Below are 72,089 nucleotides of genomic sequence, written 5' to 3'. Positions count from 1 at the left end.
CTGAACATCAAAATCTAGTGTATCCGATCATGGTGAGATGACAAATGAGTTTAACTAGATGACGACTCTCGTGATCTAGGGTCATCGACCAGTTCTTTCTCAAGTGTCTATCATGAGCTTCTTCAACATTTAAATTAAAACTAGGGTTAGGTGTATTTCCCTCACCATCATTCCTAGTCTCCTCTTGAGTTTGGGGTGGGAAAACTCCTTTTTCGTCGATGATACGCTCCGACTCAATTCTATCAACAAGTTTAAGTATCCGTTCCGTGATCTCTATTATATCTCGATTGAATCTAGTCTGGTACTCCAAAAATGCTTGGAGACTATCTTTAGAAGTCTCCTCGTAATGAGGTAAATGAGTTAAACTAGATGACAACTCTCGTGGTACATGGATCATGGGACAATATTCGGTCAAATGGTTTAAGCTCGCACAAATGGCACAAACCGGGTTAATGGTCTCCATGGTCCCTTCTTCGCTACCTTTATGTAGATACATAGACTCGACTCTTTAGGTGGAATAATCGAGCCGGAAATTGCCAATACTAAGTGAACCGTCTATATATGCTAGTCGATCATCACAAATACTTCGACGTGGTCGATCAATAGTAATACAACTACGGTCTTCATCAAATAACAAATTCATACACGAAGGGGTGGTCACTCCAAATGCTTGTTGATAGTCTGGACGAATCCTACGGCGTTGGTTACCCTCATGCTCATAATCCCTAAGACCATATCCATTATTAGTCTGACCGACTCTATACATCTGATGGTATTCACCCATGGTCATCCAAGGTGGGTCAATTTCAACTTGCCTATTGCTATCACTGATGATGCACAAAATATTCAGACGTTGACTAACGTCTGAAGAGTCATGGTCAGACCTGAAGTCTACTAGGTCAACCTAGCTTAAGGCAGCAGGACAGCTGAGCCCCTGATGGTCCACCGAATATTCCGCTAACTGGGAGGTCGGCCAGAAGAAACTAGCCCTGCAAAACGCCCTGGGCGTGGACAGATCAGCCCTAGGGTCTTCAAAGGAGTTATGGGTGTCCGCACAGGTTCGGCCAGTGTCTTACGCCAAGAACTGGGGAGGCAGCAGCGCCAAGCGACCTACCCACTTAATCCCGAAACTTCCAGAAAGATCTTAGTCGGCTACACATCTCGAAGTGTTTGAGCTAGTTTGGACTCCACGTATCTAAAAGAGGAAACTTCTCCTTTAGAGTCTATCACATCGGCAAGATATCTACGGAAAATCCTTTAACTTATGAACTTCCACTTATCAAAGATCCGAGATAGACTGTAAGAGAAACCCTAGATACTCAAGAGAGGAAACTCTCCCTTCGGTTTGCAACCGCCTCACCACCGCCACTAATTACAGTCGGCCTAACATCGCCTATAAAAGGCCCCCCACATCGTCCTTCAGAGGACACGATCTCTTTACCCCAAAAAGATCATAAGAAACTCAGAGTTCTCATAACTAGCCCCCAGAAGGATCAATCAATATTCAATCTTTTATTGCAAAGAGCACCCTGACTGGCTTGAGCGTCGGAGCGATTTTCTAACCCTTTGCAGGTTTTCACCCCACGGGATCAGACAAACAGGAACAAGGAACAGGAGCAGGAGCAAGGAGAAAGGATCGGGAGTAAGGAACAAGGAGCAGAAGAAGCAGAAAACCAAAGCTGGAAGTTGATTCAACCGCTAGAGTCTGACTTGAATCAACAAAACAATCAACTTAACGGAGGCCATCATGCATCAACTCCCTGTTTCATGCTGATAAAACGGAAAGCCATTTTTTGACATCAACATTTAGCGCTAGAAGGATCGCTACCCGTACTAATTGGAGAAGGAGAAACGAAGAAACTGATAATGTTTCGCCATAGTCGACAAGATGCATGCATACAACATCATAATGGGCAGGAACTTCCTGAGAGAGTCAGGGGCGATAATCTCTATGAACCATCGCATAATGAAATTCCCTATCCCGGGAACTAATCTCATAGGAACGGTTAGAGGGAATCAAGGAGTAGCCAGAGAATGTTACCTAATCTCCGCCCAGGGTTGTGAAGAAGAAACCACTAACCCGCTCATCGTTAGAGGAGAGAAAGTGTTCTACGGAGATCCCACGGCGGACATGCAGGACTGAAAAGCAAGAACCACGTAAGTTACCATCACTTTTGATTCCCTTTGAATAATTTTGCGAATAAAGCCGTTAGGCGGGAGAAGTAGCGCTACAAGCTACATATTTTATGAATAAACAAAATATTTTTAACAAAAAGGCGACACTGTAAATGGAGGAGTCCTAGTCAAACTCACTTTGCTTCGGCAAAACAGGTAGTTCTGGTAGCTAAGGTGATGACTAGAAGCCTCATGGAGCAGTCCTTGTTAAACTCACTTTACTCGAGTGTAACGCGGTCCCTACTGAGGATCCTAAGGAGAAGTTCTAGTTAACCTACAACCCTAGAAAAGGTGACCAGGGGTATAAGGAGAAGTCCTTGCGAAACTAGTCATGCTTAGGCAAACAAAACAACCCTGGTAGCGAAAGCAACGACCGGAGGTACGGGAAGAGTCCCGGCGAAAACTAGTTGCGCTCAAGCCAACGAAACCAGCCCTGGTAGCGAAAGCAACGACCAGGAGTCCAAGGAGATGTCCTAGTTAAACTAGTTGCGCTCAATAAGACCACCCTTGATAGCGAAAGAACCGACCAGGGGTCTAAGGAGAAGTCCTAGTTAAACTAGTTGCGCTCAAGCCAACGAAACCAGCCCTGATAGCGAATGCGATGACTATGGGGTCCAAGGAGAAGTCCTAGCTAAACAAGTTACGCTCAAGCCAACGAAACCAACCCTGGTAGCGAATGCAACAACCAGGGATCCAAGGAGAAGTCATAGTTAAACTAGTTGCGTTCTAGCCAACGAAACCTGCCCTGGTAGCGAAAGCAGCGACCCGGGGTCCAAGGAGAAGTCCTAGTTAAACTAGTTGCGCTCAAGCGAACGAAACCAGATCTGGTAGCGAAAGCCACGACCAGGGGTCCAAGGAAAAATCCTAGCTAAACCGGTTGCCGACAAAAAACAACCTTGGAAGCAGCAACCATGATTAGGGGTGATCATTTGGGTTTTATTTTGCAGAAGGAATTAGTAATCCCGGGCAAGTCAAAGGGGATGTTGACCAAGTTTGACTTGGGGCTTTTCGAGTGTGGCTCAGGCCTTAATCTGAGTCGCAGGTCTTGACTTCTTTTCTTCAGATTTTAGCACATTTTTCCGCTTATGACTAGGGCCATCCGAGGGCCCAAACGGAGTTTTTCCTTGAATTGATTTTACGGAAGAAAAGAAACGTGCAATTAGTCCATATTTTACGAAAATAAACTTAGAAGCCTGTTAGACATAGAGATGTCACAATTTCCCACAAATATCAAACCTAAAAACGAATCTAGGATACATACTTTTTTTTATGAATGTCAAATTTTGTATGTATATATATATATATACATATATGTGATTGCGTAGAATAGTAATGCCTTTTTATAAGTAATCGACTCTTGTTTCTAAGCACAGATGAAAATGTGACCGAATAATACTTAGAATATAGGGTCATATGATCCATTGATGAACCGAACGATGAGATCATGGTTCAAGTGGGAGTAATCAATGGAGGTTCAAGGACGTAAATCCAAACGAACCATCGGCGAACAAGAGATGACCTAAAAAATCAAATCTTTTAAGGGCTATACTAGGAATTAATTAGTTCATTACGCAAACCCACATAAACTTTACGTAATAAGTCATGAATGGTTATGATAGAATTGACATTAACGCAAACTTGATAAATTACGTAAAAGTCCCCAAAGAATTTTGAGTAAACCCTACCCAGATTAAGACACTTGCTGAACACTTGTTTATCGATGTTGGGTCTGCCTCCGCAGGGTGCCATCTTTTACCTCGAACAGTACGGGCAGATCTATGAAGAGGTCTACACGTCTAAATGGTTATTCTCAACGAGTCAGCAAAAGGGTTTTGGATTTCGAGGGAAAGGATGAGTTTGACACTTAAGTGTGAAACTCATCAACCAAGAGTCGTTGGAGTATGATCAGTAAGAGTTTACTCACCCAAAACGACGAAGTTGAGGGCAGTGCCCTAGTACGCTTAACTTCGAAGAAACAGGATCTTGGAATCATATTATTCAAATGGGGACGGTTTTCAATGAATGATATGGTAAAAACTGTTTTACAAATATTGAATGTAGCACTTAGCAAAATCTTTTTCTGTTTCATAGAGTATAGAGGATCGCAAATAGTATTAGTTCAGATTTAGATACATTCCTTCCAAAAGGAGAGATGGATCTATACAATTTTCTAGATTGGGAAAAGGAATTGAGAAGTAGTCTCGAGACTTCGAATGAAGAAAGCGTAGGAGAGAAACCAGTAAGTTACTCGGAAATGAGTGTCAATGTTATAGAGGTATATTTGGCAGATATAGCGGATTTCCCCACATGGGTATTTGATACCGTATGTGGATCCCACATAATATCAGATTTAGATGGGCTAAATGGAATACGGTATCTGACAAAGAGTGAGATGGTTCTACGAGTTGCAAACAAAACAAAAGTTGTTGTTGTAGCTGTAGGAACCTATAATCTCAGCTTAGACACTGGATTGATATTAGTGCTACATAATTGTTATTATGTACCGTCTATTTCAAAGAACACCATCTCTGTGTCCGTACTGGACAAAGAGGGATATCATCTAATAATAAAGAACAAATGTTGTTCCCTATATAAAGGTGAGATGTTCTATACAAATGCTAGACTCTGTAACTGTTTTTATGTTACGAACATAGAAGACGATATCCTGAACATAGACACGAAACGACTTCTGACTGATGATTCAAACCAAGGATATCTCTGGCATTGTCGTTTAGGCCACATTAACATGAACCGTATGCAGAAGCTTCATGCAAATGGACTTCTAGGATCTTGTAATTTACAATCATAAGATACATGCGAATCATGTTTAATGGGTAAAATGACACGTTCACCCTTCAAAGGGATAGGTGATCGAGTTAGTGAACCTATGAGTGCACCAGCGAGAGGTAATTTTGGATACTTCATCACTTTCACTGACGAGATACATATATTAAATGAAGCGTAAGTCAAAATCGTTTGAATTGTTCAAACAATTTCAAAATGAAGTAGAGAATCAACTTGGCAAGAAAATAAAAGTCATTCGATCGGATCGAGGTGGTGAATATTTTAGTCAAGAGTTTGAGGATCATCTCAGGAGTTGTGGAATAGTATCCCAACTAACTCCACCAGGAACACCTCAGATGAACGGTTTGTCCGAAAGGAGGAACCTAACCTTGTTAGACATGGTCCAATCAATGATGAACTTAGCCGGACTTCCCACCACTTTCTGGGATATGCTCTCGAAACGGCTGCTTTCACACTAAACTGAGCTCCGTCTAAAGCTGTGGAAAAGACTTTATATGAGTTAAGTGTTTCTTGCTCGTGATGGCGTCTTCCTTGAAAAGGAGTTCCTTTCCAAAAAGACAAGTGGGAGAAATATAGAAATCGAAGAACTTCGATATGAGCAACAAACAATGGTGTACTACCATTATCAATAACCGCGATTCCCAACTATTTAGAGCCAATAGAGAGGGAAGAAGAGGAAAAGATATTGGATCTCGGTCAGCAGCAGCGATTTTCAAATCATTGGTCAAAATCTCAGCCTCAGCCTTATATGAAAAGGCCTCTCTTTCAGCCCGGAAAGCTGAGCCTCCGGACGCTCGATTTGACTCAGGTAAGATGCAACATCATGGCTAGCTCGGAAGCGCTGAAAAAGGAAAAATAAAATATGTAGCTAGTGGTAACTGGCTTGACAAACAATGAATCAAGAGTACATGCTAAGAAAAAAGACAGTACCTCGCCCTGAAAATAATGATCAAGACCGTTTATCAAAGAAACTACGAGGCGAGGAAGATCCTTAGGACAACGAGCCATCTTTGCCGACAAACCCAGGATGGGCAGAGCTTTTCCCTTTTCAGCGGAGGAATGGATCCCAGCCCTGGTCCTTGAAGCAACGGTACCCGATGGAGGCGTCGCCTTAAACGAGGATGAAGGAACTGGAAGAGTAGCTGGACTGCCAAGTTCGCGAATAATGACACCAGCAGAACTTCGACCAGCCATCGACTTAACACGAAACCTCTTGGCTGCAGAAGAAGATGGCGGGTCGTCGTTCCTGACCCTTTTCTTCAAGAACACTGATAGAAAAAAAAATCAGTGAGAAACTCCTTTTTGCAAGAAAGAGAAACAAGAAATTAGAACAAGGAAGCGAGAAGATACCTAGAAGAGAAGGAACCACTTGTGTCTGATGCAAGGTATGAAGATTAGCAAGATTTTCAGGAATCAACCCCTCTTTCCCCTTATCCAAAGCAGACAAGTTTTCCAGACATCGGACATCCCGACGTCAGGGATGAGTTTAGGGCGGTCGGCGGAAGAGCCGATAGCACGAACAGCAAAACCGAAATCCTCGGTTGCAGAAGCAGGACGAACAAAAACAAACTTCTCCTTATAATCTTTGGGAATGAAATGAGCAGAGAAAAACGGTCCAGCACGAGAAGAGAAATAGTACCAACATCGATCCCTGGACTTGACAGAGAAAATCTTATCAAAAGCATAAAGACTGACCTTTTCACCTTGTTGAAGACAGAGGAAGTAGAACCATGATGGTCATCACAGCATTAGGGCTCAATTGAAAAAGTTGAAGTCCATAATGGTTCAGTAATTCAACAAGAAAGATCGGGAAGGGGAACACCAAACCCAAATTAAATAAAACTTCATAAACACCAACACGACGATTGTTAGTGAAGCAAATCCTATCTTCAGGAGAAGAAAGAAGGAGTTTGATGGTGGTCGGAATCATATGATCGGCCCAGAGAGTCTCAATGTCTTGTTGAGTCATCCGACTGGGAGAACGCATTTGACTAGAAAAATCAGCAGTAGGAGGAGGAGTAGTCATGTTACTTACCAAAAAATGAAGAAGAGAAACGCAAACAGAAAACAAAGAAAGAAGGTCAAGGAAAGGAAGGTTTGGCTAAGCAGAGAAGGCGAGAGGGGAATAGTCGCAGCAAATCAATGTATTTAAACATAGCACATCTCACAAGAAGAGAAACTCGGATCCGAGACAATACGAAGGAAGCCAATAGAAGTAGGGCACGTCGCGGCAGCCAGTACAAAAAACCCTAGCACCCTTTCAACCGCCATTTAAAATCATCGACGGTTCGTATTAATCAGAGCCGGCATAAGAGGTAATGGAAACCTAGGGAACGTGTATGTTCTCCCACTAACATGGCACCACGTGTCCACGCATGCTGAAATAACTGCCATGTACAAAAACCCAAAAGATCAGCGCCAAAAAACGCGTGATTAGAAGATCAATTACGTGACGTCACAGAATCGCGCATGAAAAGGAAATTAATTGCTTGAGCAGAAGTTGAAACGTGTCTCGGGAGAACAAACCACGCGTCCTTCAGTGCAAGACTTGAATCAGTTCTGGCAAGTACAGCCTTAGAGAATAGAGGTTTTACCATCAGCAGTATCTACCAGCTCGGTGCGAATCAGCTCAAGAATATGCATCTTTGGGAAACCAAAAGAAAGACTGAGCTTCACGAAACAGCTCTGGTCCAGGTAAACTCCTTGACTCCAAGGTCTTCAATGTTTAAAACACACAAGTTACTTCTACTCCTCTGTATCATTACTTTCGACTAAAGAATGGCGGGACTCATGATGATGCATAAAATGTCCATGACGATGACTAACGTCTGAAGAGTCAAGATCAGACTTGAAGTCTACAGAGTCAAGTCGGCTTAAGGCAGCAAGACTGCTGAGCTCCTGATGGTCCACCGAATGTTCCCCTAACTGGGAGGTCGGCCATAAGAAACCAGTGCTGCAAGACGCCCTTGGCATGGACAGATCAGCTCTGGGGTCTTCAAAGAAGTGAGGGGGGTCCACACAGGTTCCGCCAGTGTCTTACGCCCAAAACTGGGGAGACAGCAGCACCAAGCGATCTACCAACTTAATCCCGAAACTTCTAGAAAGATCTCAGTCAGCTACACATCTTGAAGTGTTTAAGCCAGTTTGAACTCCACGTATCTAAAGGAGGAAACTTCTCTTTTAGAGTCTATCACACCGGCAAGATATCTATTGAGAATCCTTGAACTTAGGAACTTCCACTTATCAAAGATCCAGGATAGACTCTGAGAGAAACCCTAGATACTTAAGAAAGGAAACTTTCTCTTCAGATTGACGGCAACCGCCTCACCACTAATCACAATCAGCCTAACATCGTCTATAAAAGGCCCTCCACATCGTCCTTCACATGACACGGTTGATTTACCCTAAAAAGATCACAAGAAAATCAGAGTTCCCATAACTCTCCCCCCAAAAGGATCAACTAATATTCATTCTTTTACTACAATGAGCACCCTGACTGGCTGGAGCGTCGGAGCGATTTCCGAACCCTTTGCAGGTTTTCCCCCTCGAGAACAGACGAGCAGGAGCAAGGAGCAGGAGCCAGAAGCTGGAATAATGAGAAGCGGAGTCGGAAGCGGAGCAAGAAGTAAAGCTGGAAGCAGGAATGCCGAGCTAATCAACCCCCAACATAACGGAGGATTCATACATAACGGAGGTTGTCATGCATCTACTCCCTTTTTCATGCTGATTTAACGGAAGGCCAGTTATCGACATCAGCACTATTATTCAAGCCCACATAGGTCATTAAGGTTAATCGAATTATCTCAAAGAACAGATCTGCAGTTAATTAAGGATAATGAACCTAGTACCTACAAAGAAGCTATTACGGGCCCAGACTCCGAAAAATGGCTAGGAGCCATGAAATCCGAAATGGAATCTATGTCTGGGAATCAAGTTTGGAACTTGGTTAATTTGCTTGGTGGAGTAACACCCATAGGATGCAAATGGATTTTCAAGATGAAAACAGACAAGGATAGAAACGTCAGCATTTTCAAAGCTAGACTAGTGGCAAAAGATTACAAGCAAGTTCATGGTATAGACTATGATGAAACCTTTTCACCAGTCGCAATGCTTTAATCCATTAGGATAATTCTAGCATTTGCCGCTCATTACGATTATGTGATTTGGCAAATGGATGTAAAAACAGCCTTCCTGAATGGAAATCTAGAAGAGGATGTGTATATGACACAACCTGAAGGGTTTGAAGACACCAAACATGCTGAAAGGTTTGCAAGCTTCAAAGATCCATTTAAGGATTGAAGCAGGCAAGCAAGAGCTGGAATCTTCGGTTCGATGAGAGAATCAAAAAGTTTGGTTTTCTGAAGAACGAAGAAGAATCTTGTGTTTACCAGAAGGTTAATGGGAGCGACCTAGTTTTCTTGGTCTCGTATGTAGATGACATACTGCTCATTGGAAACAATATTCCGATGTTAGAACCCGTTAAGGAATGGCTAAGGAAGTGTTTCTCAATGAAAGACCTAGGAAATGCAGAGTATATATTGGGCATCAAGATCTATAGAGATAAATCAAAAAGGATGATTGGACTTAGTTAAGAAACTTATATAGATAAGATTCTTGTAAGATTCCAAATGAAAGACTCTAAGAGAGGATTTCTACCCATGAAACATGGCACGTCGCTTAGCAAGACTCAAAGTCCCAAAGACTTGGATGCGCAAGCAGACATTAATTAGGTACCTTATGCCTCGGCTATAGGATCTATCATGTACGCCATGATCTGCACTCGCCCATACGTCTCATATGCTTTAAGCATGTGTAGCCGTTACCAATCTAATCCAGGAGAAAAACATTGGATCGCAACAAAGAATATCCTGAAGTATTTGAGAAAAACAAAGGATCACTTTCTGGTGTATGGCAGAAAAGAAGAACTAATCATGGAAGGCCATATGGAGCAGCTAAAAACAAAGCACTGTAGCGGACTTTACGACATAAGCAAAATATTTAAAAGCCACTTCTGAAGTAGCTAAGGAAGGAGTTTGCATAAAGAAGTTTATCACGGAACTTGGTGTCGTTCCTAGCGTTTAAAACGAAATAGCTTTATATTGTGACAACAAAGGAGCTATTTCCCAAGCCAAGGAACCAAGATCACACCAGAAATCCAAACACATCCAAATGAAGTACCACGTGATAAGGGAGATAATAGAACGCAAAGATGTGGTCATTTGCAAAGTTCACACGGTTCAAAACGTAGCTGATCCTTTAACTAAACCACTACCTCAACCCAAACATGAGAGTCATATGAAGGGCATTGGTATAAAGCGCATCGGAGAATGGATTTAGTATGTAATTAAATTAATAAAAGGAGTTTTATGTAATTAATTACCTACATTCAATAAATGAAATAAATTAGTTATTCCGTCGATTAAATAAAGGTTTAGTATTTAAACGACAGTCCAAACATGATGAAGCATTCTAAGTAGACTTATCAGATACGTGATCTGGTATATGAAACCATACCAAGTGAATTTAGAATAGATTCGTCACAAAATGTCCCTAGTCTATGTCGTTGAAATGGAAAACTACGACTCAAGAAGACTAGTATATAAGATTGACCGATAGCGCAGTTTCATGGGTGTATGATCGGGAATATACACTGGATAACCCAACAAGAGAGTTGTTCAAATGAGTAATGAAATACGTCATTGTATGGGCCAAAATACGTCACCAAGAGTGCCCAAGAAATTCACGATTAATGGGCTTACTTGGTGACCAAGCACATGAACTAAGGGCTAATGGGCCGACCATTTTATCTTCGGACACCCCGGAGGAACGCTAAAGCAAAAAAAAGCACTTCCAGCCCTGGTGGAAGAGGTCCGCCCTCGCCTCCTCACCAGGCTGAAATGTGTGACCGCTTCCAGCCCTGGGAAAAGAGATCGCCAAACTTATCCATATTCCACTGATACCACTATCAAGCACTCCAATATCATCTGGTCATCACCTAAGACACTCGGTTACTTTCTCTCTCATACAGAGTGACCATCTGATCATCAACGAGCATACTGAGTGATCACCTAATAACTTTCTCTCTTTTGGGCTACCAGACAACCAAGGGAGGTCGACCATTACTTTCTCTCTATTGGGCGACCAGACAACCAAGGGAGGTCGACCAATACTTTCTCTCTGTTGGGCGACCAGACAACCAAGGGAGGTCACCATTACTTTCTCTCTCCGGGGCGACCAGACAACCAAGGGAGGTCAACCATTACTTTCTCTCTGATGGGCGACCAAACAACCAAGGGAGGTTGACCATTACTTTCTCTCTCTCTTGGGCGACGTGACAACTAAGGAAGGTCGACCATTACTTTCTCTCTCCTAGACGACCATACTATCAAGTAAAGGCGACCTACCATTATCTCCCCTAACGATTAACGCACGCAAGTTACTCCTTGGGGTCAGGCCTTCCACATTTCACCTACGTGAATATTTATAAGGTCAGAACTTAAAACCTACCATTTTATTTAAGGTTCATACCCTCGACCGAGGCGGACCTCATAGGCTGTCATAATCACTCTCCAATCAAGTCAGTCATCCGTAGAGAGCGAGCTCCGGCCACTCTACGAGCCATGCCTAAGCTCCGACCATTATCCAACCAACGGTAACATCCCATGGACATCGTTCATGTACATTTTACTTCTCTTGCAGGCTTACTAACTTGACCGTCAGAGCCCCCTTAAGCTGGCACCATCCCAGATTACTTTGGTAATTCGCAGCTAAAATAGACCAGATCCTACAACGGGTTACACATAAGAGGGGTAGCTTGATCAGAGATATTTGACTAGTGGGAGCTGGGCTAAAGATGGATTGGATCCAACTAAATTGGGCAAAAATGTTTGAATAGAGATTCAGAACAAAGATAGAATGAACCGGGCTTAAAAGAGAAGCCCGATTGAAGGCTCATGTTGGCCGGCCAAGACGGGTGCATAAAGGGTTGTTATGGCAGGACACACAAAGGGGAGCCCTAATTAGGGCTTAGTCCTAATTAGGGAATCCCAGATAGATAAAACTCCATCTAAAGCTTATCCTTTCTGAGGGACCTTTTCGGATTCCTTGTTTGAGTGGGAGTTTACTAAGGTATAGGCCAATTGAGAATTTAAAAAGGGTGTGGAATTTTCTCTGAGACAATCATCTCTCTCACACATCAAAGAGAAAAGGCTCCCATTCTAGTCAAGAAGAAAGGTTCTTCTCAACCTTCTATTAGGTTCTAGCAAACATTAAGGAAGGGATATCAAGTTAACCTACTCGGTGTCTAAAGTAGAGGAGCGACAGTTGGAGCTCTAGATCTTCACACGCGATTGGAAAGGTTCGAGGGAAAAAAAATTGTGATTAAGGTTGGTTTTCCCGATTTTGATTCTAATTAGTTCTTGCATATGATCTTCGATAACTAGTGTTAAACATTAGATGTTTGAGATTCCGCTTACAACATTAGTTAGTGTATTAGATACATATAAAACCAAACAAATGGACAAAAGAAAAAAAAAATTGGGTTGAGCTGAACCACAACCTCGACATTATTAACAAGCTCAGAGACAGAGCAACAATTAGAAAAGCCATCTACCAACAGAGGCCCACCTCTCACTATGACAAAAATGTTTGAGTCAGATCGTTCAAAGTGGGGGATTGGGTTCTTCGAGAGGTCTTCTAGAACACCAAGCAGACAGGAGAAGACAAACTTATTCCCACTTAGGAAAAACATGACCTGATCACACAAATAGTGAGACAATTAGTGATGAGACATGAAAATGTCCCATCTAGATCTCTTAACTTGGGCTAGCTAGTCCATTTTGAACAGTTACTCTGATAAATTTGTGTTTATCTTGTTCAGGTGCCTTCTACGGGATTGTGCGCGAAAATAGATAAAAACGGGAGAAAACACGCCTAGGGGCATTTTGGTAATTTGGAGATTATGATAGTCTAGTGATTTGGCCAATGTTGATGCTCGAATGAAATTAGACTCCAAGATGAAACCATCGACGAAAGCGGAACTCAAATCGGAATCCAGACGAGAAAGTTAGTTTGAGTCAAAGTCGAGTCAAGATCAGTTGACCAACATAGAGCCAAAAAAGTCCAGCAACACATTGCAAGCATCCGACGATGCAAGGAAAATTTTGGTATACCGGTGGGACACGTGGGTTCAATTCGGGATGGCAGATAAAGAATTTATCGGGCACACCCCGCGCATCTTATGTCCAGAGCTCCCTTATCAATTGACGAACAGAGAGAGGGAAACATGGATCGGACGCTGGTTTCACACTCCTCCGCTATTGCGTGAAGTAGTGAATCAAAATTGTGATAGCTCCAACGGTCTTCAGCTCCTAATTAGTTGTAATGCCTTTTTATTTGGAAAGAATTTAAATTGTTAAGGAAGTTTAGAGAGCGAAAGGAAGGAACCGAGAGAGATAGCTGGAGAAATCCTCTCTCCTTCTCTATTCTCTCTTCTTCTCATATATTGAGTTTTTAAAACCGAGAAAGGGAAAAGGAAATGAATGAAGCCGGTAATGGAACTCTAGAGAGAAGATATATATTTTGTCTTTATAATATCTTAAACAGAGAAAGGTGAGACCGGTTGAGAGACAGAGCTGAGTTGTGAAGATTTAGATTCGAAAGAGCTGGATATTCATCTCTAATTCTAGTAAGATTGAGAAAGAGATTGAGAAATTGGAATGAGATTTAACAGAAATAGATAGATGGAGATTGAGAGTGGGATTCGATTTTGTTTCTCTCACAGAAAGTTTTAAAGAAAGACAAATTAAAGATGAACTGATTGAAGGAGATTGGATTAGATATTTGATTGAGTTTAAAAAAGAAGGATTCAGCTGGAATTTTATTTGGGGAGTGAAAGAAATCAGATTCATAAAGAGAGATATGGGTGGTGATTTTCGATTGAAGATTTTGTAGAGATTGGACTGGTTTTTGGGAGTTCCTTCTTCACATATAAAGGAGCAGAGAAACAGATGCTAAAAAATCTTCTCTTTAGAGAGGAGCCTCGCTGGAGTTCAAATAAAACACCAAGATCAGAGAGAGAGAGAGAGAGAGGGAGCTGCTACCATTGTATTCTTCTTTCTTTACTGTCAATATTAGTTCAGAGAGAAAAAAAAAGAACGAGAGTTGAAGAGAAAGCAAATTCATATTTTTATTCCTTCATCTTTTTTAATTCTTTAATCATCTTCTTTCTTTGTGAGAGAGAAAGAGAGTGAATAAAGAGATAAAAGAGAAGGAGTGTGGTTGTAGAGAGTGAATTTTCTGTCTTGTGTTACAATCAATCAGATTTTTATCTTGCCTTACTTAGTTGTTTGATTTGTTTAATACAAGAGTTTTAGAGCGAGAGAGAAAGAATAGGAAAGAACAGAGAAGAAGGATACATAGCTTGAAAAGGATTGAAAGTTAAGTTCTCTCATCTCCTGCATAATTTAGTGAAGAGAAGTGGGTTTACAAAAAAGAACTTTCATCACCTTCTTCCTCATATCATTTCTATTTTGTAATATCTCTTACTCTTAATTGCTCTTAATCTTGTAATGAAACACTCTATGATCTCTAAATTATATTTGATAAACATGAGTAGCTAAGTTTGCTTTTCTAGAGTGAAGATGAAGCTTAGGATATGAGTATTCACTTTTATCTTTTTCTTGCCATGATTCTCACTAACTTGGATCATTGTTTAACTATGCTTAGTTGATTTGATCGAATAAGTCTAGTAACTTCATCGTTTATACTTATAGAGCTTGATAAGTCATACTTAGAATTACATTTCTTTGATGGTATATACTTGTAAATTTGATAAACGATAGTTGGGATAGGATTATTTAGGACTTCAATATAGCATAGATCCTCTTGAATACGGTTGTTTTAAATGTTGATTTTCTGATGTCTAGGTAAAATTACTTTACTAGACGTTGAGTTATAAAATTAGAGAATCTTGTTAAAAAAGAGTTAAACCATTTAAGATAGTTCAAGGTGGAATCCGAACTCTAGGTTTTTCTCCCCCGTTGATTTCCTTTTATGTTTAAGTGTTTTATTACTATATCATCAAAAACCCAATTTCAAAGAAAATCGTGTTAGTTCTAAGTTTTAGAATAGGTTTCACTTAGTCTCTGTGGATCGACCCCAGTCCTACCTGGTTTTAATACTTGACCCCCATATGCTAACTTGCGGGTGGAGACCTTTTAGGGAAACTTTCTAGACCCATCAGATAGCTTACAAGCTCTGCTCAAAGGAAGGTTTAAAAATCAACAACAGTTGGAATGCAAAACACCTACAACGGTACTACTTCTAACTCATATTCATTCATCTATCATTTATCTCTTACATCATTTACTGAGTTGGGCGACGGAGGGTCGATGGTTACGCCATCGACCCCCCCCCCCCCCCCGTCCCTCCCCCACTAAGCAGTCTGCAGGCAAACCAAGCTCTAAATATGGGACAAGCAGACGAAAACAACAATCGCCGAATAATACCTCTCTCTCCAAGAGACAAACAAAGATAAGCATAACTCCGTCTCAACCCCACTATGCTTGAAGACAAGCCAGTTCATCTTGCTTCAGACACCGACGGTCCTCGAAGATAGCCCAGCTCTGCGAGCAAGTTCAGCACTGCTTCAGACCATAGCTCTGCCCAAAATCAGCTCATCTCTGCAAGCCAGTGCCATCTCAATTCTACTCACATCAGTACATGTAAAAGCCTCGATGTCAAAAGTGAACTAACATTTTTGCAAAAACGACTTCTATCGTACCACATGTAATATCTCTCTTGTAATACGAGATTATTCAAATTACAATGATACTTTAATTTATATTGTGTGCAGAACATAAAAAAGGGCTCTAATGACACTAAACTTAGTCTAACCCTAGAATTTCTCAAGCTCTATGCTTAGACTAGGGGGAAAATGGGGATATCACCCTACAAAAGCGTTGAAGCACAAATGTCATGCGCTTCATAACATGCAAACATATACTAACTCCAAAACAAGGCAAGTCCCACTTCACCAAAATACACGCCAAAAACAACACAAAAACAATACTATACTGTTTATAAAGGGGAATACCCTTATGGAGAAAACAGGCACACAATATATACTGTTTATAAAGGGTAATATTCATATGGATAAAAGAGACACATAAAAAGAAAAAAATGCTTTGTCTAGGTAAAACCCGACAACATTCACCAACGGAGCTCCACCACGACAGAACACCAAAGTCTACATCAAGAGTACTCGACAAACTCGCCTTTCCTTTAACGTAGATCCTGCCTTAAAAAGCGTGCCTCGTATCAGAGCACTAGCTCTGCCTCATTAAAAGTCTACATTAGAACACTCGGCGTATGCCTTGCCTTGGTTAGTAGTCATGCACTATAATCCAATTTCGAATTGAATAGGCCTCATCAAAAGTCTACATCAAGAGCATTCAATGGTATATGCTCTGCGTCACGTGCACTCGACCTATAGGCCTTGCCTTGACTGACAACCCTGCGTCACAACGTGCCGCGAAAAGAGCACTACATCCGCCTCATTAAAATTCTATGTCCAGGGCTCTCGGTGTAAGCCTTGATTAGTAGCCCTGCCTCATGAGTCTGCCGCAATCAAAACACGCCTCATTAAAAATATGTGTCACGAGCACTCGACAAATCTTCCCTGCCTTGACCGACAACTTTGTTTTGGCTCGTCTCTCCCTTGATAACGCTTTGAAACATATGCCCTACCTGGCTGTCATGTTGAAATGGAATGCCGAACATAACGTTTAGAGATAATACATCAACCCATCTGATTTTCTTGACAAAAAAGACCCGCGATAGACATTTGGCAGAGCATAGTGTTCTTCGACTTTCGACGGAACGGATAATTCGTGCTCATGTGCTGACTTGGACAGCTAGCACTTTAGAAGATCGAACACTCCCTCTTACACCAGGGAAGCAGAGTCTTCGCTAACAAAAGTTCTCTGACTTCTCGAACGGCAAGGCAATAACGCACTCTTGAAACCTCTCGCCCTCGGCTATACGACACAAAGGACTTTCACGAGTTTGACCCAAACAAAAAATGAAGAAGAACAACCTCGCCTAAAGAGGTTACAAAGTGACGGTCACCGGTATTTATTATGTTGGTTCGCCTAGGAAGTTGTCCGTCCCACGGAGCAACGGAACATTGAGAGATAACCAAAATTAAATCCACCAATAAAGAAATTCAGTGGTAGTCTAAAGGAATCATTGATAACACCGAACCTCTCATATCCTCTTTTAATTCTATTTTGTTTCAGTATCTTAATCACAAACCTAATTTTAAAGGAGATTATGTAACTAAATGGGGCAGACAAAAATCAAGAGAGCAATACATGTATCACAAATCCAGCTCTCCTCTGGCAGCTATACTGTAATATGAGTTCTATTCCTTGATTTGAATGAAGTTTTAGCATTTAACCAAAAACAAGAAAAAAAAAAAACGAGACCGGAGTTTTGTAAATTTTCTTTCTATTAAGTGCCTTAGTAGTCGCATACGAGCCGAGCCGAGCCGAGCCGAGCCATTCAGAGTCGGAGCGGAGCGTGAAATTCCACGCGCTATCTCCCGGCGACGGTCACAGTCACCTTACTGCTTTACCCACGCGCGCACTTCGACGCAAATCGCCGTTACGGTACTACTTACAAATCCAAAATTTGACCTAACACGAAAATCCAAAATTCAAAAGGGATCACAAGAAGCCCTAATTTCAGTTCGTGAATAAGAAGATGAACGGAGAACAAACCCTAAAATCAACAAAGCGAGGGTTTCCAATTCGTGAAGATTGTTGGAGTGAAGAAGCTAGTTATACCCTAATTGAAGCTTGGGGTGACCGTCATTTAGAATTAAAACGTGGTAATCTTCGTCAAAAACATTGGCAAGAAGTTGCAGATGCTGTTAATGCTAGTCACGGTACTGTTAAAGAAGCTCAAAGAACTGTTAATGCTAGTCACGGTACTGTTAAAGAAGCTCAAAGAACAGATATTCAGTGTAAGAATCGAATTGATACATTGAAAAAGAAGTATAAGTTAGAAAAAGCTCGGATTTTAGGTTCAGGGGGAACAGTTAAAAGTAATTGGCGTTTTTATGATCAACTTGATGCCCTAGTTGGAGATTACGTTAATCCTAAGAAGTGTCAACATCAACCTGCTCCTCTTGCTGTTTCTATACCTTACCGGAAAACACAACTTTCACTTCCTCATGAGTTAGTGATTCCGGTTGGGGTAAGATCGTCGAGGAGGGAGAAACGTTCTTCAATTTCTGTAAATGATTCGTTTTCGAGAAGGAATTATTCTGCTGTTGCTGCTGCTGCAGCTGCTGATCCGGTTGATTCTGATTCTTCAAGATCTAGTAGTGAGAGTAGTAGGCCTAGGGGTGATGAAGAAGTGGATGGCATTATGGAAATGGCTCAAGCGATCTTAGGGTTTGCTGAAATTTATGAGAGAGTAGAAGAGGAGAAACAAAGAAAGATTCTTGAATTGGAGAAAGAGAGGATAGAGTTTATGAAGAAATTGGAGTATCAAAGAATGCAACTTATTATGGATTCACAAATTCAAATTGAGAAGATTAAGCGTGCTAAAAGGGCTTCCACTACTGGTGATATATAATTATCTCTTCTTTTTCTTTTCATTTGCTTTTTTGTTTCTTGCTTTATCCATTGACACCATCTTTTAGTATATTTAGAGTTCAAGGGTAGTTGGCTTATGTGTTAATGGATAAAGCAAGTATCTCCGATGCAAAACTCAAAAGAAACTCTTTATGTGTCGAACTCTCAATTGAGATTCTCTTTCCTATATGATATGGCTAACTTGAGTGTCTCTAATTCAAGTCCTTTTCCAATGCAACACTCTAAAAGACTCCGAATAATTACACATGACACACATACATTTAATAGGAAAAAGTAGTTGGTCTTAGAGCATCTCCAATGCAACACTCAACTTACAAAACTCAATTTGACACGTAGGACTACTTGAGTTTTTGACAAAAAACACTCTCCAATGCAACACTCAACTAGAGTCTCAATATGATGTGGCAACAATAAATATTGAGATACTCAAAAGAGAACTCAATTGTTGAGTTCTCTTTTGAGTATCTCAAAATTTATTGTTGTATCTCAACTGGTCCACATCAACATTTTATATATTAAAATAAGAACCAAAAGTAAATCTAAAGTAAATGTTGAGTTTTTTTTAGTGTTGCATTGGAGATGAATTTTGAATTGAGTATCTCAATAGTGCAACCTAGGAAAGAGAAACTCAACTCGTACTTGACACATCGGATTAATTGAGTTTTTGTCGAGTGTTGCATTGGAGATGCTCTTAAAACTAACTTTGATGAATTGGACACTTAAGACTCTCAAAAGAGATCTCAAAAATAGAGTTTCTAATTGAGACATCTTAAAATTAAAGGCTTCCACATCATCTTAAGATCTCAATTGAGTTTTGCATTGGAGAGGTTTTTTTCTTAAAAAAAACTCTAAAATCCTAAGTGTCACTTATGATTTTAAGATTGAGTCTTGCATTGGAGATGGTCTAATTCAACCAGAGCGTTAGATTACGCAAGTTTAGATCAGATTAGACGGCCACCCCAAAACCCCAATTCTGTTTTATAGAAAATATATATATATTTTATTACTGAAATAGGCCTATAACATTGTTTTATTACTTGTGCCTGTTATTAATTCTGTTGAAATAACCTCTACACTCAATAGTGGAATTAATTGGTCCTTGAGAATTGAGAAATAAAATTAGAAGATAGAGAGCAGCTTTAAGTCAAAAGTTGGCATTCAGTTTAGTTTCAAGTGTGCATATAATTCAGTGCTGGATGATTTCAGATGTTTGTCCTTCTTTGAGTTGAAGTTCCTTCATGTGAGTTGCCAATTTGTAATTGTCTGGGGCAATTATACCTGGAGTGCGGTTCGTTCCGGTACGTGGTACGGGTACCAGTACGTTCTACGCTACCGTGTGAGTATTTGGTACACTAGGGGTTTACCTCTTTGATATGCTATTTTCTGGTTCCAGTACGTTTTGGGCTATTTCCATAGACGATATAGTCTTTATGATTCATATAAAAGTTAAGCCTTCTCACACATTGTATCTCCATAAAATGTAAAGTTTTAACTAGTTAACTAGAAAATCATGTAGTTAACTACTTAACTCGACGAGCTTATAGATTTTAACAAAGATATTTGATTAATTAAAGTTCAAATTTCGGTACGCCTAATTTGGAGTGTTGGGTTGCTAACCCTCCCTAAAAGGGTACGGGAGAGCTAGTAAGCGGTATGCAAGGGGACGTAGAAAATCTGGTAACATCGATCTGGGAAAGTAAGTAGATGCAGAACAAGAAGAAAAGATTGGACCATATATATATATATATATATATATATTAGCAAGTCTAGCTGAATCGACATTCATATGTGTATCAAACTATATGTGGTATGAGTAAAGAAATCAGTTAGGCCTTCTTCTACATCGACTGTTGAGTTCTGGCTCATAGCACTCATATGAAGTGGATATGACCCGCTTGCCTGTTGGGATCAAATGCGGGGTTATTGTATTGCTACTGGATTTCTTTTGTCTTACGAATTACTTCAAGTTTATCACGTCATGCGGTAGAAAATATGTTGAGGAAATGAAAAGTGACTGGTGTCACTATTAAAAAATGAGTCAATATGAAACCTGAAATGCGACCTGAAAAAGCGCCAAAGTTTTAGCTCGACCCATTTACTTATGTTTGCCCTAGTCTTAAAAAGGGTGCTTATTAATTAAATGGGAGTCATTCTGTTTTCCAATTTTTGTCAGAAAGTGGAAGGGCAGAGTGCTACTGTTAATGTATTATTGCGAGATCTGCAATCTTGTTAGTCATACATATTGAAATCATCGTGCCATTGTTAGTTTTTGAGTCTGTTTTATGACGGAATCATGTAATCTCTTGTGTCCATGTGTGATAATTTATTTTTATTACTGCTTTTCTGGTTTTTCTGTTATTCGTCATTACGAAATGGAGGATAAAGAATTACAACTTCGATTGATTGAGGCTTCCTGTTGTTTTTGTGACAATTTTACTCCGGATTTTTGTCTCATTCTTAATCTTATGGTAGTCATTTTCTTTGATATCTTATGTTTGTATGTTCAGTTTTTGATATTTGTAATGGTAGTAGTAGTCGTGAACTCGGTCGTCTAACCCTATCTGTTTATTTTATTGTTACAGACATTCACGAGTAGTGCTCAAGTGCTGCTCAAGTTCGTAAAATGCATCTTGCACGGTAATGAATATAATCTTTACTTGACAAGACAGAAATGTTCAGAGATCATCATTAGCAGCGGTAGTTCTTGGATGAGAGAGAAACTAGATAGAGTAGCAAGTCCTGCAACAGGGAAGGCACCCTTGAAATTGTATATCATCAGTGAACTATAATGTTTATTGATCTTTTCATGAGATCAGTTATATCTTATAGAATTATTACCATTAATCAACAGAGTTTGTTGTGGTTCAAGTGCTTCCATTTTTTTATGATGGTTCTCATTTTCTTGGAATCACTGGAGGAGCTTCATCCAAGGTTCTTTCTCTTTTCATCCTGCATAATGTGTCTGTGATTGTTGTGGTTATAGGGACTAAAGTTGTCGACTATAACAGGATAAATGAAAATAAGTGTCCACCACTCTTGGGTGTAACGGTTGGACACCCCTCTTAAGCCCATGAGGTCGTGGGATCGAGTCTCGGTGGAAGCAGTTTGCCATCAAGATTTATCCCATGTAATTTAGGTTATAAATATTATAATAATTTGTCTGGCTTTAGGCTTCTTTGTTGTTGGGCTGTAGGCCTCTTTCATTCTTGGTTTAAAATTAGGCGGTTATCGTGCTTATCACATCTTCGTGATGTATCAATGTCTTGTAACGACTAACGTAGATCGTAGTCGATTTCTCAAAAAAAAAAATGGAAGTAAGTGGTTATTGTATTTTTATTTCACTTCTAATTGTAGAGGGACTCAATTCACATTGGTCATTTTAGGAGGTAGACATTTTCCCCCGAAAAAGTTGGTAAATATTGATATATTCCCTTGTATAGGAATATGTTGAAAATACTCGACTCGTGGTCCGAGACCGATCTCGCAATGGCCCGGAAGGAGCCTAGGTCAAGGCCCAAAACCCTCTCGGTCTAGGCCCAAGAGCTTGTCTCGGGCAAGGCCAAGGATGTGCCTTGACATGGGCCAAACATGGCTCGGCCATAGGCCAGCATGCTTTGGCTCGATTGGTTTGGGCTAAGACGCATCCTAGCCTAAGCATGCTCTGGCTCGATTGGTGTGGGTTAAGACGCATCCTAGCCCTAGGCTAGGATGCTGGTCACTGTCCCAGGAGCGTCTGGCAAGTGTCGAGCTCCCAAGACGTCTCTGACTCCAAGTCCGAGACACATCAGGACAGCCCAGAGGCATCCTAGATGCGTCTGGAGAAGTTCTCGCTGGGGACGTCTCGGACTCCAAGTTTGAGACGCGTCTGAGAAGTCCGAGTCTTCCACGTCTCAGGCTCCATCCGAGACGCGTCCTGGCCAGACAGAAACTTCAATTTTTTTCTTTTGTGTTGGTGTTTAGATTTTGTTTCAAAACTCGACTTGAGTTTTCAAAAACTTCTAAAGTTTATGAGAATCTTCATCTCTTATGAAACTCTTTTCAAAACTGAAGCCTTTTGAAACCTATTTCTAATGATGAACAAAATGTTCAAACGTTGACTAACATCAATAAGTTAAGAACAAATCAGAAGTCTAACGGTCAACCCGGCTTAAGGTAACAGGGCTACTGGACCCGCAACACTCCTCCACCTACACCCGAAACAGAGAGGTCGGCCCAGATCAAGCTAAGGAGCTCCAGCCATGCTTCGCCTAAAACACAATCAGGTCAGCCCTGGGATTCTCCAAAGGAGTAGGGGGGGTGGGGTGTCCATGTAAGCTAGTCCGAAGTTGTTGTACGTACTTTTGTAATTTATATTTATGTAACGAATGAGATATGAGATCCTCTTTTGCTTTTATTTACTCGTTCGACCAATTTAACTTCTTGATTTAGCTGTTAATCCTTCATCGACCTAGCAGCCTCATAACTTCAATGCACATTTGATGATGTCCCTCCATAAGTTCCATTTATTAATGTTGCCAGCTTTCGATGGCGTTCTACCTTCTTCTAATGGTTTTGCAATTGATGGCGCTCTAGGCATGACTTTTTGCTTTGCCTCCCCACGTTCATTCCTCGGTATCTTTGTTATCCTTCAATGACCATTTTATGAAACTTGGCGTCTTACCAATTTGAGAGTTCAAATGTGTCTTTCTATAAATTTATCCGGTCATATGAAGTATGTATATTTCTACCATGGCTTCTCTTGGTATTCCTGTGGTCCTTCTGTAATTCGGTCTGGGTATTATCTTTCATGCAACCCTTACAGGCCCAGAGTTGGTCCTTCTCAATTTACAGGTTGAAGTTGAAGGTGCTGGATTCATCAGTGTTTTTTCGCCTTAGCCACGGTGAAGACGTGATTTTATTGAACTTGTGGCTCATATTTTTGCTTTTCTCTGGTTGGTCCTCCATCGATTCTTCTCTTTTTCCTCCAATAGAGTCTGTAATCTTCAGTTGTTGTAATTCTTCAATGATGGAAATTTTTCTTCTTTGTTTTTGGCAATAGAAATCTTTTTATGTCGTTTCACTTTTCCTTCTTCATTTTATTCCCTACACATGATTTCATACTTCAATAAAAAATCTCAACGGGTTAGTATGATAATGAATGCCCCAAACATACTACAATATATTCCCCTACTAACAAAGGTGTGGAAGGACTTCCTATGTGTATCGCTGCAAAAACAGAAAGGCGTTAGTTTTTCTGTCTGTCTCCACCTATAAATTCCCTGCGATATATCATAGTAGTGTCTGCCGAAGCAGGGCTTGGCTCGTCGTTGTTTACCTTCGTACCTGGTCGTAGCTTCGATGATTAAGGATAGCCTTTCTTTTAACCATGTGGTTTAGCTTTGTTCCTTGTTTGCATTGGTCGTCACCTCGGCTAACATGGTAATTTTTATTGAATATCCTGCAAACTAGGGCTTTACTTTTGTCTGTAAGCCCTGGTCATTGCTCGGACTACCAAAGTATACAAATTGTTTATTTCGGGGCCTGCGAGGCAAGGCTTTGCTGGTGCTCGGCTAACGAGGTTTTTTTCTTTTTTGAGGCGCTTGTTGCCTCATGGTGCCTGACGAGTAGGCCTTGATAGCCTACCTGTTTTCGGGGCTTGTTGCATTGTGCTTTCCGCTTGTTTAAGTGAGAGTTCGAAAGCAAGATTTCTCCATGTCTGAGTTTTGAACATGGGTCCTCCTTGGTTTAGTTTTGGGGTTCGAATAGCACTCCTTCTTGGTTTGAGGTTTCGTATAAAACTCCTCCTTAATTTAATTTAAGTTTTGCATAGGACTCATTCTTAAACCTGGTCATAGCTTGAGCGATAAGGGTTGATCCCTGCAAAGCAGGGCTTAAATTTGAAAGCTTAGTAAGTTTGAGTACTCTGAATTTATAGTTTTTGGGTACCTAGGTGATGGAGAACCATTGGGCTTTTTGAGTTGGGTCCCTGCTTTCGCAGGGCTTGCTTTCAAGAACTTTCAGAGTTTGTCGCTTACTCCCAAGTACATCAAGATAGCTTTTGAAATTTAATTAAAAATACTTGAATATGTAGATATGCATATGCTACTTCACCCTTTTTAAAAAAAAAGATATTGAAGGTGTGTGGAATACCTGGTGTGTTTTCGTCGCTTCTCTTACTGAAGGTTATCCTGAGGTGTTCAACATTCCATGGTCGAGGTAGTTTATTTCATGAGGCATCCTGAAGGATAAACGTCCCCGGGCGTAATATTTGCATTATTTCATAAGGACCTTCCTAGGTCGGGAAGAGCTTTGCTGCTCAGGGCTTTTTAATATATTTGGAATTTCTCCAAACCATGTCTCCCACGCCGAATTTTCTTTCTATCATATAAGCCTTGTGTTGTTTTACCATCATGTTTTCGAAAGTGGGATTTGTCACCTCGGCCTGATCCTGTATTTCTTCTACAAGATATAGGTGTTCTCTTATAAGTTCTTCGTTCTTTTCTTAATCGAAGTACTTTATTCTCAGGTTGAGCTTTCTTATTTCCACTAGTAGTACTGCCTCTATGTCGTACACCAGTTTGTAGGGTGTTTCGCCCGTGGACCTTCTCGGGGTAATACGATATGCCCATAGTACGTTTGTAAGCTCGCCTACAAGCTTTTCTCGTTCTCATAGCATTTAGTTTTAATATATTGTAGAAGGTTTTTGTTAGTTACCTGGACTTGTTCATTTCCAGGATGTTCGCCACTAATGTAAACGGGGCCTAACTACGTAGTTCGCTTGGAACTTCTTCATCACATCGTTATTGAATTGCGACCCATCGTCCGTGACTATAATCCTCAGGACTCCGAATTGGGTGAACATGTTATTCCACAAGACCAATATGATCTCTTCGGCATTGGTTCGAGCCATTTCTACACCCTCGACCCACTTGGTGAAGTGGTCAACTATTACCAACTACATTAGTTTTCCTCCACTGCCTCTAATACATACTAATCATCTAACTAGTGTTGTAAGAGGAATCTCAAATATCATATGTTTAACACTAATTAACCAGGATCATATACATGAACTAATAATAAACTAGAAACTGAAAGTAGAATACCTGGATTCGCTTTCTCACGAACTAGATTCCATTAACTTTATCCCGAAGAAGATGAGAGCTTCATGTGTAGCTCCTTTACTTGAGACACCCGAGTAAATAACTTAATCTCCCTTATTTTTTGTCTGCTAAAACTCCATTGAAGGTTGAGAAGAATAACCATTCTTCTTTTGCCTCCATAGATAGATTGAGAGCTTTTTCTCTAAAACCCTCTCTCTCCACTTAGTTGTATATTGTGAGAGAGATGAAGGTTTCTCCTGAGAAAAATCCAGCACTTTTTCTGTTCTCTAATGACCCTTATATAGAGAAACCCTAATAGGAATCCCATTCCAATAAGATTTCAATAAGTGTCCTAGAAAAGATAAACACCCAAATTTCCCTTAAAAAGGGAAATTAGGGTTTTCCACTTCACATGGTGTGACCGGCCACTTAAGCCCATTATGGGCTTACCCTGGCCGGCCCACCCACCTTATATGGCCGGTCCTGAGCATTCACTTACCGGGCTTGGTCAGGACACCCTATAAGTGGGGTTTACCACTTTTCAGACTTCTCTTTCGAGCCCGATTCTTTCTATCTTTTTGGCACTATTAGGCTGACGGAAAGCAATTTTGATCACAATGTCATTTTTTAATTTCTAAATATTTAAGTCTAACTTGCTTCGGTCATCTCCTCAGCTAGCAAACCTATTTTTTTAATGACTTGCAATGTTGGGCTTTCTTTTATTTGTGAGTTTTGGTCGTAGCTTGGGCAACCAGGACTTCATATTTGTTTCAAGGCACGACATTATACCAGTGATGATTAAAAAATTGGTGATCAGTTGATTGAGGTCAATAAGTCAAGAAAGGACCAAAAGCCTATTAGGTCACCCCGCATCAAGTCAGCAGGAGGTTGAATCTAAAGGAGGTCGGCCACTCAAGGACAGAGTTGGGGGGTCAACTTCATATGGCCGACCATGTGATCCAGGCCTCCTTTCGGGCTCAGTTCTTTCTATCTTTGTCCGGATCCAAATAGAACCTTTTGGGCTTATTAAACTGGATTTAATCCATCCTTCTACCTTGTTCCCCTCCAGTCAATTCTCTCCGATCAAGTCACCACTCTTTGGTGTAACCCGTTGTAGAATATGGTCGATATTAGTCGTGAATCACCGAAGTGATCCAACGACGTAGTTGGCTCCTAGTTAAGCATTACGATCCCTAATTCGACCAGACTAGGTGATCTTCTACATAAAGTTATCATCATCCAATTCGACAAATTGAGAGCATTGTCATCTTGGTCGAAGGATAGTCCTTCAGAAAGAATTTCCTTGAGACCGAAAGAACATATCCTTTAGAGAGTTACAGCTTATTTGTTTTCAAAATACTTCAAAATGAATTATGATAAAAATCTCTCCCCCCCCCCCCAAATAATTTACACGGTAAAAAAGAAATGGAAACCCTAAACGCTAATTAATTAACGCAACATTCATCTCCATAAAAGGATTCATACCCTCTTGTTAGTTTATTTAATTTCTCCATAGATTTAAAGGGTTTTTTTTAACACTGGTAATAGTTTGAAAATTTCAGCTTCATTAACAACTATCAAATTTGAATGAAGAATAAAAGCAAATAATTCGAAGATTTCGGCTTAGCATAAAAAAAATTTCATAAATGAAAATAGTAAAACATTTCAACCAGCAGAACCACTACAAATTTAAACAAATTTCATCCACTGACATATGAAATATGGTGGTATTCCGCTTGCAAAGAATGATTGAAAAATATATCAATTTCAACCGTACCAACAGAAATTTGTTGTCTTTTTCATTCAACCCAATTTTGAAAATCCTTTAATGGGAGAAAAAATGATCTAAATTCCTAAAAATCTTTGTTAAACCATAGAGAAAGACACGAAGAACTTTTCTTTACTTGAGATATATTATCTTCATTATATTTTCCTTTGTTTAAGTCGATGCTAAGTCGAAGTCTCTGTTTAAGTGGATGTTCTCGTTTAAGTCGATGTCTTCATTTTAGTCGAAGGACTCTTCTTTCTCGATGTAGGTTGCCTCCTTGATTAACGGTGGTTCCTCAATAATGAGATCTTGAGGTATCATTAAGAGCTTGTAACTAAGAAAATAATGATTGTGAATATGTATTTGTAGTTTTCTTATGCTAATGGTAATGCTGATAGTACTGAACGATATTAAGGTTGAGTTGTTTTTGTTAAACAAAACTACAAGGGAATAAGATTTAAATTTATTGTTACTTTTTATTTAAGTCATTATATTTCAGAACTATTTATCAAATGATCTTATAATGCTCTCTTAAAATAATTTGGTAAAGGAAAAGGAAGTACATAAATGTACTTTCTTTAACGCATTGCTTATACTGAGTAGTGCTCTTCCAATATCATAGACCAAAAAGAAATACAATGTTTTGAGATAAGAATTTTCTACACGGCTCAGTTTTTCACCAAATCATCTTCTTGAGGAGCATCTCCAATGGGACACTCAAACTCTAAAACTTAGAGTGCCACTTAAGATTTATAAAGATTTGTTAAAAAAACCTTCTCCAATGTGGAACCCTACTAGACACTCTATGATGATGTAGATAATTTATTAATAGAGACTCTCTAAGTGTCACTTTAAAATTCAAACCAATAGAAATTCTTGCTTTTTATCTACTTTTTTATCTATTGAACCGAACAGTGACATGTGCATTAAGTAAAGGTATTTTAGAGATCTCTTTCACAGAAAAAATAAAGTTTAGAGTGTCTTTATATTGTCACTTAAAAAAGAGTATTGACTTTTAGACTGTTTGTTAGAGCGTTGCATTGGAGAAATTTTTTAACAAAATCTCCAAAATTTCCAAGTGTGACTCTAAATGGTAGAGTTTGAGTGTCCCATTGGATATGCTCTAAGACATGGCTCCACACCCACGTACATAGTTGGCATGTAAGTATTGCTCATACTCCACTTACCCCACCCCATAAACGTGTATTTCGATTCCCTGCGCACTCTTCCCACCTAGACCCACACTCCTTTTTTGCCTACGTGACCCAATAGCCTCCTTCCACGTTTCATTCTTGTATACTAAAACTCAGTTATGAGTATCTCCTATTCAATTTTTCAGGTTATTCTCCCATCTAAACCTCTCTATTCCTGCCACGTTTAATTCTATTCCCATTTCAGCGGAAAATTTAAATGTTCCCTCCTTCCTATAAGATCTCATCAAACCCTGAACAAAAAACAATTGACCCCTTCTTCATTTTCTCTCCTCTAATGGCTATTTCTTCCTCTAATCAAAAATTAATTTTCATCATCTACTTCTTCTTTCTTTTCTCCATTTTCACAAAAACCCTAGCTGTAAATGCTGAAGAATCAGCACAATGTCAATCAGAATCGGGCGCATGTATAGATAATTCTGCAGCTTTCACTCTCAAGATCATAGCTTTATTTTCAATACTTATCACTAGTATTATTGGTGTCTCATTACCACTACTCACAAAAAATATCCAAGCTTTACAACCCGATCGAGATATATTTACGATCGTCAAATCTTTCGCTGCCGGTATAATTCTAGCAACGGGGTTTATGCACGTACTACCCGATTCATTCGATATGTTATCGTCGAGTTGTTTACCAGAATACCCTTGGCATAAATTCCCTTTTACTGGTTTTGTAGCTATGTTATCAGCTATACTTGCATTAATGGTGGATTCTTTGTCTACTAGTGTTTATAACAAGAAAAAGAGAGAAGAAAAAGATGGAAATATAACTAGTGTTTCTAGCACTAGTAATGGAGATATGGAAAGGGGAACATCAAATGGTAATGTAGTACATTTACATAACCATTCGTCTACGAAGATGGTAGAAACTACTGAAACAACCAATACGCAGTTGCTACGATATCGCATTATTGCAATGGTTAGCTTTCCATCATCATGTCAATTTTATTTATTATTTTTCCACAAAAATAACAAAGTATATTACGAGAAATTCTATTCGTCCCTCCATTTGGTCTCTCCCACGTATCAGTTGAGCGTGAGAATGGTAAAAGTATATGTTCAAGTTATATGCCACCACATCAGGCGGAGGAGGGCTGGGAGATGGACCAAATGGAGGGACGAATAGAATTTTTGTCACTCTAATATACTTTGATTAAACGCTCTCACTAAATTCTCATACAAATATATGTCAATTCTATCAGTACTCATGATTATTGAACAAAAATAAAATCATTCACAGGTACTTGAGATTGGGATTATTGTTCATTCCGTTGTAATAGGGCTTTCATTAGGTGCTTCAAACAATGTATGTACAATTAAACCTCTAGTTGCTGCTCTTTGTTTCCATCAAATGTTTGAAGGCATGGGTCTTGGTGGTTGCATACTTCAGGTAATTTACCTTGAAATAAGTTACTTTCATCATACCATAAAATCCATTCGACAAAGTAAACAAAGTGTAAGAATAATTGGAAAATGGCGGAGTTGTACACATAAATATACTAACTCCTATTTTTTCTTGTGGTATTAGGCTGACTACAAGTTACTGAAGAAAACTATAATGGTGATTTTCTTCTCCATTACAACACCATCAGGGATTATTCTTGGACTAGTTATAGCGAAAGCTTATACAGAAGATAGCTCGACATCGTTAATTACGGAAGGAATTTTGAATGCTGCATCGGCTGGGCTCTTGATTTATATGGCGTTGGTAGACCTCTTATCAGCAGATTTTATGGGTGCAAAATTGCAAGGAAATATAAAGCTCCAAATAAAATCATATATTGCAGTGCTTCTCGGTTCTGGCGGAATGTCTCTTATGGCGAAATGGGCTTAAGAATTTTTGAATCTTCAGATCGACATTCTCAACTTTTAATCACATAGTTGATAGGATTTTTTTAAATTACTATTTTTTTTCTTTTTGTGGTTAGAATTAACCTACTTGTAGGAGATTTTGTTAGTTATGTGAAAAGTCTAAATTTGCAGTAGAGAATTTAGAAGATCAGAAAAGTGAACCAATTTGAGCATTTGACTTCAATGTGGTTAATGGTCAAACACAATGGCTACGGCACAAGTTTCAATCCCCAGACGAAGTGGAATCTTTGGGGTATTGAATTTGAGTTATTAGGGTATAAATAATGTAGTTGAGCTTTTGGCCGTATTTTAGTTGGGCTTAGGTCCATAGTCTAGTATAAAAATCACATGTTCAACTGCTTCAGGGAAACAAAAAACTTTTTTGACACTATTTTGATTACCTCTAATCCTCCCTCCCAAGTTAGTGCCTGGAAAACTTTAGCATCAAAGCGAGGTATTGAAATTATAACTCCTTGGGATTGAAGGAAACACCATCCCGGGATAGGATTGTAGGCTAACGATATTTCTACCATTGTAGCATCGAAGCATGCTTTCAAAGTGATCTTCGCCAAACTGCCACAATCGTCCTGTATCCGTTAGATTGCACAATTTTCACGCACTATTAATGCTTCCTCCTGATGTTGGTCCTTTGATAGTAAGGATCTTTCCTCCATTGGGAGGAAATGTGGTCAGTGTTGCTTCAGCCTGACCTTGAGTTGTGGCTACTCTAATGCTTGTGGAGCCCGGACTTGTTGAAAGGTGGCTTTTAAATCAAATTTGGGTTTGGGCCCAATATAAAATGTAGGCTTGAGTAAATTGTTTTATCAAACTACAAGGGGTAAATAAGTAAAATTGCCTCATGAAATTAGTTAAAAGGGTGTAGAGTCTTTTGTTTGACAAGTTTAAGAACAATCTAGAGAGAGAAAGTAAAAGGAGAATAGTATAGAAGAAACTTGAAGAAGAAGAAGAAGAAGAAATAGATCTAGTATTAATATTGTGTTTAAGGTAAGAACTAACTTCAAATCTAGTTAAATATTGTGACAAAACTTTGTGTGCTATGTTAATGAGATTATGTAGATCTAAAGAAACTTTATTATATGAAAGTATGTTGATGTGAATCTTTTGAGTTTATTGAAGTACCTATACCTCTAATCTCCAACAGAGTTGAGGTGTGCTGAGTCTCTATGTCATTTCGGACTCGACATCTCCTTGACCTGCTTGAGGTTTTTTTATTAGTTTTCATTAGGCTCAGGCGTGACTCATCTTCAACTGAATTTCTCAGGTTTTCAAATCCGGACCAAATTTTCTATTAGATCCTTAAGATACCTGCAATCTTCAGTTTTGTTACCATTCTTTTTATGAAAGGCATACGAAGGCCCTTTCTCACTCCTACTTGGGTTTGGTCGAGGAAGTTGTACGACGTTCTTCTATATCAATACTTCCAAAACCTCTTCCTTCTTTTTGGTCAAGGGGATATGATAAGGTGAAAAGAAATATGGGTAGTTTATTTAGAGCCAGTCGTTTATTTGGAGTGTAGTTAATTGATGTAGGTAGTTAATTAGTGAAGTAGTGGTTAGTTCTCTTTTTGTTTGTGGGGTTAGTCTGCCGGGGATGTGGCCTAAGAATTAGGAAGTTGTTGTTTTTTCTTTCTTCTTTCTATTTAAACTCTCTGTAATCAACAATGAAAAGGGAGTTGAATTTAATCAAAAGAGTTGTGGTTAATTCTATCCCTAAGTAGAATTTTATTTCCAATTTACTTCATTGCTTTGATTGGGATCTATCATTGGTATCAGAGCATTATTACGATGGCTACTAACAAGGAAAGGATTGAAAATTTAGAGACCTCATTTGGAAGAATGCAAAACACCTCCCATCAAGTCGAGATTAGTATTACCGACAAACTTAAACAAATGGAAGCAATGGTCGTAAGCTATCTGAAACATTGATCTTTAATAGAGAGATGTCCAACAGCAACAACAATCGAAGTGGTAGTTCTCACCCCATTAGATAAGACACTCGTGACAACTTCGAAGGTGGGCGACTGATTTTCTCGTCAAAAACGGCCAAGTTGGAGTTTCCTCGATTTTTTGGAGAAGACCCAACTGAATGGTTTGCAAAAATGGAACAATTCTTTGAGATAAAACATAAAAGGTGGCGTTGGCGTCCTTTTACCTTGATGGGGAGGAAAATCAATGGTGGCAATGGTTACGAAGGGCTTTTGGAGAAGAAGGCCATGAAGTAACATGGGAAATATTTCAAGAGGAGCTATGGGCGAGGTTTTGTCCTACGGAATTAGCAAGTAGTTGTTTTTTCTTTCTTCTTTATATTTAAACTCTCTTTTGATTAAAATCAATTCCTTCCCCATTATTGATTACAGAGAGTTTAAATAGAAAGAAGAAAGAAAAACAACTACTTCCTAAATCTTAGGCCACAACCCAAGCAGACTAACCCCACAAATAAAAGAGAACTAACCCACTACTTCACTAATTAACTACCTACATCGTAGGACCAAACCTCGCCCATAGCTGCACTTGAAATATTTCCAATGTTACTTCATGGCCTTCTTCTCCAAAAGGCCTTCGTAACAATTGCCACCATTGATTTGCCTCTCCTTCAAGGTGAAAGGACGCCAACGCCACCTTTTGTGTTTTATCTGTCCTTTGATATTCAAAGAATTGTTCCACTTTTGCAAACCATTTAGTTGGGTCTTCTCTGGAAAATCGAGGAAACTCCAACTTAGCCGTTTTTGACGAGATAATCGGTCGCCTACCTCCGAAGTTGTTGCGAGTGTCTTCTCTAATGGCGTGAGAATGACCACTTCGATTGTTTTTGCTGCTGGACATCTCTCCATTAGAGATCAATTTTTCAGAGAGCTTACCGATCATTGCTTCAATTTGTTTAAGTTTGTCGGTAATACTAATCTCGACTTGATGGAAGGTGTCTTGCAGTCCTCCAAATGAAGTCTCTAGATTTTCAATCCTTTCCTTGTTAGTAGCCATCTTAATAATGCTAACTGTGAGAAAGTAAGATTGGATTCATTAACTTTCATTAATCACTTCGATTACAATGAATCACTTATATAACAAACGATTCTAGATAGAGAAAAAGAAAATCAGTTAAGAGTTTGTTAAACCAAATTAACAACTAACTTTCTTAACTAACTCATAGACACACAATGAACCACACAAGTGATGGAGGTGCCAATAGACAGAGTGTTAAAATAACTCTTTAAGAGTTAGTTAAATCTGTTATTCATCTTCTCCTTTCTGCTGATCTTCTTCTTCTCTCTTACAACCCCCCTCAAACACATGTTTCGAATCAGAAAGAAACATGAGTTTGGATCTATTAGAGCGGAGAGTGGAAAAAAAGAACTCCTTTGGTGAAGACATCTGCCAAATTGTCTTCAGTTGCAACAAAATTCACTTCAAGTGTATGATTCAAGACCAGATCTCTTATAAAGTGAAAATCTATTTCCACATGCTTAGTCCTAGCATGAAGAGCAAGAGATGGATGTGAGGAGTAGGAGGCAGAAGGTGATGGAACCAACTCCTGATCAGCTACAGGATAGGTATTGTGATAGGATGGTATGGAGTATAGAGGGCTAGAGGCCAAGGAGGGTAATTGAAGAATGTGATATGGATTCAGTTGATCTTCACTAAAAGACATGATGTTGTTTCAATTTAGGTGACTAAATGAATGATGGTTTCATTCGTTGAGAAATGAAATTGGTAATTTGCTGAATTGCTACTTGTTGATGTCAACATTTGTCAATCCGATTATCAGTCAGAGTGAAGAGATTTGATGCTGGATCACGTCTGAGTTGATGCTTTTTCTCTTTTGACTCCTTCCACGATCAACTCTGCTCCCGCTTCTAATCCCGGAGACCTTGGGGAAAACCGCAAAGAGCTTGGAAACGTCTCTGACGTTGAAGAAAGTCAGATTGTCCTTGCAGATAAAAGATTGAGTATTGGGTGAAACTAGGAGTTCGTACCTTTTCAAGGTGATTTGATTCCCTTTTATAGGTTGCTTCGGCCCCACTGTCGATAGACGGTGACAATGATGCAGTTGAGAACCTCTGTGTTGTAGTTGAACTACTATTTCGTAGTTAAACTGTTTAGGGTTTCGTTTTGAGTTTTTCTCGTATCTTTGATATTTAGGATTTCTTCTGTTTTAGGATCCTCGAGATATTTTTCGGAAGTTTCCTCTTTTGGAGACTCTTGAAGTCCAGGTCAGCAAATGCTTAAGATCTTTACCGACTGAGATCTTTGATCAGATTTGGGTAAGTCGGTAAGCCTTCGGCACGCTTTTGCCTTTCAATATTTAGGGCCTAAGGCATCAACCTTATTTACATGGACCCCCTAGCCTCCTTGCGAATCCCAAGGGCACACTTAGTTGTATTTGAGTCAGAGCGGGGCTTAGGTTCCTGGGATAATCGTGCTGACCCCCCAGTTTCGAGCTTGAGTGGCAGACCTCGATTGGATTCGACCTCTTTTGCTGACCTATCACTGGTTGATCTCATTGGCTCTCAGTCTATTCTTAGCTCATTGACCTGAGTCAACTAATGACCATTTTTTGTATCATCACGAGTCCCACCACTCATTAGTCGATAATAGAGAAACAAAGGAGTAGAAGAGCTCAAACGTATTTCCTTTGGTTTTCTCTCCTGCATGTGATCAGCACGTGAATTTAATATAATCAATTGGTTTTTGGACTTTCATTAAATTGATTTTGATCTTGAAACTGATAAAACAACAACAAACTAACGATAAAGTGAGAAAGATGAGAAAAGATTTAGGATTTTAGAATTCACCATATTAGTTCAAGTTTTACACATGCAATTAATTAACTAAACCTCTTTAGTAATAACTCGAAATTTAGTATAATGAACTATTCAAATTCTATAAGATATTCTTTATACAACCATTTTACAATCATGTATAAGACAATTGATAGAAATTAAAACACAATAAATTTTTTTTTAATTAATCGATAACATATCTCAAAAAGATCAAATAAAGGTTTCATCTACAACCCTAGATGGAGAATTTGCTATACATGGAATTTAAGGAAATATTCATTGAAATTACAAAATAAATGAAACTACAAAAGGGACTGGAAAAGAATCACAAAAGGGGATCTAGCTCCATAGCCTCATGTGCTTCCATATTGTCTAGTGTTTGCTCCAAATACCCCAAAAATCCAAATAATAGCTTCTTTTTATTGTTTGAGATAGGTGAGAAAAGATATGAATTTAGAAGATCAGAAATAGAAGAAGAGATTTTGGCGAAGAAATTGGAGAGAAATAGATTTCAGAGGAGAAATGGGGGGGGGGGGGGGGGGTAAATCTATATAATAAAATAGGTGGATATGTGCTGACTGGGACAAACTTCAAGATAAATCCAGCCGTCCGTCCCACACCACCACCAATCTCAACCGTCTGATTTCCTGTTTGCTCAACTAAGCAATTAAGCATCTTCTCGGTTGATCGGACATATCTTCTCGGTTCACGGACACATCTCCTTGGTTCAGCATCCGAAATTAATGTGAACAACATTGGAATTTCTGTCCTAATCTATCTTCGCCAAATCCTCTTCTTCATCTCTCTCCGGTTACTAGGTATTCCACTATTACCTCTCTCCATTACGGCTCATCCCCATTACTCCCCTTAGGGAGCATTTTCTGTTTCCTTCTCTCTCAAAAGATCCTAATTGTCATCCTCATCCATTATATTTCTTCTTGTAAGACGTATGTATTTTTCTACTGTTCTTTTCAGACTAAATTTATGCAGTTATTTGGTCTTTTGTTTAGATTCTCTTATTACTTGTTGAAATTTCAGTTTTGTTAGGGTTTTTCCAGCCTTTAGGTTGTATTCTTTTTTTTTTTGTTAAGGAAACTTTGGGTTGTATTCTACTTTCTTATTGATTACATTGATATAGGATTCTTATTCTTTAACTATTTATCATTTTCTTATCTTTTTCAGTTAGGATTCTGAGTTTCTTCCTTCTGTATTTTAATTGAAATCTAGGGTTCCTCTCTAAATTTCTTTGTTGAAGATTTACATTGCTTTGTGCATTACAGAAAGAAATCCCTAATTTCTAAAAAACAACTTGGAATTTTTGCAGGGGTTTGAATTCTCTCTCCCTCTCTCTCAACTTTTATGTATATGGTTATGGAATAATCCACTTTCATGTATTTGGTTATGGAACAAATGTGGAATTATTGCAGATGGTTCGTACTAAGAAAACTGCTCGCACGTCCACTAGAGGAAAGGCTCGGAGGAAGCAGCTGACAACTAAGGTTTGTTAAATTTTTCACCTTCTTCTTTTCTCTTCCACATCATTGGTTGCCCGTAAATCAACCCCACTACTGGTGGAGTGAAGAAGCCTAATCGGTACCGTCGTGGAACTGTCACTCTTAGGTAATTCCTTTCTTGAAAAGTTGTTGCTTTTGATTATGATTCTTGTATTGTAGTGTTGAAGTTTGTATGTCTTCAAGAATCAGAAGGGGTTTCAACTTTTGATTTCTAGAAGAGTTTAGATCAAATTCTGTTGTTTTGATTTTTATGCAGTATGTACTTTTAATGGTCCTAATATGAACTGTGAAATGCGTAAAATACCACAAGAGTATTGGGTCCTTCACAATCCCACGTGATATACGGATATGTTAATTAGTGTCCTTCACAGTCCAGTATTATAGATTGTATTCTTCTTGTAGATATGTTAATATTGATTCTCAAATATAGACTTTTATTTATCTTATTCACACAGATTTCGTTGTATTTTGATGTTGATTTAATCTTATAATATTGGTGTTAATAGATTCTTCTTTTGCTTCCTTCAACTCACACTTAACACAAATGCTAGCACTATTGGTGTTAATAGCTTCTTCTTATACTAGATTTAAACTATCTTAGTCTGTTATAAACTTTCAAGGTAGGAAGTTTTGCAAGAATGGTGAAAAATGAATTAGAGGAGAATTTTTTAGATTGACAGTTAGAAGATTAAGCAGGAACCCTAGACCTAGAGCATCATCTTTCATAGAAAAGATAGTGATGATGTCCAAAACATTGATAAAGAAACGAGTATTCCAATTATGGTTATGGTTTACTTTTTTGCGGTTAAAAAACACAAGTATAGAGTTGGAGAACTTGGTTTGCCTAAATTTTTACATCCATTTTGATTAATTTGAAATACTCATGTTAGATGTAAATTATCACTGACCCAATGTTGTCGTTTTCTCAAATAATTTGAGATTGGATATAATTTTTGTGAAGTTATATATTGTTGGTGCAGCTCTGGCATATCGATTCCAACACCATAGAAGCTCAAAGTGATAAATTCCTTTCAGCCTATGAACTCTGTGTAAGTAAATTAGTATCCAAATACTCCTCTTCCTTTCATATTCTCTCCATCTTTTCCTCTTGAATATATATATACAATTATATGTGTATGAAATGACATCATGGATCCACTGTATAATGTCTTGATCTGAAGAAAAAGGTCTTAGTTTTCAGAGACAGTATCGAGTCCCAAATGAATGATTTTTTTTAGTCATTATGTGTATCTGTAAAAAGAAACAAGTGAGATGATCTTATTTCAGTATTTTTTTTTACTGTTGCTCATGAGTTACGAATTAGTTGTCGAACGGTAGGCTCCGACCATGAGTGATCATCTTCTGTTGAGATATACTTAATATTATCATGAAGACAATTTGAAGTGTTAGATTAGAAAAGCAAATTCATGAATTTGAGATGTAATTCTCTACAGGGAAATTATAGTAGGATATGAATGTTCAGTAACCCTTACTTCAAAAGAAAGCACAAATCTCCTCTACAGATGAATCACCTTTATGTTGGTTTGGATTCAATTCTAATTGAGTAAGTATCGATCCAAAACAACCTACCCATCTAAAAATAGATGGTGATTCTTTTTTATGTTTGTCGTAGTAAGCATCCATTTTCGATGAATTTAGGTTGAGAACCACAACGTCACCTATGAGAACATCTAGCAATGAACTCCAAGTTTCATTATTGAATGCATCGGATCCCGTTATGTCTGCCTTATAGTTCCATTCTTTATCCAGACAACTCCAAATGATCTTTTCAAAATGATTGCAATTTCTGATCGGTATGATTTCTTATTATGGTTGGAGAAACTAATTTTGTAAACACCGATGATGTCCAAGTAATGGTGTCTCTGCATTGGGCAATAAATTTGTAGAAAGATTTTCAAGAATTTCTTAGAAACAACAATTCCCCTTGAACATGGAGAAACCAGAGAACAAATTACAGCTGTGTTGATTAACCTGGCTTTAATAGAATCACGGGTAATCGTTCTACATACGTAAGCGACATCCAGCCTATTGGTTTTTTATGTTGCTAAAAAGCTTTAGATGAGGGAGAGTGGGTATGTGTGGATTACGAAACAGCAGATATGAGTATTTCAATTATATGTTTTTGTTTCATGGATTACGATGATTTTTATGGGTAAGATTTAGGGTTTTACTGATGTTATGCTCATTTGTTTTTGTTTCAGGCATACAACGTTTGACATCTTTAACAAAAAAAAATGAGATTAATGGGTTTGCTATATTTTAGAAGTGGTTAGACTCGATCATAATTTTCTTCGAGACTACTACGCAAGTATGGTAAAAAGAAGGTCTGCGAAACACCAAATGCAGGGGCCGGTACAATAATCTATATAATAAAACAGGTGGATGGGTGCTGACTGGGACAAACCCCGGGATAAATCCAGTCGTCCGTCCCACATCAGCATAAGTAGCCACCATTGGATCAGCATTGGGTAGGTAGTCGGGCGCCTTTATCCACCTTCCTTTTTACATCAACGGACACATCTTCTCATTTCTCTTCAAGCAGGGTGCCGTTACAGAACGCTTTCTCTTCTTCTCTTTAACATTCAGTCTCAATGTTCTCATTGTTCCTTCAAACAAGATGGTCCAAATCTCTAAAAGGTTTCTTTTTTCCTCTTCTTCTTCTTCTTCTTATTCTTCCACGGAACATTTCTTTTTCCCCAAACCTCGAAAAGGGTTTCTTTTTCCTCTTCTTCTTCCATGGAACATTTCTTTTTCCCCAAAGTTTGGTAAATAAAGAATGGAATGGCTTTTCTTTGTGGAGGTATGTACATTTAGCGAAAGCCGTTATCCTATTTTCTTGTACAGTAGTTGTATTTTAATCTTTGAAGGGTTTTTCTTTGTAGAGGGGTGCTGACTGGGACCAACCCCGGGATAAATCCAGTCGTCCGTCCCACATCAACATAAGTAGCCACCATTGGATCAGCATTGGGTAGGTAGTCGGGCGCCTTTATCCACCTTCCTTTTTCCATCAACGGACACATCTTCTCATTTCTCTTCAAGCAGGGTGCCGTTACAGAACGCTTTCTCTTCTTCTCTTTAACATTCAGTCTCAATGTTCTCATTGTTCCTTCAAACAAGATGGTCCAAATCTCTAAAAGGTTTTTTTTTTCCTCTTCTTCTTCTTCTTCTTATTCTTCCATGGAACATTTCTTTTTCCCCAAACCTCGAAAAGGGTTTCTTTTTCCTCTTCTTCTTCTTCCATGGAACATTTCTTTTTCCCCAAAGTTTGGTAAATAAAGAATGGAATGGCTTTTCTTTGTGGAGGTATGTACATTTAGCGAAAGCCGTTATCCTATTTTCTTGTACAGTAGTTGTATTTTAATCTTTGAAGGGTTTTTCTTTGTAGAGGTATGTTCATTTAGTGAAAGCCCTAACCCTATTCTTTTTACACAGTAGATGTATTTTAAACACAGGGTTTATTGTTATTCTTATGATGAATTGTTGGTTTGTTGTTATTCTTATGATGAACTGTTAATGGAAGTTCATTCATTACTTTATTCACGTATATACTCACAGCTTTCCCAAATCGTTTATATACTGAAGACATGATCCTACAGACGGACATAATTCCTACATTCTCAAAGTTATAGAAATTCTTATGGAGATTGATTTATTGTTTCTATTTGAAAAGATCATTGACCACCTTGTAATCTATCTAACATCAGTTTCAGGCCATCAAATAGCATTGCAGAAATTCGATGATCAACCGAAGCGAAGGAGAAAGCTTTTGAAATGTCACAACACACTCTTTTTAAGAAAGACCATGTCTTGGTACTTGCACCTTCACTAAATGTCACAGGCCATGAAATAGCATCGCAGTTGTTAATGAAATTGTTTTGAAATCTACTAATTTGTTGTTTATGATGTTCTGAATTAGGATTTTCAGTTGTTTATGATGTTCTGAATTAGGAAAAAAAAATATATCTACAACCTAATGTGAACGACACTGAAAATGTTTGAAGAAATGACTGTGAGACTTAGGATTGGTAACGAATCAAAGATTTGTTTGTTTTAGTGTTTTAGAAAATAAGTGTTCCTCTAACAAGCTTGATGTTTCACGTATTCATCCATCTTAAAGTCTTGGTATTGAAGTCTAACTGAATTAGAATTAAGATTTGGGAAAGCTGTGAGTATATACTAGAATAAAGTCATGAATTTTGAAGAAAAATCCATTTCTCCATTAATAATCAGACAAAATGATATTCAGATTGAATGAACTTGGGAGAATTAAGATGATTCCAAAAAAAAAAGAGATTAGAATTAAGATTTTTTTTGGTTCCTTGCGTCAAATTTGTATACTATAAAGATGTGTTTTGGGCATACCATGGTTTTCTGAAACTCAAAATCACTCAGGATTCTTAGTTGAGTTTCCACTTTACTGGTATGCTATAGTTTCTTTTATGTACAACTTATTCTAGATTATGGACTGAATCAATATAACTATTGATATGTTATTGGATTTGGATTCATTATTTTGCATTCAATGAACTGATGTTTGTATCTTTTCTATTATTTGATTTGATGTGGTTGATTTCCTAACACTTTAGTACCTAAAATATATATGTATTTCCTCACCCCATTTAGTTAAAAAAAGGAACGATATGCTGGTAACACTTAATCTATGATGACACGGTATAGCCGTTCGTAAAACAAGTTATTTCAATCATTTTCATTATGGTGACTATTATAGAGCTACTCAGAGCCGACCCTGATTTTTTTGTGGTCCGAAGTAGACACAATAGATGTTTCTCTATCTCTTTTTCCTTTTTATCTTTTAGTTAAAAATAATGCAAATTTATGCGATAAAGTGCGTAGTAATACTCCGCTTATGTGAAGCGTCAAGTACCCCAACGCCTTCAAATGTTCTGAAGTAGGGTTAATAGTTTCTATTGGTTTGGTTTTTATTTAGGTACTCAATCTGCACCAAGGAAGGTTGGATCAGCTGCATCTACTTTAAACAAGTTGAAAATGATAACGAAAAGGTAATATTTGGGTAGTTTGCTTTAGTCTTGAAAGAGAATGCTTGATGATTCGTTTGATGTTGTGTTTTAGAACTTGATAGAGAATGCTTCAATGATTTGTATTTGGCTCCACTATGAAAAACTGTGTTATTAAGTGATATAAAGCAGAGTTCTAATGTTATTAAATGGTTAGATTGAAAAAAATCCATGTGTTTTGGGTAAATAATTCGGCTTCCTTTTCTCATCAACTCAGCTGCACTTTTACTATACTTTCATAGTTATAGCAGACAGTTATATAGTTGATGATATCATATAATTTTATTTGATAGTAGTTGATATCTTTTTATAGTTTTGAAGTTGCCAAAGACATGAAGTTCCCAAGCTATTATTTGAATTTGGCTATACTCCATACGGTCGGTCCCTGGGGAGAGGGGGAAGGGAGAAGCAGGGCTCGAAGAACGAGCCGTGCAAGGACGCGGGGATATAGCAAGTAAGCAGCAAGGTTCTCCCTTTAGGACCGACTACAACAAGCTCGCGACTCTAATAGAAAGCAACGGTAAGCTCTCTGCTCTATTTGCTTGCAATGCTATGCTTATCAAACAAAGTAGGCGAACACTTCTGTAACCTTAGACTCGTTACGCTGTTCGCCTTACTTTAATAGGGACCCGGTGGCTCCGCGTCAACCGAAAGTCGGTAACCTTCGTCACTGTCAGCGTTTGGTACTCTCTCGATAGCTTCAATAGTTCACTGAAAGCCTTTGGTGTAATGAACCACGAGCCCTTCAGAAAGAAAGACATAAAAAAAGGGCTGGTTGCGGGAACCAACGGTGACGAAGGTTACTGGGCCGATGCGGCCGGTTACAGCTTCATCTTTTATGGTGTGGTACGAACTTACATATTGTTTGGCCTGCCAGACCGATTACTTATATGGCTTCAAGACGAAGTTAGAGAATTAGTAATATTTTTTTTTACTTCTTCGTTATCTTAAATTTTGAAGTGTTAAAAACTAGGTTATAGCAGAAACTAAGTAGACACCAAATTGCACAAATTGATTTTGTTCGCCTTCCTTTCCATCAAAAGATCTATAACTACAATGAATTAAAAATAATCCTTTCATAGATTGTTAGGAGATGGGAATAGTCCAATTGCTTTGATTCTTTATACATTATGATCTCCAAGATGTGAAGATATCAAGAAATGCAGTTCTTGTGTACCGAGTTGAACAATAAATTAATCAATTAAAAATAGGGTATGAATTGGATTACCTCTTATTAAACTTTTCTTATTCGTCGTGAATTGAAGTTTAGTAGGGACTCAAAAGCAACTTAAGTTGAGTTATTATTTAATAGTCAAAATTGTTTTAATGAGTTGAATGATTTTGAGCATCTTGCTACCTTCCAATTTCATTGCTTATCAGATTATCAGCTGGACTGATGGTATCACATCATGCAGGTGAATTATGCAACCGGTGGAATTGGATTTCGTAATGAGTCTGACTCTATATTGTAAGATTCATAACAATCGTTGCAAGTTTTATTGTAAGATTTTAATGTTTTCACTTAAGTTTATTTGATGTTTCCGGGTGTAAATTAAAGCAGTCCATATAAATTCATCAAGAGATAAATTTGAATATATGTGCAGTCCAGATAAATTTGAATATATGTACAATACCTGAATTCACTTTTGATTTCTTATTTGAAATCAAGATTTCGTATGTTAAAACCTGAAACACGTTTTATATTACTAACTAAACGAATGTTACTTGTAGTATTCCATGAAAGATAAATTGAATTTTTGCAGGTGCTGGTTGTATAAAAGTAATTAATTTATTTGTGTACCTAATACAAAAGTAAGACGAAGCAACATTAGATGCGGAACACATCTACTATAAAATATACAATTACGTAACGTATTCCATCTGTTAATTTTTTTGTTACCTAATTAAGTTTTCGTGCGATAGGCACGGGCTATACACGCTTTTCGTGACAATTTTTTAGCTTTTATCTCTCTTTCCGTCTGTTAATTTACAAAGGAGTTTGTTTAGTGAAGGTGTTCAAGTTATAATTTTATTTGAATAATAATGTGATTAATGTTTTGATCCATTTCTAAGATGTAGTATATTTTAGTTCTTCCGAAATAAATCCATACCTCATTTTTTCATGTTCACCGATTATACATATTCAAACGAGTTAAGTGTTTCAAAATAGTTCCGTGCCGGAGGCACGGGCTATAACCTAGTTAGATATATAAGAAGTTAAGATGAAGAAATTAAGAAAAAAAAAAGATGAAATTTAGGGTAGAAGAGAGAAAATGAGAGAGAATGTGAATTTTGTTGAATAAAGGAGTAGAGAATGTGGCTTCAAATGAAAGGGATTTCAAGTCTAAGATAGAAATGAGAATAAAATGTTTATTTATATGGGTTGGTTAGGGTTTAGGGAAGGAGAACTTTGGATTGCTTTTGGAGCAACGAAGGACACTTGTTGGTTGAATAATTAGTGGGGACCAAAAGAGGGGCAAAACGTAATTTCAGAAACCCAATACCCTTTTCGAGAGTTCTGGAGGCCAGGGTTTAGAATTTGGGCGAAATGGGGAATCAAGTGGCTAAAGTGTATCCCGGGGTCACTATGTTATCCTGTCCCAGGAACAGCAGCTGTCAGATCTCGGAATACGGAGGTTGACGCGTGGGATTCGTTAGGACACAGAAAGAGGTTGCAACGGGATGCACTGAAGTAAGTTTCGAAACAAGGCTACTATGAGTCGCGACCATTAAAGTATACTGTGTGGCAGCAAGCCTTGGGAGTCAGATGAAAGTGAGCGGAAACAGATGGCTCAGATTAAAACGTAAGTTAACTCCGGTTGAACAAAATAGTGCATATAGGGAAGTTCCAGCGCTTCGTGGTACATTAGAACTAAGTTGCACCAGGCATCTGATTGTGTTGTGCCACGTGTCTCTTTTGATCAAATGCGTGCCCGGAAGTGTACTGAATCTCCTCGAATCTTCTTCTTTCTATAACCTTCTTGTTTGCACTTTGATTTGACTTCCATTTTCACCTATGGGTTCGTCTATGACTTTACTTTTCCCCCATGTATTGGTATTGGCAAAGTTACCAGAGTGCCTTTGAGTCCAAATGACTAAAATTTCATTCGAGTATCTCCCATTTTTAGTTGTTTTTAGTCCCTTTAGGTAAACTTCATCGATAGCCATTTCTCCCTCTTAAACTTTTGTATTTCATTCCCCACGGACAAGTTGCCTCCCTCTTCCAAAGTTTTGGTAGAGGTCAGACATGACCTCTTTTCGCCGAAGGGGCTGCCTTTTTCTTCTTGAACAATTTTCGGTGATTGTTGTCTTACTTGCAATTTCTTCTGTAATAGATGATTGATATAAATGAATAAAAAGTTATTTGACATTTCGTTCGATTTGTTCTCTTTGTTGTATTTGTCTGTTCTTCCACCAACGTTGTGCTAAGAACCCCTCTCTTCCCTAATGAGCTCTGCGGCTCACGGCGTTACGGGTCGTGACTTTTGGCTACTTTTTTTTTATCTTGTGCTTCTCTTAATGACTGCTTTATGAGAGGTGACATCTCACCGTTCCACCTATTTAGATGTGTTTCTATATAAATTATTACGGTCGTGGGAGGCTCTACATCTCCCCTTCTTGTATCTCTTTTTTCATTGTGCCTATCATATCTTCCCTTGTTATTCAGGTGGTCCCTTCTTTTTCTGACCTTTGCATTAAATTTCACGCGACCCTCGTAGGTGTCGACAAATTAGTGCTTCATCTTCTTTCGGCTACTATCGAGGGTGTTAGTCCTGTCAGGGACTTTCCCCTTGCCTATCTGGAGACTTTTTCCTCCTTGGAGTGTGTGATTCGTGGAAATTTGACGTATCACCTTAACTGTTATGTCCAAGGATTTTTTGACGACTCTTCGGAAGTTTCATTCAGGGTTTTCGGTTATTTGATTAGGCCAAAGAGGATGAGTAACTTCATCGTTCTTGTTGCTCGGGCTTCCGTTGCTCGAGTTAATGTTTAATTGTTTCCTCTATTTCTTTAACGCGTACAATCGTTGTAACTCTTTTTTTATGATGACATATTTCCTTTTTGGTGTTGTCTTGATTTTCTTCTTCATGCATTTTGTCCTGATCCTTATGTTGCAACTTTTCTGTGATTCGCTTTTTCCTATATACTAATTTCCTGGAGACCCCTTCTTTGGCTTGAGATTTGAGAGTCTTATTTCTTTGTTGATTTCCTGCATAACATTCTTGCTTAAATAATAAATGTTATCATGCATGACCAAGGCTTACTAGACCATGAGTCATACTAAGATGCAACACTTCTTTTTCGAGTTTTTCTGCAACACAATATCAATTTGATAGATGACCTATGAAGTTTCATAGTTGTGTCTGCAGAAGTACGCCTTTTCTTCTTTTCGATATTTTATATCTTCTTGCCTGATAATAGCTTGGACTACCATGACTTTGATTTGGGCCAGCGTGGCAGGGCTTGTCTTCAAAGCTTTATAGTTTTGTTAGGTTGGTTGCCGTTTGAGGCCTACAAAGCAGAGCTAATGGTTTTATCTCTGTGTAACTCGATTGTAGCTTGGTTTATCAAGATATATTTATCAATATTAGGGTGCCTTCGAGGCAGGAATTTGATGGTGCTCGGCTGGCGATGCCTCTTCTTTTGTTAGCCTTGTTTGCCTTAAGATGCCTAACAAGCAGAGCTTAATGTTTTAACTTTGTAAGTTCAGCTTTCAATACGCCTGCTCCATGTTTTGAGTTTTGATAGTAAAATTCCTCCTTATGCCTGCATTTAGCAGGGCTTATATATATTTTGGTGGTCGGGTTATTTATTGGGCTTACGTTTTAACAAGTTTCGTATAGGGCTCCCCCTTACGCTTGCGTTAGCAGGGCTCATTTGATGGTTGGGTTCTCCCTTGGGCTTACGTTTTAACGAGCTTCGAATAGGGCTCCCCCTCAGGGATGCGGTAGCAGGACTAGTTTATTTGATGGTCGGGTTATCGCTTGGACTATTCGGGCTTACGTTTTAACGAGTTCCGAATAGGTTCCCCCTTTAGGTCTGCGTTATATAGCAGAGCTTATTTATTTAGTGGTTCGTTCTTCTTCCTCCTTTCTTATTTTCTTCGCCCATTCTTATTCCTCTTGGGGTTTTTCACAAATTTTGCCTCTTTTGTGCTTCCACGAGTTTTTCTTGCAACTGCCATATGCTTTTAGTGTCCCTTCGCTTTTCAGCCTTGAGGCATTCGACCTCCGCATGTAACTCATCAGTTGCGAGTTGTATTCAGCTTCAATTTGCGTGTCCTCCTCAGAAGACATTCCTGTGGGTTTTGTATGTCTCTAAGACTAACTAATGTTGTAAGCGGAATCTCAAACATCTAATGTTTAACACTAGTTAATCAGGATCATATGCAGGAATTAATAAGAACTAGAATCGGGAAAAACTAACCTTAAACGCAATTTTTCCCTCGAACCTTTCCAATCGCGTGTGAAGATCAAGAACTCCAATTGTCGTTCCTCTACTTGAGACACCGAGTAGGTTAACTTGATCTCCCTTCCTTAATGTCTGCTAGGACTTAATGGAAGGTTGAGAAGAACCTTTCTTCTTGACTAACTTGATAGAATGAGACCTTTTTCTCCTTAATCTTCTCTCTTAAGATGTATGAGTTCTGAACCCTGACTGGTCCTTATATGGGGAATTCCTAATCAGAGTTTCACTCAAACAAGGACTCCTAAAGACCCTCAGAAAAGATAATATCCCTAACTTCCTTTAACACCCTTTTAAGGGAAATTAGGGTTTCCCCTTTGTGTAGCCGTCCAAACCAGCCCCTTATGGGTTTGGCTTGTCCGACCCACTTATGTTGGTCGACCATCTAATGAGACATAAGAATGCCTCATTTGAATCTCTTAATTTGGGCTAGTTAGTCTATTTCGAGTAGTTACTCTGATGAATTGTGTATTTTTTTTTATCAAGTGTCTTTTACGGAGTTCAGTGCGAAAAATAGATAAAAACGGAGACAAGAGGGGCATTTTGGTCATTTATTGATTCTGTAAACTTTGGAAAATGTTGATGCTCGGATGAAAGTAGAGACGAGGACGAACCCAATGACAAAAACGGGAGTCGAATCGGAGTCCGGATGAGAATAATAGATCGGGTCAAAGTTTTAGTCAAAGTAAAGAGAAAGAGGGACACATGGTAGAAAAAAAGCAGCTCAAGGAAAATTTTCGGTACAATTGTGGGCATCAGCGGGACATTTTCGGTACCCTCTCCAGGATTTGATCTCGTGTACTGGGTCGCAAGATAATACGTCGTCTCCCTTCGCACGTTACCAGATCTAACGGCTGAGTTTCTCTGTGTACGTGACATCACCATTGAAGTGCGTTGTAGCCTTTCCTTACATGCTCCGCGATGCACCTGATCTCGTCATTGACAGCCAGTGCCAAATTTGGTTAATTGCCCACGTCTTCTCCCATCAAAATTCCATTTAAAGGGAACTATCCATTTTTACAGTAGTAAGAGAGAGACGAAGAAAGAACTGCAAGTTGGCACGATTAATCCCAAATCTTTGGGTGATTCCTTTTCTTATTCTTTCTTTTCAAAAACAAAACAGAGAAGAAAAAGATTCAAAGTGGCTGGAAAATCTAAATTAAAGATTGAAATCGAGAAGGACAGAGATTATCTCTGATTCGATTGATAGAAAATCTTATATGAGATTTCTAGTGGGTGAAGCTTATTTTCTTCCCTTCTCTATCAACTAGCATTGACAGAAAGTTTTAGAAAGGGATTTTAAGAGAGAGGGTGGATATTCTCTTTATCTCGGCTAGAATAGAAATGCAAGAAGAATTGTAATTTGGATTGATTTAGAGTGAGGATTTACTGAGAGATGGAAAGTTTTATGGACTGATCACAGAAGGAGTCAATAGAGCATAAAATAGATAACATTTCAGAGAATGGAAATAAAGATTTGAGATATAACAACAAAATTTATGAGAGAGAGAGAGGTACTGGTTCGGTTTCTGCTTCACTCTATAAAATAAAGAGGGAAACAGAGGTGTACATCATCTTCTCTTTTAAGCTCGAACAGGGGGCTCTTTAGGTTGGGTTCTTCTTTAGACATCAGCCTCTACGGTATCGAGCTCATAGGATCTTTGAAACAATTCAGGAACTCGATTTTTATTTGAGCATTCCTAAAAGGGAAGTGTCACTCAATTCTTTAAAAGGGTCGCCTCGAGAAGAGGAAATGTTACCCAAGGTAGGACGGTTATCAAAACATTTATCGTTGGTTGTCTTCAAGAATTGTTTGACCATAGTAGTTTGACGGAGTAACCCTCATAACATTCATAGTTCAAGCTTTGTAACAAGGTAGGAGCTGTCTAGACTTTTAAGTGAAATTGACCAACCTGTTTGTCGTCTAGATTTTGTTTAGGTTGCTTGGTTGAGTCAGCTTGATTGTGGTTGTTTTCCTTCTAAGATCTTAGTAGTGCTTCCTCGGTTTTTGACTAAAAAAAAAAACAAAAACAAAAACAAAAACAAAAACTAAAAAAATCATAGGACCGAAAGAAAGGAATCAAGTTTAGTTTTGTAAGTGTCAGTTTTCATCTTGTGATCGTGCCTTACCATCTTGAATACTTTAGAGATCATGGCACGTTTTTCTAATGGTTGGACGTACCCTGTTGATGATGATGTCCTTGATCTAAAGGGGCCCGTCATTACCCGACCTGATATGACCTTGAGAGAAGACCAGCAGTTGCGTAGAAATGAGCTTAATCGACCTGGTATGAGTCTAAGAGATTATCAACGAATTAACGAGGGGAATAGACAAGTTGAGCATAACCGACCTGGTATGACCTTAGGAGAGTACCAACAGATGAGTAGAAACGAGCCTTACCGACCTGGTATCACATTTGGAGATTATCAACGAATGTGTAGAGACGGTCCGATAAGTGAGTGGAGTAGATCAGAACCTTATCGATCTCGTATGACATTAGGAGAATACCGACAAATGTATAGAGATGGCCAAATTAGTGATGGATATGGTCCGACAACAAATATATATGAGAGACCTTATAGTCCACACTATTCTGAGACCAATGACTTTAGAGGCAGGTATGATACTAGTATGTACAGTGGAAGTTATCACCAAGAGTCTTCATTTAATTACGCCAGTGAGCTTTATTATGAGGAGACTCTTGAAGATAAATCTCGATCAGACTCTTGGAGATGATGGCACATTTTGTTAGCAAAATGGATCTTTGATAACAAAAATTCTATTGGGTCCTAAATGCAGTCCGTCCTGGGTCTGATTTGTTGACGTGGCATGCCACGTCACCAGATCAGACCCATTGTACATCCATTCAGTTAGAAAATACGAAATTAGTTTTTAGTCCTTCTAAAACTAATCTTATTGACGTGCCATCCCTGAAGTAGTTATCAATCTTCACCCAAGATGACGTAGTGGCCAAGATCAAGCCTTGTTTTTAGGAGCCAAAAATTAGCAAGACTCTTTTGCCCTAGTTTTTGGGCAGGCATGAGAGTTTTCTATTTCCCTTCTGACATCAGCTTTCCTCCGAATCGAAGAAGGCAGGGGTTGTGCGGGGTTTTTCAAGTGTGTTTTCTTCATCTTCATACATCAAGACATCAGGTAAAACGATTTTATTTAGTTTTTTTCCCTTCATAACATCTTCATCCATTGTTCCCTACTTCTTCTATACGATTTTTCTCTTTTGTTTCTTCTCTAGTTGGTTTGAATTGATTATCAACAGAAATATTATAATCAATTTTATTCAATGATTGATTTGTTAGAACCAATCCTCTCTGAGTGATTATATGAAGGAACTAGTGAATACACTTAGTTCTTCCATTTTGTTTGAATAAAATAATGAAAACTATGAATTGAAGAACAATTACTATGAATTGAAGAAAATGGAGAATATATGATAGAAATGTCTTGATGATTTAATGATGTTTAACAAAATTTAATACTTAAAATAACATCCAAAAACTGTTGTAAACCTAGAATTCATGAACTGATTAACTTTTTTTAGGACCTAAATTGAATGGAACCAGGAAAAGGACTCACCAAAGAAACCCTAGTTATGTTTTTTGGTGCAGTTATAATTGTTACTTTTTCCAGTCTTTGATATTTTGGAGTAAGAACAACGAAGAGCATTACGGGTAAGATTTTTTATTCAATAAAAGGTTATTACTTCTTGTCAAATAGGATTAAATTATAAAATTTTGTCCTTGTTTTCAATTTCATCATATTTGCGTGTAAGGCTCCAGATTTACCCGATGTTTGTTGGTTGTTAGGCTCGGTCTATAAAATCTAATTATCTTTTTTTGTCACATTTTAGAATTTTATGTTCGACTGCTTCCTATATTATGGCTTATCCATCTTCACCAGCATGTCATCCTCTACAGTAGGTAAGATTACGTGTCATCAGCGTGCTAGTAAGTTGTAGTTTTTAATGAAATTTAGTGAATTCTAGATACAAACAAAAACTTCAGTGTTTGCAAAATTTAGGTACAAATTAGGGAATGAGTCTTAGTGAATATTTTTCTTAATGTGATGTTGTATACAGAAATGCACCCAAATACTGATGACACTGATGTTTGTGAGATAATGTCAGAGGGGGAACAAAACAAAACGATGTTACATGGGAAACAAAGGATGATCAAAATGTAAAAGTGCCAACGAGTGGGATGGAATTCTCTAGTGTTGAAGAATTTTATGAATGTTGTCTTCGCTATGCCAGAAAAGTTGGATTCCCAGTGAGAAAGAAATCTATGAAAAAAAATCAATGAGCAATTGAGATATGCGTCAATAGCGTGTGGAAGAGGTGGTAAAAATAAATCTCAATGACAAAATCTAGCTCGACCACAACCTGCTATTAAAAAAGGTTGTAAGGTTAAAATGGTTGCCAAGTTAAAAGATAATGGAAACTGGACCATTACTGTCGTTCGTCTAGATCACAATCATGATCTTAGTCCTGGAAAAGCCCGTTATTATAGATGTAATAGGTGGATAAAGCCACATATCAAAAGACAACTTGAAATCTCAAACTTAGCAGGAATTAAAGTGAATCAAAGTTATAGACAACATGTGGTTGCAGCAGGTGGACATGAGAATATGACATTCCTAGAAAAAGATGCAAGGAATTACATAGAAAAAGTGAGGAGATTACGTCTTGGTGAAGGAGACAGTGCAGCGATCCAACAATACTTTCTCACTATGCAAAGATAAAACAATGGGTTTGTATTCAGTATAGATTTAGATGAGGATGGTTGCATAATGTATTTTGGGCAGATAGAAGGAATAGAGAGGCGTACACAGAATTTGGAGATGTTGTGACCTTCGATACTACTTATCTTACAAATAAATACAGACTTCCTTTTGCTCCATTTGTTGGTGTTAACCAGCATGGACAATCAATTCTACTTGGATCTGGTTTATTATCTTATGAAGACAAGGAATCTTTTATTTGGTTGTTTAAGACATGGCTTTCTTGTATGGATGGTCGTGCCCCCCATCGACATTATTACCGACCAAGATAAAGCTATGAAAAGTGCTATTGAGGTTGTCTTTCCAACTACAAGACATCGATTGTGTATTTGGCATATAATGAAGAAGATTCCTTCAAAATTTGGTAGCCATAAACAATATCACTCTATAAGCTCTGATCTGCATGATGTTATATACGATATATTTAGTCCGGAAGAGTTTGAGAGTGCGTGGAGAAGTGTGATAGAGAAATATGGTTTAAAGGATAACAGCTGGTTGAATGATCTCTATGGTGAAAAAGAACGATGGGTCCCCGCATATGTGAAAAGATACTTTTAGGCAGGAATGTCTAGTACTCAACGTAGTGAAAGTATGAATGCTTTCTTTGACGGGTATGTGAACTCTAAAACCATGTTAAAGCTTTTCGTTGAACAGTATAATGTTGCTTTAAAGGACAAGATTGAAAAAGAGTCTAAAGCCAATTTTTTGTCATATTCATTTGAGCTTGAATGTGTGACTCCTTTTAACATTGAAATACAAATGAAAAGTGTATACACGCTTGATAAATTTAAGGAAATGATTGGAAAATTATCATGTTCCTTAGAGCAAGTTAGAGAATCTGGTGAAGTTTTTGAATATGTCGTTGTAGAGTAGAAGAACATTCGTGGAAAAAATAGAAAGTATACTTTTAATGTTTCATATCATCCGGGTACATGCGAGATAAATTGCGAATGTACTTTATTTGAGTTTAGGGAAATATTGTGCCGACATTCACTTGTGGTATTATGTAGAAACGAAGTAGAAGTTATTCTCGATAAATACATTCTAAGGAGATGGAGAAAGGATGTGAGAAGGTGCCACACCAAGATTAGCGTGAACTATGGAATTTGGGATACTACACCTCACCAACAACGTTATGACAGTTTGTGTAAAGAGTTAACAGAATTGGCCGATATTGCAGCGGTTGATGAAAAAAGTACTTCCCATTTATGACAATGGATAATCAAATATAAGTTGAAGAAAAAATGTTATGAAGCATTTGCGAGTAAAGTTAAAAGCCCGGGGTTTAGGGGATCGAGTTATATTGTTGACTGTGAAGCCAATGTACGGGTTGACATCCGTGATCCTGTGTATTCTAAATCAAAGGGTCGTCCTCGAGAAAAAATATTACAGAAGAAGACTTACAAGTTCAGGAAGAAGGTATAATTAATTACATTTCTATAATCATTTACGTTATATTCATCATTTGGTAACTTGTAACTCTATATGTTTGTAGTCTGCCGGCTCTTCGATGCTAACATGTGATCCCATGCCTATATGTGATCCAATGCCTACATGTGATCCAATGCCTACATGTGATCCCATTCCCACATCCGATCCCATACCCTCATGTGATCTGGTTCAGACACTTCACCAAATGCCTACTCAAAAGAGTGTTGTGAATTCTGGTTGTAACTCCACACGAAATGATCAATTGGTAATGTCTATTGTTTATCTATTTATTTGTTAGTTCATAGTGATGATTGGATCCCATAATAATTTTGTTTGATGTTATATGTGCAGTCTAACATAGAGTTATTGATGAGAGTTTATCGTCCTGAATACAATTATTATATTCCAAGCGGAGCTATTGGTGATGTTAATACATTGAATTTTGAGTTTGGGGATGAGTAGGGTTGCTTGAAGTTGTACAAAGTTGAACTTCTCTTTAGATTCTATTATAAAAGCAATAGAGTATTAGTCTTTTGTCCAATTCGGTTTTTTAGTTTTAGAATATTCAGATGGAGATGCTTGATTCGATTTATTACTTAATTCAATTTATAACTTGATTCGATTTATAACTCGATCCAATTTTATTACTTGATTCAATATAATATTTCATTTAATTTATTTTTGGTTCAATTTATTTTTGTAATTTCACTAAACAATTATATAACATTCATACTTAGTAAATGAGTTAGTTCAATTAACATTTGTTTTTTGATGGATTGATGAGTAAGTTTAAAAGAAATATGGGTAATATAGATATGCAGTCTTATAAAGCATTACCGTAAGTTTGGTTTTCTCAAAACAAATAAAAAGCAAAAGAAGAAAAGGAAGGCAAAATCTTAAAAGCTTTTTCAATTCCTGCAGGGACCAAAAATCACTTCTACCGGAAGCAGGGACCTAAGCAAAAGAACAAAATAAAGCCAAAATCTGGCCGCAGCTTTTGATTTTCTGCAGGGACGAAACGTCACTTCTGTTGGGAATAGGGACCGAAGCGAAATAATTTAGGGACTAAACTCAAAAATATCTATTTTTAACCCAACTTGTCTGATTTGCTGACGTGGCATGCCATGTCAGCAAATCGGACCCAGGACGGACTGCATTTCGGACCCAATAGAATTTTTGTTCTGATAATTGTTCAAGTTTCTATCTTTTGGACATTTTGTTTACATTCTAGATTGTTTGTATTTCACACTAACTTTGTCTTTAAACTATTTTTGGGTGGGTTTTTGATTTTTTTAGGAGTGAGAGTGTCCCGACTGACGTCACCTTTTCTAGGTTTTTCACTTTCTCTTCTTTCCATCAAACCCTAACCTTCATGAACCTCATCAAATCCTAATCGACAATAATCTCATCGCAAATCAGCCTTAGAACATCTCATAGATCCACAACATCAACTGTTTTTAATAGGTACACTCAGACTCTCTCTCAACACAAATCAAAGCTTCGAAGATAGATAGATTTAGGAAAAATGTCTAAACTATTTTTCTTAGATCCAGACTGAAATACCCACTAATCCATAATCAAGACACAGTTTCTCCTACCACAAATCAAAGGCGGGGAAGAGAAGAAGACCCAACAAATAAAGGCTAACTATACAGTTCGGTCTCTTGCACTCAAGTTGGCCTAGATTCGAAGGAGCGGCGACTCAAATCGGACATATAAATCACTGATTCTTCTTTCTCCAACAGCAGTAAGAAACCGCAGGGAAGTTCCCTTAGCTATCCTCCTACTTTTTCTTTGTCTACTTTTAATTCGGACTCCTATAATTACTTAGTATTAGATCTTATTGTTTTCCTGATTCCTTTATCCAATGCATACCCTTCTTGTTTGATTTGTTTCACCTGCTATGCAACTCTGATTTCTTGGTGTTACTGGCCAAACTTAGTCTATCATAGTTCAGTTTTCATTCTCCTTTCTGGTAGCTAGCATATTATACATATTATACATACCTATTTTCAGTTTTAATTTGATCATTTTCTCTCCTGTCTTGCATTAGTAGTCCTAGATTCTTCTTCTGTTATAGCACCTCTAAGTTTGGGCTCTAGAAGAACCTACTAGTTTATTGTTTTCTTCTGTGGTATAGTCATCATGCTAATCTTCGGGTCTTATATTTATTTTCGTTTTATTATCATGCTTGATCTATGCTAGATAAATTTTTCTTCTATGGACTAGTAATATTTAGTAGTTTAGTTTCAGTTGTAAGTTTAGACTCAGATATTGTCTTGTTTGGTCGTGTTGTTGGTTAGTTTTAGGGTGTTCGATTTTTGGTAGTACTATTTCTAGGTCTTGTCTGTTGATATTCATGTGCTTGGTCTAGCTTTCTGTTATTTCTTTTGTGTGGCCTTTGCAGGTCCAGTAGCCTTAGCAGTCCTTTTAGACCTTATTTTGATTGTCTGTTGATACTCCTTGGTTTGGTCTAGACACCTCAGTTTCAGTCTTCTAATTTGCTGTAGTCCCTTTAGAGATATTATTCAGACTGTGATTCTAGTTTTACATCCCTTGTCAGTTTTTGTTTGCTAATTTCTTTTCTGTTCTTAGTTATTTAGTTTCTCTGCTATTTCTAGTTGTATTACTGTTTCATCTTCTTCTCTTATCTCTCAGGCTAAGTGTATTTTGCTTAGTTTCTTTCTCTTGTGTCTTCTTCTGTTTTCCTTTTCTGTCTGCTGGTGTTTGGGAGTAGTTGAGGTGGCCTTCAGCATTATCTTTGCTTTGTGGCCTTTAGGGCCCATTTGACCAGTGCGGGTTAGTTTCGTTGCGGGTTATTTATTGACTCCTGTTGTGGCCTTTTGAGCCCATTCACCAGGTGGATTATATTTTGTCTTCTGTTGTGGGTTGCTTTCCTATTGAGGGCAGCCCCTTGTGGTTAGGTGTGGTTGTGGCCCTTAGTTTCTTTCTTTGTCTTGTGACCTAGAGTGCCCTTTTGACCGTCTCATGGACCTCTCAATCCTTGCCTGGAATGTTCGAGGTTGTGGCAATTTTGCTAACCGTAAGCATCTTAGTAGGCTGATAAAAGAGAATAACCCGGACTTTGTTTTCCTCTCGGAGACCAAATGTATCAATACTAATATCGACAAAATTCTCAACCTTAATAATATATACGAGAAACATGTTGTGGAGCCGATCAATAAAGCTGGGGGGCTAGTTCTGTTCTGGTCTCCCCAATTTGACATCGAGATCATATACTCAGACAACAATATGGTTCATGTGAAAGGCACCCAAGAAGGAAATAATAATATTTTCTATCTTACAGGATTCTATGGGTGCCCGTATAATAAAAACAATATGAAGCCTTGGGAGACTTTGGCTCACACTGCTTATGAGAATACCAACCCTTGGATTGTTATAGGTGACATGAACTGCATTTTTGATCAATCCGAGAAGCTAGGAGGTAATATTGTCTCTCATACTACTATCTCTCAGAATAAGCAAACTATTAATGATTTAGGCCTTCATGACATTGGCTATGTGGGCAATCCGTACACCTGGTCTAATAGGCAATTCACTGGGAACCTCATTCAAGAGAGGCTTGACAGAGCCTTAGTTAACTATAGGTGGCTCACCATTTATCCCCAGACTAAACTCACTCATCTTCCTACCCTTGGTTCTGATCACAATCCTATCTTACTTACCACTAAACCTAATTCTTCTTTGGGTCGTAGACCTTTCAAATTCATTCGTACCTGGATGTCTCATCCAAATTGTGCTCAGTTCATCAAAACCAACTGGATCACTCTTCCTAATCCTATACAAACTAAGCTCAACTCTCTTGCCATCAAGCTCTCTAAATGGAATAAGGAAGTTTTTGGCCATATTGACAATAACATCAAGAGCCTCACCCTTCAGTTGCAATCTATCTCTGATGCGGATAATTTCAAGGACACCTTTACGAAGATTGAAACCCTTCTTCTACAACAAGAGAGCCTATGGAAGGAAAAATCGAGAATCTCTAATATCAACTTAGGAGATAGGAACACTCAGTACTTCCACGCGAAAGCTACTACTAGAAACCGCAAAAATCAAATTCATTCCATCAAAATCAATGATAACTCGTGGACTAATGACGAGGCTGAGATCTCCAACATTTTTTCTAACCACCTTCAGAATATTTCCACTTCAGCAGGTTCTGCTTGGTCTGATAATCTCTCTGAGTGCTTCACAACTCAGATTACTTATTTTCAGAATGAGGAACTTACCAAGATCCCTGAAGAAGAGGAAATCAAGAAGGCTACTTTCTCCCTTAAACCTGGAGCAGCCCCTGGCCCTGATGGCTATCCTCCTCTTTTCTACCAGGCCAACTGGGATACAGTCAAGGAAGACATTATCCACATGGTTTCTCTCTTCTTCAGGGAGGCCTCCCTCCCGGTTATGGCTAATCACACTCATATATGTCTTCTTCCTAAAACTAAAACTCCTCAATCCCCAGCTGATTATAGACCTATTAGCCTTCTTAACACCACTTATAAAATCATTACCAAAATCCTTGCTAGGCTCAAACCTATTTTAACTGAGATCATCTCCCCTTTTCAAGCGGCCTACGTTCCGGGTAGACAAATCACGGATAATATTATTATTAGTCAAGAGATTATTCATTCCTATAAGAAGAACAAAGGAGCGAAAAGTTATTTTGGCCTTAAATTAGACATGTCCAAAGCTTTTGATCGGATAGAATGGAATTATTTGGCGAAGGTTATGAATATGATGGGGTTCCACCCTAGTTGGATTAATCTCATTAGCACTTGCCTTACGACTAGCTCTATGGCTGTCCTCATTAATGGGCGTCCGGGCTTAACATTTAATGTTAGTCGTGGTATTCGTCAGGGGGACCCTCTTTCGCCTTTCTTGTTTGCGATTGCCATGGAGGGTCTCAGTCGGCTTCTTGAGAAGCAGAACAATAATTCTGCCTTCATAGGTTTCCCTATTCCTAATTCAGGGCTCACCATCAAGCATCTTCTTTTCGCTGATGATTGTATCATCTTCGGGCAGAATTCGCTTGATAACATCCACAATCTTAAACTCATTCTTAAAGAATTCAGTGATGCGTCAGGTTAGATGATAAACTATTCTAAATCTAATATCTTTTTCTCCAAAAATTCTCAGCCCAAATTTAAACGTATAATCATCCGCGAACTCAAAGTCCATTACTCTTCTGCGGGTAACAAATACCTGGGCACTAATCTCTTCATTAACAAAAACAAAAAGTCGGCGTTTCAACCCCTTCTTTCTCAGATTAAGAATAAGCTTGCTAAATGGCAAACTCACCTTCTATCTCAGGCAGGTCGCTCGGTAGTCATTTCAACTATAGCAGCGGTCGTTCCCCGATACCAAATGCAATGCTTTGCCATTCCTAAAGGCATATGCAACAGCATTGAGTCCATCCAAAGGACTTTCTGGTGGGGAAAATCCAAAACCTTCCATACTCTCAACTGGTCCACCATTTGCAAGCCGCGCAAATTTGGGGGACTTGGTTTTCGTCTTCCTCATCTTGACAATCAAGCCTTCCTTAACAAGATAAACTGGCGTCTTATTAACAATCCCAATGCGGTGTGGGTTAAAATTCTTAAGGGCAAATATTTTCCAAAGTCTCATAAACCCACACCTCCTAAAGCTGGCCACTCTTGGCCCTGGAAATCCATCAATAAACAGTTCAATCAGATGCAGAGTCTAATTTTTTGGGACATCAACAAAGGAGAGAATATTAACATTTGGCAGGACTACTGGATCCCTAATCACCCTCCTCCTATTACTAACCACAATGCATCTAACCTTGAATGGGTAGCGCAACTTATAGATAACAATACCTGGAATACTAACATGTTACATAGTTGTTTTACCAGTGATATCTGCAGCTCAATCCTAAGCATAAACATTCAAAGCAATCAAGAAGACAAACCCATGTGGACGCTAACAAAATCAGGTAATTTTTCGATTAAATCTATGTATAATTATCTGCGAACAGGTAGTACGAATCTTACGCAGGATCCAACCGACTGGTTTTTTATATGGAATATGAACACTATTCCACGTGTTAAATTATTTCTGTGGAAATGCTGCACTAATGGACTACCAGTGAAGGCAAAAATAGGTAAATACATTGGAAACCAGTTCTCTTGTATAAATTGCAACGATAATGAAACATTAGATCATGTCATGCTTCACTGCACGTTCGCGAAAGCTATATGGTTTCACTTTCAGGTACGAACAGATCAAATCGCCACCACCAACCAATGGATCCATGAATGGAAAACTCTAGATGAAGATTTGACCCTACTATACGCTAAAATTTTGTGGTTTATTTGGAAAGCTCGTTGCGAAAATTGCTTCACCACAAAGAAACAATGTCCGAAATAAATGATTGACAGGATAAATAACACATCTATTACGCCTCTTAAGATTGAATCTATTATCACTAACAAATGCAGGGAAAAAACTAAGCAACAAACATGGAGCCCTCCATCGACACCATTCATAAAACTTAACGTCGACGCATCTTTTTCTAGCAGCACAGAACCAGCCGGCATAGGTTGTATCGTCAGAGATGAAGACTCTGTTTTTATTATTGCAGCAGCAGACTCAGTTCGATGTCAGAATGCGGAAGAATGTGAAAGTATTGCCATATTATTCAGTGTTAAATGGGCCATAGAGTTGAAGATCACTCATGCACACATCGAAAGTGATAATCAAGCTCTTATACTTTTCATCAATGGTCAAAATGTTGGCCTTCACTGGCAATCCAAGAAGAATATGCAACAAGTTAAAGAACTCATAAACAAATTTGACGGTGTGATATTCACCTTCGTTCCTAGGGATTGCAACGCTCAGGCAGATGCGCTAGCAAAATGGGGTAGAAGATATGGTCATAGTAAAGTGTGGAATGTAATACCCTCTTTTATTTCGGCAGTACGCTAAAACTCTTTGTATTTGCTTGTTTAGTAATGTTATTTTCCTTCATCAAAAAAAAAAAAAAAAAAAAAAAACTATTTTTGGGTATTTCTAAGTGGGATCAGGGTATATGGCGATGCCTATATCGTTGAATGGGATTAATATAAAAGGATACCGAAGAGGAGTTATCGAGGATTTCAAATTATTGTATTAGACGTCTTCCACATCAAAATAGCCAAAAATCGATTTTGGGTTGTTGTTGATGAACGTGTAATCAAAATTTTATTATTGTCAATATCCCAAATTTTGATTACACATTCATCGCCAACATCCCAGGAACAATTCTTTACCGTATCGATACGAAAGATGTTTGATGCAGGATTTTGAAATCCTCGGTAACTCCTCTTTATTATCTATTTATATTCAACGCATTCAACGATAAAGGCATGGCCATATACACTATTCCCACTTCAAAATAGCCTAAAAATAATTGGAAGACAAAGTTAGAGTGAAATAGAATCAATCTAGAATGTAAAGAAATAGATCTAAAAGCTGGAACCTTGAACCATCATCCAAATGAGTTTTTTTTTTTTTTGTAAATTTTATGCCCGAAGCATCATAAGTAATTGTTCCATGAGGACCTGTAAAAAAAAAGAATTATTGTATCTTTCCATCTACTCTACTTGATAAAATAGACCGAGGTATAGAAAAACAAGAGCATTAACATACGGAAAAATTATTTTTTAAAGCTCAATCCTAACAAGCAGTTTACTTTACTTCGATATTGTTTCTGCATTGAGGATAGAGAGAATGAACAGGTTATCACCACTATTAAAAGTATGATAGTGAACTTCAGTTCGGACATTCCACACAACACCGACCGAAGTAGTTGGGAGGCCTAAAGCGAAGTAAAATATGGAGCCCTTCATATACTAATTATTAAAGAATAACTTTTATCATAACAAATATATAGGTATGAAAAGTTTTACAAAAAAAAATGTAAACCTCAACTTATTTATTAAATAACAGGTTATCCAATATACATATATAGAGATGAGCTAAATATATTTTGAAAACATTCTTCTTGCTTTTTGAGAAAGTTACTAATTAATTGTTCATAGTACAGTTCTTCCGTCATATCTTGTTCAATTGATAACATAGCTAATCTGTTCAATCTCTCTTGTGATATGGTGCAGCGGAGGTAAGACTTGATAAACTTTAGCTTAGAAAAAATTCTCCCAGCAGAGGCTACTGTAACGGGTATAGTTAATAAAATCTTGTAAGAAATCCAAGCATTTGGAAAATTTAGTTCTCTAGAATTAGAACTAATAAAATTAAGCACTTCAATCGCTTCTTACCACTTGGTAAAATCACTTTTAAGACTTTGAGTTCCGCAAACAGTTGAGATCCATCAATATCATATTGCATTTCATGCTTCAAATAACCTTCAAGTTTGAGACAATAATCTTTAGAGCATTTATCATCCGCAGTAGTGAATCTTTTCAGATCAAATAGAAACCAAAACTTTTTGTCATATTCTTGAAACTGCTCAAACCTAGTATTCAATGAAATACGACTTTGATCAATGATTCTTTTGTTATTTGAGTCGTTTCATTTGTGGCACTGGTATCGTCATAAAATTGTTTCTTTCTACGAATGACACGCTTTTGTGGGAATACAGGCTCATTATGTGATGGGCCTAAAAGGTTACACCTAAAAGGTCACCACCCGCAAGTATAAGGGTGTCAAGTAATATCTCGGTAAGACCGAGGTCAATCCACAGAGACTAAGTTAACCTATTCTAAATCTTATAACTAAAATGGTTTTCTTCGAGATTGAATTTTTTATGAGACAATAAAATAACACACTTAATTAAAACAACTGAAAGATAATCAAGGAACTTATGAAGGGGAGAACCTACGGTTTCGGAATCCACCTTAACGTGTATAAATCATGACCTAATCAAACAACTCAAAATCTTCTTCTTTTTATAACTCAAGAGAAGGTAACCAATTATACCAACCTCGGAAAATCTAAACTTTTCATAGAACAAACACACCTAATATTTTAATTTCAATCACACATTCATAAGACAATCAAACTATTAGCTATCAAATCTTAAGCATGAGACATGAAAGACACTTAGTCTAAATATGAAACATCAAAACACAAGCATAACTAATGAAAGATATATCGTGAAATAAGTGAGAAAAATCAATTTTTTTCAATATAAACGCATTTCGAAGATATTCGTTGTGAGAAAATGGTCATTTGATCGTATATAGCTAAAGTTTCATCCTAACCCTAGATTAAGTGTAGCTACTCATGATAAACAGATAAGAATTAGTAAGTATGAAAGAGAACGAGAAAAACATGAAAGAATAACCACAATTTACTTGCTGATTTTCCCCTGTTGCAGCCAAACAGACCCTAAGGGAAGTATTTTCCTTCTATTTTTAATATTTTCCAGGAAAACAGACCAAGCAGGCCGTAAGGGAAGTTGATTTTTCATCTTCTCGGAAATAGTTTCTCCGTGGGAAAATAATTTTCCAACCAGTTTTCTCGTCTTCCTCACTTGATTCTTCTCTCTCTCTCTCTCTCTCTCTCTGTCACTAAAAGAGATAAACCAGAAAAAGAAAATAAAGAAAATGGTAATCACTCTTTTTATTTGAATTTCTCTAACAATCACTCAATCCCTCTCTATCAATCTCTGTTTCTTTCTTTCTCTCACAAAAATAAAGAAACAATAAAAGAAGAAGAAGAAAAGATGGTGATGGTTCAAATAAGAATAAAAAATTAAAGTAATTCTCTAACTCTCTGTCTCTCGTACTGTATATTAATTTCTTCGCCAACCGAGAGCTCCCCTGGAATCTGTTTCTCCTTCTGTTATATAGACCCGAAAAACCTCTCCAAATCTTGCCCAAGATAAACTCTGAAGATTTCTCTCTATCTCTATTTACTGGTTTAAAAGAGAAAGGAATAGTAGAGACGAGATATTAATGAGATTTCCCCATTAATTTGGGTATCTGACCAGTCAAACACGTGAATGCTTCCTTGCTGTCGCGTGACAGGTACAAGCACCGATGTGGTGCTTCGCGATGTAATTTAACGAATTGTGTCGCACGGTTCAGATTAAGACATACCAGCGGACGTTGTGAGGGTCGTTGGATTCTGTTCCGCATCAAAGGAGTATCATAGTACCCTGCGTCCACAAACATTTTAGCAGAGATCCCGTCATTAACAGCTGGCGTGAGGAATGCAATGATTCGGTGTAGCAACGTCAAAACAGTATCTATTATTCTCGTCCGTCAGATCTCGTGATAATACGATAGTACCAAGCTTTGAGTCACATGGAATCATTTCCAGAGGAGGATTTGTTTCTAACATTCACAGCCCACCGATGTCCCGTCCGTGTCCCGACTGTTTCCAGTTTTCGTCAGATTCAACCCCTTCGCTCTATTGGATTCGTGCCACGCGTCCTCTTAGTACATGGTCAATCGATTTCTTGACCCAAACTTTGACCTCCTCTATTTCTCTAACCCGAACTTCGATTTCACTTCCGTTTTCGCCTACGGACTCTAGTTTTCATTGGAGAACTAAGATTTCCAGAACACCATCATCTCCAAATTACCAAAATATCATTAGGTCGTCTTTCCCTCGTTTTTATCCATTTTCACGCTCAATTCCGTAAAAGGAACCTGGACAAGAGAAACGCACAATTCATCAGAGTAACTGCTCGAACTGGACTAACTAACCCGAGTTAAGAGATTCAGATGAGACATTTTAATGTCTCATCAAACATCCCCAAACTTAGATTTTGCTAGTCCTCGAGCAAAACAGAGAAATAAAACTAAGCCCAGTTCACCACTTTTGTAGGGAATCACGATTGCACTTAGCCTGTGCAACAAGCCGTTAAACCTCTAGGTTGCCCTAGAGGACGAGTTTTGTCCCGTGAGGGTTTGCAGTGGATATACCCACAAAATTCAAAAATCTCAAAAATGCACAAGGGTCTAAATATGATATGGACTAATAATGTTTATCCGGTAGATTTTCGAAAGTTAATAGAAATGAAATCTAAGTCGACCAAACCATACAATTGCTAAAAATCCCTTCACTAGTAATCAAGACTCGAAGTGCACGTGACCAGCCAATATGAGTATCATTTCGGTTCTGAGAAGACAAGACCTCGATTACCGTCTCCATACATTTCGCCTCGACTGCTGCCTCACGGTCATACACTCAAAAATTAAAGTCACTCAAGAATGGTTCACTCAATGTGCGAGTATGAGTATGAAGAAAAACTCAACACATTACAAAAGATGGACTAAATTTTTCGTAAACGACTGATCTCATAGAAAAGAAACAACCACTAATATGGGATGGGGGAGCTAACCAACTCTTCTCACCTGATCAACTATCTAACTATGTTTACTAAAGGTCGATAGACACTAAGGATGAACTAGAACTCTTGAGAACTCGACGTCTTCAAATCTCCAAGAACTAATTCAAGGGATAAACACTTAAACAGAACTAATCAAACACTTTTACTTTCTTTCCTTTTCTATTTTTTATTCTTTTTTTCTTTTTTTTTTTAATGAAGAATACACTTCTGCTAATAAAACTCAAAATACACAAAAAGGACTTTCTTTACATTATTCTTTCCTTGGTAATATTCTCTTCACTTTGCTTCATGCCTTATTCTTAGGGTTCTAAATGATGAATGGGGTTCCTATCTTCACCTAGTTGACATTGTTTTCAAGTTTCTCAGGCTACAAGAGAAGGTTTGCAATCCTGATGACATCCCTAGTGGTTGTAAAATTTGAACTCAAGAGATCAACTGAGCTCTATGAATATGGCGAGGTTGAGTAGCTCTTCACTCTACTCGGAGTTATCACAGAAGAGATCACTCAAAACAAAAAGAAAGGCTCAGAATTTCACATAGGTTAAGTCTCCACTAATGATCGATTAAGTTCTCTCAGAAAAGTCAACTCTTCACTTATCTAACACTCACATGGCTAGTGCACAGACAACTCCAAGACTCGAAATTCATGGAAACCCTTTAGCAAAAGCATAGTACAACCAACTAGACTCTATGACCATTAACAAAAAAAACAACTAGACTTACTTTTTTAGTCCAAAATTTTTAAAAATTTTGAACCCTTTTGAATATTTGAAATAAGGACAAAAAATTCAATCCCCTATCCCCAAACTTAAACCGAACATTGTCCTCAATGTTCTGAAGAGTATGCAAAAATAACAGGGTAAAGGGAAAGATATTACCAGATTCAGATGTCCCGTGTATGGGTTGCCTCCCAGAAAGCGCTAAGTTTAATGTCTTCAGCCAGACGATACAAATGTTTCAACAAACTTTAAGAAACAGCTCCATAAACCAATAGGCGAAATATCTGAGGATCTACCCAAGACACGAAGTGTTTAGTGAATGGTAGTCTCACACACGTGTAAATGTGTTGCAGTGCATGTGAGACTATCGTGACCAGATAAGAATCCCCAAACTTAGACGACAAAAAGGTCGTTAAGTTTGGCACTGGACTAGAAGAACTATAATCCTGATAGAAAGGATCCATGTCGTACGGAGAACCTAAGTGGGAGATTTCATAAACTTCCAAACATGACCCTGAGAGACAAGATGTAAGGTGATCTAGAGGACTATCAAAGACCCCTGGATTTAGACTAGAAGTTTCTAAAACATGTAAGTTGGGTTCTTCTAAAGAAAATAACCCGGCCATCCGACTCTAAGTCCTCACAAGTCGGTTTAGATAAACCTTCTATACTCTCTCTTATCCCGATGTAAGCAGGGTCCTTAAAGGCATCTAGATCTTCACCTAAGTCAAGTGAGCTAATGGTCTAATTTAACAAGTCAAGTAGCCATTACTCATCATCTTTGGTTGTGGAATGACTCTCAAGTTTATCCACATGAAAATAGGATGAAGGTGTCGACGTCGAAGATAACACAACCTCGACTTCTTGCTCCTCCAAAAGGGGCACAAAAGTCTCTTCTGAATTAACAATGGGCTCATACGATGGTAGTGGTGTCTCTAGGGTTGGCAAAGTACTCGATTCAGACACCAATGATGAGGTAGACTCCGATATGTTATCTAACTCATTAATAATAGCCTCCTCATCTAAGCTCAAAAGGGCTAATAGAGTTTCTAAGGGATCTCTCGACTGAGTCGTTGGTAACTCCATCTTGAACTAATAACTCCACCAAGTTCAACCCACTAAACTCATCTATGTCATCCGGATGGAGTCCCGCATTATAAATAATCATGTCCACCGTCATATTTCCAAATGACAATCTTAAAAGACCACTTCTACAGTATATAACAGCATTTGATGTAGCTAAAAATGGTCGACCTAAAATGACAGCAATTTTACTCTGGGTATCATGAATAGGTTCAGTATCTTAGATGATGAAATCTACAAGAAAGATAAACTCACCAACTTTTATCAAAACATCCTCTACTATGCCACGTGGTCGTCTGACAGACCGATCTGCCAGCTGAAGAACTATAGAAGTAGGTTTTATTTCTCCTAAACCTAATTGTAAGTACACAGAGTAAGGAAGAAGGTTGACACTGGCACCTAGATATAACAAAGCTCGCTCGATCTTATGGTCCCCTATAGTGCAAGGTAATGTAGGACTTCCTGGATCTTTGTACTTAGGTGGAAGGTTTTGCTGGATGATAGAACTCACTTGTTGAGTTCAGAAGACCTTCTTATGCACATTCATCATACGCTTTCTAGTACATAGGTCCTTAAGGAACTTAGCGTAAGCTGGGATCTGTTTAATTGCATCTAGTAATGGAATATTAATGTTGACTTGTTTAAACATTTCCATTATCTCGTCGAACTGAGACTTCTTCTTTTGCTCTACTAAACGTTGAGGATATGGAGCTCTAGGAATGTAAGGCTCAGTAACTACAGGTGGTTCCTCAAACCCAAGAGCCTTCTCGGGCTCATCACTAGAGACTATGGTTGGCATAGAAGAGGGTTCATGATCTCTTTCACTATCTTCGGGAACTCCTACCTTATTATCAACTACCCTACCACTTCTAAGGGTGGTTACTGCATTGGCCTGGTCTATCGACATTTTACCCTTCGGGTTTGGCTCTGGTTGACTAGGAAATATACCCTGTTCTCTCTGCCTAAGGGCTTCTGTAAGTTGACCTACCTCGGTTCTTAGACTAGATATAGTCTGGTTAGTCTGTTGTATAGTCTGGTTGGTCTGTTGCGCAAAACATGGGAATCGAGCATTGCACTTGTTCTAAGTACAAGCGGGAGACTGAAGGATATATTCCCTCGGTCAGAAGGAATGGTATCCTTCCGAAGGAATGTCCTTCGACCAAGGTTGCAATGCGTACGATATGGCGTAAAGGATCTTAATGACCTTACTCGGAAAATCATTAGTCCGGTCCAATTAGGGGTCGTAATGCTTAGCTAGAAGCCAACTACGATCTTCGGATAACTTCGGTAATCCGCGGCTAACATAGACCAGATCCTACAAGGGTTACACATAAGAGTAATGATTTGAACGGAGAGAATTGACTAGAAAGAAAATGGCAAATAAGTGGATTGGATCCATTATTGATAAGTCCAATTAGTTCGGAGAAGTCCGAAGAGAGATAAACATGTCCGAGCCCGAAAGGGAGGACCGGAAAGGCTTTAGGTGGGCCGGCCATGTGATGGCCGACCAAGGAAAGGGGCCGGCCATTACATGGCCGGTTAGGCCCAAAGTGGGCCGGCCAAGGAAGCCCATAAAGGTCTATGTTGGCCGGCCACTCAAGGGAACCCTAAAAGGGTAATTTTGGAAGTTATCCTATAATTAGGTTTTAGGAATCCTAGTTTGGGTCTAATACCTTTTCTAGGGATTTCTATATATACCTAATTAGACAACCTAAAGAAGGAAGAATTCTAAAGAGGAGAAATTCACAACACAATTCAGTGTGTGAACAGTCAACTGAAGAGTGCGGAATATACATCTCAGAGAGAGAGAGAGAAAAGGAGTTTTCTCAACTATCTAGTCAAGAAGAAGGAGTTCTTCATCTCAACCTTCAAGAAGGTCCTAGCTGAATGAAAGGAGGGAGTTCAAGATATATACTTGGTGTCTCAAGTACAGGAGCTACACTTGGAGCTCTTATCTTCCGAATACTAATCGGGATTTAGTTTGTGGTAAAGCGATTAAGAGGTAATCTTCTTTCCATTCTAGTTCATTGATATGTTCATGAATAGATCCTGGAAACTAGTGTTAAACATATAGATGTTTGAGATTCCGCTTAGAACACTAGACAATTAGGTGTATTAGATACACTCATAACCCTTCAGGTTCTCGCTAAAGTCATCTACAGTAACCCGTTTTCTTGTAGTGATTTTGTTACGAGTAACTTTAAATGTATAGAATCCATAAGGTTTCATTCGTTATCGAGCCGATCTTTTCTACTATATATATATATATATATATATATATATATATATATATTTATATATAGTATGTAGCCATTACACATATGAGAATAAAATAGGCTTAACAAATCATTTTCATAAACCAAATATCTTTGTTATCTAGCCAGTCGTTTCTGGTAGGCTAATAAATAAGAAAAATCATATTTGTAGATTCTGAAAAATTTTATTTTGCGGTAAGTAGCTACAAATTTTTCCTTTTGCATACAACATGTAACAAGCGGTTTTTGAGAAAACAGGGGGCGTGAGAAATAGTTTTAGAAAACCACTGCTCGGATTATCTGCCTATATAAGAGCCACACAAGGCCCTCAAGTTTAACTACTACAATATAAGCTATTGTGATGGTTTCCGGTTGAAATTCTCAATGGCAAATTATGAAAGGGGAGATTATATCTAGGAAATAGTGGGAATGTTTGGTTGGGAACATTTAGAAAAATGTTTCTTTTCCTTTCCAACACTTCTAATGATGAAGAAGAAAAGGGACTCATAATCTTCCCATACCACACATTCCTATTATTTTCAAGATTTTCTCTCTTTTCAGATTATGCTTCGATCCCATATACTATGCATCCAATTTTATGTGCAGGTGATGGAAACCATTTCATACCTTTCAAATATTATTAATGTTTTTTAGACTGTTAATTAAATCTAATCATGTTCTCGAGTCATGTTTATTTTCTTGTTGGTTCAATCATTTTTTTAATATAATCGTCCCAGAGCAAAATGAGACAAAAAAAGTTTCGAAATGGTGGAAAGTTCCATTACAAATTTAAAATGATGAAAGAACCTCTAGAGGTAAAGATACCGAAAGGAATTATTTTCACTACAAATCACGAGGTTTTTGTCGACACGAATCACCACTGGTGTTTAAAAAACTCGTCAAAGAAAATCATATTGGCGTCGAGATATCTAACTTTCTCGCTAATAATTCGTTGTAGTGGCAGCGTAGTACCAGTTATGTGTAGCTTAAAAGATAACAATATAGGTCGAATGTTAGTGGTGACAAGACTCTTTCCCATAGTTATAACATCATCAATCACAAACTAAACTAACTAGCTAGTCGCAAATGATTCGGGGACCAATTAATTTTTGGCAGAAAAAATCTAGTTGGATTTGGAGTGAAATTTTACGAAATATATTCAATTTATGTAGTTTCCATTTTTTGTTGATCTATTCCCCCATACTCGTTGTATATGATATAAGTCGTCTTAAGATTGTTGGTTACCACTTACCTACTAAGTGTCGAACAAAGAAATGTTTCCAATACATAAAAACAAGGAAAAGACGAGGCGAGATACCCTTAACTTAAGACGAACTACGCCCATTGTGTACTCACAGATCAACGACGTTTCGCCTCCAGAATACAACGGCTTCGTTCTCCTCCCATGTACGTTAAAGAAGAACACGACGAAGATTGACTAGTATCATGAACTTCGGGATTTTGAAATAATCATAGAACAAATGGAATTTATGGGCATACTTTTCTAGAGTAATTTGAAAATTTTGGTGTAATATCACTACTCTAAAAAGTCATTCTATCTACGCTTTAAACACTAGAAAAAACAGGACTGACATCAGATTCGATTTGAGATATTTATAAGAATCGAATAGGTGCGACATATTGAGACGTGTCTGTTCATTTTGGGGCAGATTTGTGACAGTTGGGGCCAAGAGGCGCAACGCCTAGGTGTTGCAAATGTCGGTTGACTTTTCGACCGTTAGATTAAAAGGAACTCGTGAGAACACTATCCCTTGGATATTTTCATGCGCCCGAAAGAGATCCCAAATCGAGATCAATCTTGTCTCTCAGAATGGGTCGCTAGGGACCTTCTAGAAGGTTGCCTGAAGTGCCCAACATATAGAGCGTGAGCCGTCAGATTAGTTCATCTGCGTGCAACTAGATCCGTCTGATTTGGACGTTGTATTATTGCATAAAAGCCCCTAAATTACTTTTCTTCATTGCGATTTAGTCCCCCAGTTAACAGACTTTCGTCCAAATTTTCAAATGAGAATTTCTCATTCATTCAAATCGGATTTAAGTGATTTTGGCTCTAAACTTAAGATTTTGACTCGATGAATGCAATTGCGTATTTATCTTTTAAGTTTGACAAGTAGAACCATTCCTAAATGGTTTCGTTTCCAACAAAATTTACGTAATAAGTCGTAGAAAAAAATTAGATAGTCAAGAAACGAGAAGTGAAAAAGAAAGAAAAACTATTTTGCCATCTTTTTAGGGCTTTTTAAGTTTACTGCGGAAAACACGAACGACCGTTACAAGTAGATTTTCGCAAAAAGTTTTTATGTTTCAATTAAAAACTAAAACTTCTGCTTTGCAATCAAAATTTTTTCCGCGGAGCACGAATTTGTCTGCCAAAAAATATTCACTCCGATTCATTACCGAGGATATTGAAACATTATCGGCAAAAGAGTCACTTCCGACGGTAATCAAAGTTGCTGGCCAAGCTACCCTTAAAGTGAAACATGGTTCGTTCACCACGAGAAGGTATGTTGATGGATTGCCACAGAGCCGTCGAGCATATAATTACTATTGTCGGTTCTTGCTAAAGTCATCGACAGTAACCCGTGTTTTTGTAGTGATTTTGTTTCGAATAACTTTAAATGTACAGTATCCATAAGGTTTCCTTCATTATCGAGCTGATCTTTTCTGCTTATATAAATATATACTAGGCATAATCCCCGCCCTACGGGCGGGGAAATGCCCTTTATGCGACACAAAGAAGTAGACATACAAAATACAATGTAAAAAGTTATTGGAAAATATTTAATTAACAATTTTTAACCAATTAATTACATAAATAAAAATTATGTCGACTTGATAAAAGCGACATTTGAGATTAAGAAAGGACGCGGCTTTGAGGAATAAAGAAAGTTCTCCGGGGAATAAAGAATAAAGGAGCATATTTACATTTTAGACCGAAAATTTACAAAGTTGTATCTTGCCCCCCTAATCTTCATCTTCCACTAAGTTTTATCTTCTTCTTCTCTCTAAAATCCCTAATCCAAGAAACCTAATAGTAGTACTACAAATCAGAATCC

The 72,089-nt window shown here is 38.2% G+C and overlaps 2 protein-coding genes and 3 long non-coding RNA genes across 7 annotated transcripts; 4 read left to right on the top strand and 1 right to left on the bottom strand.

Moving 5' to 3' along the window:
- Nucleotides 1-16,043: 16,043 nt before the first annotated feature.
- On the bottom strand, nucleotides 16,044-18,739 carry LOC147557180 (uncharacterized). The gene is made up of 2 exons (XR_015233886.1): nucleotides 17,976-18,739; nucleotides 16,044-17,932 (listed from the first exon to the last, which is right to left on the bottom strand). It is a non-coding gene; the product is annotated as an uncharacterized LOC147557180 (long non-coding RNA).
- On the top strand, nucleotides 17,535-21,512 carry LOC147557179 (trihelix transcription factor ENAP2-like). Of its 2 annotated transcripts, XR_015233885.1 has the most exons (3): nucleotides 17,633-18,613; nucleotides 19,851-19,980; nucleotides 21,227-21,512. XR_015233885.1 is itself a non-coding variant. In XM_086658174.1 (2 exons), the coding sequence occupies exons 1-2, from the start codon at nucleotides 17,746-17,748 to the stop codon at nucleotides 21,238-21,240; spliced, it is 882 nt and encodes a 293-aa protein (XP_086514300.1). In that variant the 5' UTR covers nucleotides 17,535-17,745; the 3' UTR covers nucleotides 21,241-21,512. The 2 variants fall into 2 exon arrangements, 1 of the variants encoding a protein (XP_086514300.1); XM_086658174.1 differs by lacking the exon at nucleotides 19,851-19,980 and having other exon boundaries at nucleotides 17,535-18,613.
- A 7,442-nt stretch (nucleotides 21,513-28,954) lies between these two features.
- On the top strand, nucleotides 28,955-30,737 carry LOC147557178 (putative zinc transporter 10). The gene is made up of 3 exons (XM_086663679.1): nucleotides 28,955-29,624; nucleotides 29,946-30,095; nucleotides 30,234-30,737. The coding sequence occupies exons 1-3, from the start codon at nucleotides 28,980-28,982 to the stop codon at nucleotides 30,537-30,539; spliced, it is 1,101 nt and encodes a 366-aa protein (XP_086519805.1). The 5' UTR covers nucleotides 28,955-28,979; the 3' UTR covers nucleotides 30,540-30,737.
- Nucleotides 30,738-36,043: 5,306 nt separating this feature from the next.
- LOC147557177 (uncharacterized) lies at nucleotides 36,044-40,435 on the top strand. Of its 2 annotated transcripts, none has more exons than XR_015235084.1 (5): nucleotides 36,044-36,172; nucleotides 36,782-36,974; nucleotides 37,849-37,917; nucleotides 39,091-39,689; nucleotides 39,772-40,435. It is a non-coding gene; the product is annotated as an uncharacterized LOC147557177 (long non-coding RNA). The 2 variants fall into 2 exon arrangements; XR_015235083.1 differs by having other exon boundaries at nucleotides 36,079-36,172; nucleotides 36,782-36,853.
- Nucleotides 40,436-50,411: 9,976 nt separating this feature from the next.
- LOC147557176 (uncharacterized) lies at nucleotides 50,412-54,243 on the top strand. The gene is made up of 6 exons (XR_015235081.1): nucleotides 50,412-50,545; nucleotides 50,949-51,078; nucleotides 51,258-51,327; nucleotides 51,486-53,605; nucleotides 53,682-53,882; nucleotides 53,969-54,243. It is a non-coding gene; the product is annotated as an uncharacterized LOC147557176 (long non-coding RNA).
- The last annotated feature ends 17,846 nt before the right edge of the window (nucleotides 54,244-72,089 follow it).

This window comes from Eschscholzia californica, unplaced genomic scaffold, assembly GCF_041429995.1.
Source record: "Eschscholzia californica isolate CP2 unplaced genomic scaffold, dmEscCali1.0.p SCAF_2, whole genome shotgun sequence".
Lineage (NCBI taxonomy): Eukaryota > Viridiplantae > Streptophyta > Magnoliopsida > Ranunculales > Papaveraceae > Eschscholzia > Eschscholzia californica.
The sequence above is the reverse complement of the archived record's forward strand: the minus strand, read 5'-3'. Positions and strand labels throughout refer to the sequence as shown.

Excerpts from the sequence above, each read along its gene's own strand:
- LOC147557179 (XM_086658174.1), top strand. The coding sequence starts at position 17,746 with ATGAACGGAGAACAAACCCTAAAATCAACAAAGCGAGGGTTTCCAATT.
- LOC147557178 (XM_086663679.1), top strand. The coding sequence starts at position 28,980 with ATGGCTATTTCTTCCTCTAATCAAAAATTAATTTTCATCATCTACTTC. Across the intron at positions 29,625-29,945 it reads GATATCGCATTATTGCAATG|GTACTTGAGATTGGGATTAT; the intron begins GTTAGCTTTCCA and ends AATCATTCACAG. Across the intron at positions 30,096-30,233 it reads TTGGTGGTTGCATACTTCAG|GCTGACTACAAGTTACTGAA; the intron begins GTAATTTACCTT and ends TTGTGGTATTAG.